Here is a 72,089-nt window from a genome sequence, read left to right as displayed (position 1 = left end):
GTAATATTCAAGGACAACCAAGAGCCTAAGCTTGGGGATGCCCCGGAAGGCCTCCCCTCTTTCGTCTTCGTTCATCGGTAACTTTACTTGGAGCTATATTTTTATTCACCACATGATATGTGTTTTGCTTGGAGCGTCATTTTGTTTTATTTTGTTTTGCTTGCTGTTTGAATAAAGTACTTAAGATCTGAAACTCTTACATGAGAAAGAGTCTTCACATAGCTACATAATTATTTAACTACTCATTTATCTTCACTTATATCTTTTTGGAGTAGTTTGTCATTTACTCGTGTGCTTCACTTATATCCTATGAGTAAATGGTTGAATGAGTAGAATGTCATAAATCTGAAAATATATATGTTTCATTTGCTTATCCCATGGGTAGTAATGACTTCACGTCTAAGAAGTAGAGGTGGTAAATATATACTATCTTGGACATCTTTTATGATTGTGAGCTCTCATTAAATATTATATGTCAAAATTGTTGACGTTGGACAAGGAAGACAACGTAATGAGTTATGCTTGTTCATATTCACATAGAAGTTATATTGTTATAGATCCTTCAACATGTGGTGCTTGCCTAATATCTTTGCTAGCCAAAAATTCCGCACTAAATAGAGATACTACTTGTGCATCCAAAAACCTTAAACCCAAATTCATGCCTTGAGAGTCCACCATACCTACCTATGGATTGAGTAAGATCCTTTAAGTAAGTCATCATCGGTGCAATAAGGCAATAAAAATTTCTTTTAGAAGTGTTGGATCATTTAGTGCAAGAGAAAATTGAGCGTTGTACAAACTTGCGATGGCAAAGAATAAAAGAGACAGACTGCATAATAAAGGTTGCTATCATAAGGGGCAATATAACCTGACATTCTTTTGCATTAAGGGGTTTGGCATACAAACAAAAAACGCATGGCAACCTCTCCTTCCCTCTGTGAAGGGCCTATCTTTTACTTCTATGTATTTACATTTATGCAAGAGTCAAAGTATTCTTCCCTGTTCCTTTTTATTTGCTCTTTGGGTAAGCATCATGTGGTGAGGAAAAATCTAAGCACATATATCCAGTTGGATATGAGTGAGCATGAGTTACTATCGTTGACATCAACCTTGAGGTGAGTATGTTGGGAGGCGAAACTATAATCCCCTATCTTCCTATGTGTCCGGTTGAAATTTTTTGCTCATAGGTACGATGTTAGCAATCATAGAAGATTAAATGATGGTCGAGTATGTGGGCTTGCCAAAAGGCTCTGACACGTGACCCTTCCTGAAAATATGATGAATTGTAGTTGCAAAGTTGACTAAGAACATTGTTTGTTGGTTTTCAATAGAGTTTATGCTTTATACTTCAATGTTGTGATGAATTGTTACTTGTTCATGAGAAGTTATATGATGAAAGTTGTGTGATAAAGTTTTATGTTAAGGTTCTTTGATGTTATAATAATCATCACAAACAACCCTCTAATCTTTGGAAGGGCAATCTTCATTAACATCTTCAATAGCACCATCACCTCTCAAACCCTAATTCATCTCTTGTGATCAATCTTTGTACCGGAACCTTAGATTGGTACTTGTGGGTGACTAGTAGTGCTGATTACATCATGTAGTTGATTACTATATGGTTTATTTGGTAGTAGATTATATGTTCAGGTCCATTATGCTATTTAATACCCCTCTGATCTTGAGCATGATTATCATTTGTGAGCAGTTACTTTTGTTCTTGAGGTCACGGGAGAAGTCATGTTGCAAGTAATCATGTGAACTTGATATGTGTTCGATATTTTGATGATATGTATGTTGTGATTCCCTTAGTGGTCGCATGCGAACGTTGACTACATGCAACTTCACCTTATTAGGGCCCAAGGGAATGCATTGTGGAGTGGTTATTAGATGATGGGTAGCTAGAGTGACAGAAGCTTAAACCCTAGTTTATGTGCTACTTCGTAAGGGACCGATTGGGATCCAAAAGTTTAATGATATGGTTAGATTTTATCTTAATACTTTTCTAATAGTTTCGGATGCTTGCGAGGGGGTTGATCATAAGTAGGAGGTTTGTTCAAGTAAGAACAGCACCTAAGCACCGATCCACCCACATATCGAATTATCAAAGGAGCGAACATGAATCAAGCTAACACGATGAAATTCCCGTGTACCCTCAAGAACAATTTGCTTATTATAAGACAACATTTTGGCTTGTCCTTTGCCTCAAAAGGATTGGGCTACCTTGCTGCACTTTTGTTACCGTTACCATTACTTGTCTGTTATAAATTATCTTGCTATCAAACTACATGTTACCAACTATTTGAGTGCTTGCAGAAAATACCTTGTTGAAAACCACTTGTCATTTCCTTCTGCTCCTCGTTGGGTTTGACACTCTTACTTATCGAAAGGACTATGATTGATCCCCTATACTTGTGGGTCATCATGTCACTCTGAAGCCTATGGAGGGCATCATGCAGGAGATAGAACTACGCATAAGGTATTACAATCTGGTTTCTATTGGCTTACCCTCTTCAAGGATTCCCGTAAGTTTGTCTTGTCTTGTGATGAATGTCAAAGAATTGGTAATATCGGTAAGCGTCAGGAAATGCCTATGAGCTATTCACTTGTTGTTGAACCATTTGATGTTTGGGGCTTTGATTATATGGGACCTTTTGCTTCCTCTAATGGGTATACACATATTTTGGTTGCTGTTGATTATGTCACTAAGTGGGTAGAAGCTATTCCAACCAGCAATGCTGATCATAACACGTCCATTAAAATGCTTAAAGAAGTTATCTTCCTAAGATTGGGAGTCCCTAGATATTAAATGACTGATGATGGTTCACACTTTAGTCATGGTGCTTTCCGTAAAATTCTTGCTAAATATTATGTTAACCATAGAATTGCATCACCATATCATCCTCAATCTAGTGGTCGAGTTGAACTTAGCAATAGAAAATAAAAATAATATTATAAAAAACTGTCAATAGGTCCTGACAGAATTGGTCTAAGAAATTGGATGATGCACTTTGGGTTTATAGAACAGCTTATAAAAATCCTATGGGTATGTCTCCATATAAAATGGTTTATGGAAAAGCTTGTCATTTGCCTCTTGAGTTAGAACATAAAGCATATTGGGCAATTAAAGAACTCAATTATGACTTCAAACTTGCCGATGAAAATAGGTTATTTGATATTAGCTCACTAGATGAATGGAGAACCCAAGCTTATGAAAATGCCAAACTATTCAAAGAAAAAGTTAAAAGATGGCATGACAAAAGAATCCAAAAACAGGAATTCAAAGAAGGTGAACATGTTTTATTGTACAACTCTCATTTTAGATTTTTTGCAAGAAAACCTCTTTCCAAATGGGAAGGGCCATATATTATCAAAGTTTATCGCTCTAGAGGTGTCAAGATTAATAATGCCGAAGGTACTAATCTGATGGTGGTTAATGGGCAAAGAATTAACCACTATATCTCAAGTACGCTCATTAATGTTGAAATTAATATTATTCAAACCATGACACCAGAGGAACACATAAAAGAGACCTTCCAGAACACTCCAGAAACCTTAAAAGGAAGAGGTACGTGATATGATAAGTAAACGGACTCCGAAAAATTCGCAAAAATATTTTTTGTCAGTTTTGGAATATTAGAAAAAATAGGAAAATAAAAAACAACTAGGAACGCACCCTGGTGCCCAAAAGACACCAGGGCACGCCTGCCCCACTAGGCGCGCCCTGGTGGGTTATGGGCTCCTCAGGCACCTACCCGACTCGTTTTCCTTCCAGATGCTTGTTTCCTAAGATAAAAAATCTTTATATATACCCCCGGACGATTTGACCTCCGTATCATGGAGAAATCCTCTGTTCCTATTTCGTGTTGTTTCTCTGTCAGATCTATCAAGCCAGGCATCATGTCTTCTCCCTCTTCCAACAACGTAGAAGAAGATGCTTGGTTGATGAAGATGGAACTGAAAAGAGAGGAACTAAAAGAAACCAAGAAGGAGGATAAGGGTAAGGAAGCTACGGGAGATCAACCCCAAGAAGGACGGCATGCCATGCTAACAGAAGAAGAGGAAGGAAAAGATATCCTTCAACCTTACTACAACCATCTCACCCCCGCTAAAATTGAAGCCTTTAAGGCCTTTGAAGTGGTTCATGTTTAGAATAAATTTCTCACTCGTGAAAATATTCTGTTAGAAGAGCATATCATCGCCCTTCGGAGCATCATTCATAGATTGGAGTACCTATTGAGGCTAAAGTGTGACACTACTTCAACATCACCACCGCCACCATCTTCATCACCAAAGAAGGAGACTTGAGTACACGGGTATGGGCACTCCCCTTGGCTTGTGTCAAGCTTGGGGGAGATGACCCGGTATCGTATCACCCTCACTTTTATTACCTTTACCTATCTTAGTTAGATCTCTAGTTATTTCGTGATTTAGTTGAATAAAAGTTTAGTATGATCTATCTTCGAGTGCTTGTTTCATGATCTATCTATCTATGTAATTGAGTGAGAGTTATATAATAAAGTTTAGTTTGAGTTTTTGCTTCTTTACTTTTATGTTTCAATCAAAATAAAAAGAAATAATGAAAAGAAGATCATATGCTAATCTTATGGTAAGTAATGACACCACATAAGGAAAAGTATAAGTGGTAAAATTTATTGAAGGTTGACAAACACAGTATTGGTCAATGATGCAACTCATGAAAGAATTAATAAGGAAAGAGAAGATTCACATGCAAATATACTATCTTGGACATATTTTATGATTGTGAGACCCCATTAAATAGTATATGCCAAAACTGTTGACGTTGGACAAAGAAGACAACTTAATGATTTATGTTTGTTCATATTCACATAGAAGTTACATTGTCATAGATCCTTCAACATGTTGTGCTTGCTCAATATATTTGCTAGCAAAAATTCCGCACTAAGTAGAGATACTACTTGTGCATCCAAAAACCTTAAACCCAAATCCATGTTTTCAGAATCCATCATACCTACCTATGGATTGAGTAAGATCCTTCGAGTAAGTTGTCATCGATGCAAAAGGGCAATAAAAATTGCTCCTAAATGTGTTTGATCCTTTAGTGTAAGGGAAAATAAGCATTGTACGAACTTGTGATGGCAAAGTAATAAAAGCGACGGACTGCATAATAAAGGTTGCTATCATAAGGGGCAATATAACGTGACATTCTTTTGCATTAAGAGATTGTGCATACAAAACCAAAAAGCGCATGACAACCTCTGCTTCCCTCTACGAAGGGCCTATCTTTTATTTTTATGTATTTACTTTTATGCAAGAGTCAAAGTATTTTCCTCTCTTCCTTTTTATTTTCTCTTTTGCAAGCATCATGTGGTGGGGAAAGATCTAGGCACATATATCTAGTTGAATGTGAGTGGTCATGAGTTATTATTGTTGACATCACCCTTGAGGTGAATAAGTTGGGAGGCGAAACTCTAAGCCCCTATCTTTCTGTGTGTCTGATTGAAACTTTTTTGCTTATATGTATGCTATGAGTGTTAGCAATCATAGAAGATCAAATGATGGTTGAGTATGTGGACTTGCCAAAAGGCTCCAATACGAGACCCTTCCTGAAAATATGATCAATTGTAGTTGCAAAGTTGTCTGAGAACATAGTTTGTTAGTTTTCAATAAAGTATATGCTTTGTACTTTGATGTTGTGATGAATTGTTAGTTGTTCATGATAAGTTAAATGATAAAGTTTGTTGCTGTTATAATAATAAGCATGATGCTACTATGTCTGTATTTTGTTTTTATCAACACCTCTCTCTCTCTCTAAACATGTGGACATGATTTTTGATATCGGCTTTCTCTTGAGGACAAGCGAGGACTAAGCTTGGGGGAGTTGATACGTCCATTTTGCATCATTTTTGCCTACTGTTATTTATAATGATTTTATGCATAATAACACTTTATGGAGTAATCCTAATGTGTTTCCTCTCATAATATGCAAGGTTTACACAAAGAGGGACAGATGGAATTCTGGACATGAAAAAGCTATGTCAGATATACCTATTCTGTACATCCCCAAATGAGTTGAAATTTTATGGAGGATTATTTTGGAATATATAATAAATATTGGAGGAAATAACTAACAGAGGGGGGCTACCTGGTGATACGTCCATTTTGCATCATGCTTTTATATCAATATTTATTGCATTATGGGCCGTTATTACACGTTATGTCATGATACTTATGCCTATTCCCTCTTATTTTACAAGGTTTACATGAAGAGGGAGAATGCCGGCAGCTGGGATTCTGGGCTGGAAAAGGAGCAAATATTAGAGACCTATTCTGCACAACTCCAAATGTCCTGAAACTCCACTAAAGTCATTTTTGGAATTAATAAAAAATACTAAGCAGAATAAATACCAGAGGGGGGCACCCACCGTCCACAAGGGTGGGGGCGCGCACTACCCCCCTGGGCGCGCCCCCCCTGCCTCGTGGGCCTCCTGGAAGCCTTCCTGTGACCATCTTCTGCTATATGAAGTATTTTATCCTAGAAAAAATCACAAGCAAGCTTTCGGGAAGAAACACCGCCACCACGAGGCGGAACCAATCTAGGGCTCCGGCGGAGCTGTTCTGCCGGGGAAACATCCCTCCGGGAGGGGGAAATCATCACCATCATCATCACCATAGATCCTCTCATCGGGAGGGGGTCAACTCTCCATCAACATCTTCAGCAGCACCATCTCCTCTCAAACCCTAGTTCATTTTTTGTATCCAATCTTTGTCCCAAAACCTCAGATTGGTACGTGTGGGTCACTAGTAGTGTTGATTACTCCTTGTAGTTGATGCTAGTTGGTTTATTTGATGGAAGATCATATGTTCAGATCCTTAATGCATATTAATACCCTTCTGATTATGAACATGAATATGATTTGTGAGTAGTTACGTTTATTCCTGAGGACATGGGAGAAGTCTTGCTTTAAGTAGTCATGTGAATTTGGTATTCGTTTGATATTTTGATGAGATGTATGTTGTCTCTCCTCTAGTGGTGTTATGTGAACGTCGACTACATGACACTTCACCCGTGTTTGGGCCTAGAGGAAGGCATTGCGAAGTAATAAGTACATGATGGGTTGCTAGAGTGACAGAAGTTTAAACCCTAGTTTATGCGTTGCTTCATAAGGGGCTGATTTGGATCCATATGTTTCATGCTATGGTTAGGTTTACCTTAATACTTCTTTTGTAGTTGCGGATGCTTGCAATAGGGGTTAATCATAAGTGGGATGCTTGTCCAAGAAAGGGCAGTACCGAAGCACCGGTCCACTCACATATCAAAATTATCAAAGTAACGAACGCGAATCATATGAGCGTGATGAAAACTAGTTTGACGATAATTCCCATGTGTCCTCGGGAGCGCTTTTCTCCATATAAGAATTTGTTCGGGCTTGTCCTTTGCTACAAAAAGGATTGGGCCACCTTGCTGCACTTTATTTACTTTTGTTACTTGTTACCCGTTACGAATTATCTTATCACAAAACTATCTGTTACCGATAATTTCAGTGCTTGCAGAGAATACCTTACTGAAAACCGCTTGTCATTTCCTTCTGATCCTCGTTGGGTTCGACACTCTTACTTATCGAAAGGACTACGATAGATCCCCTACACTTGTGGGTCATCACCTGGTGCCCACAAGATACTAGGGCGCGCCAGCCCCCCCTCCCCCCCCCCCAGGCGCACCCTGGCGGGTTGTGGGCAACCCATCCCGCCTCTAGAGCCCATCTTCTAGTATATAAGGTCTTTTGACCTAGAAAAAATAATGAGAGGACTTTCGGGACGGAGCGCGGCCATCTCGAGGCGGAACTTAGGCAGGAGCACTTTTGCCCTTCGGTGGAGCGATTCTACTTGGGGAACTTCCCTCCCAGAGGGGGAAATCAAAGCCATCGTCATCACCAACAACCCTCTCATCTTTGGGAGGCCAATCTTCCTTAACATCTTCAATAACACCATCTCATCTAAAAGCCTAGTTCATCCCGTGTGTTCAATCTTTGTACCGGAACCTCAGATTAGTACATGTGGGCGATGAGTAGTGTTGATTACATCTTGTAGTTGATTGCTATATGGTTTATTCGGTGGAAGATTATATGTTCAGATCCATTATGCTATTTTAATAACCCTCTGATCTTGAACATGAATATTATTTGTGAGTAGTTACTTTTATTCTTGAGGCTATGGGAGAAGTCATGTTGCAAGTAATCATGTGAATTTGATATTCGTTCGATATTTTGATGGTATATATGTTGTGATTCCCTTAGTGGTGTTATGTGAACGTCGACTACATGACACTTCACCATCTTTGGGCCTAAGGGAATGCATTGTGCAGTAGTTATTAGATGATGGGTTGCTAGAGTGACAGAAGCTTAAACCCTTGTTTATGCGCTATTTCGTAAGGGACTGATTTAGATCCATATGTTTAATGCTATGGTTAGATTTTATCTTAATACATTTCTCGTAGTTGAGGATGCTTGCGAGGGGGTTAATCATAAGTGGGAGGCTTGTTCAAGTAAGAACAGCACCCAAGCACCGGTCCACCCACATACCATATTATCAAAGTAGCGAACGCGAATCAAACCAACATGATGAAAGTGACTAGATGAAATTCCCATTTACCCTCAAGAACGCTTTGCTTATTATAAGAGATCGTTTTAGCATGTCCTTTGCCACAAAAAGATTGGGCTACCTTGCTGCACTTTATTTACTATTACCGTTACTTGCTCGTTACAAATTATCTTGCTATCAAACTATCTGTCACCAACAATTTCAGTGCTTGCAGAAATTACCTTACTGAAAACTGCTTGCCATTTTCTTCTGCTCCTCATTGGGTTCAACATTCTTACTTATCAAAAGGACTACGATTGATTCCTATACTTGTGGGTCATCACATGGCTGTAAGGGTAGCGTGTTGCCCGATGTGCGGTGTTCAGTGGTTGCCAATGGTGTGTTCCATCCCCCGGTTGTCTTCCTGGTGGCTTGCGGCACCAAATCCCACTGGTGCGGGTGTTGGCAGTGGGGAGCTATGTTCCAGGAGAAATTCCCGACCGGCTTTGCCGGTCTTGCCTAAGGCGACACCTACGGCCTCCGTTTCCCTTCCTGGAGGCGTGGGTTCCACATGTCTTCCCCCTCCCTCCTCCTCCGTGCTCCTGGGTGAAAACCTAAACCGTTGGTTTGAATGGCGCTGGCGTCTTCAGGCGTCGTGGTCTTCTTGAAGACACCATCTTGGGAGTAGTGGTCGGTTGTGGACGTCCCATGAGGAGCTTCGCTTCTGGTCTCCATCGACACCGATGACAGCTTCTTCTCTTAGTTGTGACGTTTCTGTTTGCTTCGACGGTGGTTCTCACATGGTGAGCTTGGCGCAGCGTGGTACTTGTGTTCGGAGGCCTCCCGTTGGGGTCCCACTAGCCAAGCTCAGGGGAGCATCCTCCTTGTTCGACGGTACGACGCCTTTCAATCCAAGGCGAAGGGCGGGGGGGGGGGGGGCTCCTTTCGACGAGGGGATTGGATGGTGCCGGCTAGTCTCCTCGTCCAGATGACCACTTTCTTTGCTCTAGGCGCTTGATCGCGAATGCGGACTCTGATGACTCCAAGCCATGCTCCTTGTTTTACTTGTTGTTTGCTTGGTGTAATCCGGGTTGTGATCGTTGTCATGCAGCATCCTGTATCCTGCCCATTTCCTTTTGCTTTTCTCCTTTTCTTTCGTATGGTGTTGTACAGGGCATCATTAATTTAACGCCAGGCCATAGGCGATCTTCCAAAAGTTTGTAAAGTAGTATTTATTTTAGAGTATATTCTTCTTGTAATAAATTAAGCTCGACACCTAACCTGTACTTTGAATCGGTCTATTGTGGACTCCTTTTTCTATGGGTTAGGAATGGTATATATTATATCCAATGGCTGAGATCATCAGGATTCGCATGAATTGTAGACTCCTACTGCTTCTACTGTGTTCTGGAACAATCACGTAACCCTTCCAGAAAAAGGAAGAAGCCCATATCTGCTACTTGAGCGCATGGAAATTTGAGCCCCAGGCGAGGTTGTTTGAGAGGAAAACTGGAAGAAAGAGAATATAAAGTAACATGCAATTCTAGATGTGCACAAAAAAACGGCTTCCTGTCCCTTTTTAATACTTATTAATTACAATTAATTGATATTTGCATTCATACATTGCTATATTTTTCCTTTTGCCTTTAATCTATTTGCAAATCTATGGTTTTTTCTTTTATCAAAATCACTCTGTTAAATTAAGACGTGCATTGCACGTGTATACATACTAGTATAAGCTGGAAAAGAATTCTATGAGATCAGGTCTCACGGGTTAGCAGCTGAGACCCGCCCTGATGGATGACACGTGACATTCACAAATCACAAAGCATCTACCCCACCCCCCACTTGAAACAGGGGGGAGAGATTAGATGCTTTGTGATTTGTGAATGTCACGTGTCAATCCATCAGGACGAGTCTCACCTGCTAAATATGAGACCTGGTCTCATATAATCAGTGAGACAGAAAAGACTCACTCCACCTCTGCTAAGCAATACCAAACAGGATTACTCCTGCCTTGGGAACTTCCCTAACCATGACATCAAGTGCGTTTCTTTTAGGGTTCAAAAAGAAGTGCGCCGTGCTTTCCTGTACTATTTTAGTTACCGAGTTTACCTTTGCCCCCGACGTCGGCGGTCGAGTACGTAGCATCCAGCGATGGTGTGCTCCATGTGGTATCACCACTACTATCTAGTGCTAAGTGCTTCGTCCACGGCTAAGCTTCTCCTTCCTTCGTGACCGTCCGCTCCGATGCTGCGCATATAGCTAAAAGTAGTATTAATCGTTGTTAAGCTTGTCCTATGTAAGAGTTAGTGGTGACACGATGGCTGTCTGGCAAAAGGATGATTTTCCTTTCTTGCGAATGCATGGCAACAAGATGATAGCGATGCTTACTGGCCAGCGCGGGGCAGAGTGCAGCCGGAAGAGAACCGGGGCGCGGAGCCATGGTATAGCGTATACGTGCATGCAAGGTGGCCACTGGACAGCGGTCGATCTCCGCGTGTACATGCATGTTTAGCTAGGTAGGTCACTTGCAAGCAAACCACCGACGGACACGCGTCCAGCTGAACAACGCTGTAGGAAAATATCAACTACCTGTACTCACTTAGAGATAATGTATTTTATATCGCCAAAGTATGATTGGAGTAAAATTTGGAAGATGCTTTTTTACATCACCAAAAAGTCCAACTCCAACCGTTGATGTAAAGTAGGGCACTACACTCCTCCAATAGATGATGTAAAATTGCAACGGCTAGATCATTACAAGCATGCCAAGTTCAATTTGAAACAAACATAGTCCATACTAGAAGCATAAAACATACATCATTGCGATACAACTTCATACCAATTGTACTTGATCATCACCAAACATAAAAACTACTCGTCGGGTTCGCTCGCGAATTGTGCCCAGAACGCGTCGGTGGTGGGGGTCGTCAGAGTCGTGGAGCTCCTCGTCGTCCTCCTCATCCTCCTCCGAGTTGGACTCAATGGGGATCACCGTTGACGGGGCCAACCACGTCCTCCCTGCTTCATTGTCTTCTTCTTCTACTCGGCCCTCATGTTTCTCGTAGTGCTCCAACTCGTTCTGGACACACTGCGGATTCTCCCGCGCGAACCTCGACATCGCAGCTTCACCACTCTTGTCGGGAGCAATGTGAATTCCCGGCTTCTTTTTCTTCTCTTCAATCGGCCGTATGGTCAGATTCTTCAGGCCAACGAACTATGCCTGCTCCCGATTTTTGATCTCCAGGAAATTCATCTCATGCCTCAGCCAACCGAAACACCACCCGGCGATGTCGTACACGCGCACGGCCGATCATCGGCGGACTCAAAGGTGCCGAGCCGGCAACGACGACCTTCACACTAGAACTTGACACCGAAGTTGACGGAGAGCCGCGACCCACTAATAGAAAAAGGGTCAAACGTGAAGCACATTAGTGCCGGTTTGATTTTGGCCCGGTACTAATGGTACCATTAGTGCCGGTTCGAACGGATTTGCATTAATGCCGGTTCGTGTTGAACCTTTAGTACCGGTTCGTGGCACGAACCGGTACTAAAGGGGTGGTGGCAGGCTGGCGTCAGGCCGGGGCCCCACGAACACCTTTAGTACCGGTTTGTGGCACGAACCGGTACTAAGGTCTAACCTTTAGTACCGGTTCGTGCCATGAACCGGTACTAAAGGGGTCTGACCTATAGTACCGGTTTGTGACACAAACCGGCACTAAAAGTGTAGGGAAAATGTAAAACGGCTATAACTTTTGCATACGATGTCAGAAAAAAATGTATAATATATCAAAAAATTCAGCACGAAAATCCGCATCCGATGGAGACAGCCTACGGCCTATTTGGAATTATTTAGAATCCTCAAATTCCAAAAGGAAAAAAGATATGGTCAAATAATTTCAGTTTTTTTAAAAAAAATTGGTTAAATCTAGGTCAAACTACTTATTCAAGAAGTATTAATGTTACACATAATTATTCAAGAATATTAGTGTTACTAAATAATTATTTCAATTTTTTGAATTTTGGTCAAATCTGGTCAAACTATGGTCAAACTGTGGTCAAACTATGGTCAAACTTATTCAAGAAATATTAGCGTTACTAAATAATTACTATTTTTTAGAATAATAGTTTCAAACTCAAACGGTGAAATGTGTGACTTCATGCTCAACCTAAACTCCTGAGGGTTAATAGGATTAACATCTTACTATTGTCAGGAAAACAACAAGTGCAGACTCGAAACGACGGAGAATAGACCCGAAGTTAAGCGTGCTCGGGCTAGAGTAGTGAGAGGGATGGGTGACTGATCGGGAAGTTAGATGATTTGGAATTAGTGATCCACACTTGAGCAGTTAAGAGAGGGGATTAGAGACTAAATCATCAAATAATTCAGAAAAATTATAAATCGAAAAAAAAATTCAAAATTTTTTTTCCAAAATTTTCAAATTAAAAAAAACCTTTAGTACCGGTTGGTAACACCAACCGGTACTAAAGGTCCCCCATACTGGGGCGCGAGCTCACGCCATGTGGTGGCACTTTAGCGTCGGTTCGTGCCGAACCTGGTACTAAGGGGGGGGCCTTTAGTGACCACCCCTTTAGTGCCAGTTATGGAACCGACACTAAAAGCCCTTACGAAACCGGCGCTAAAGCTCCGTTTTCTACTAGTGACCGCACCCCTTGAAGCCATCCCTGCTCTTTGACGGGCTTCTTCGGCAGCATGACAGGGGCGCGACAGGGCGTCGGTCTGGATGGGAGATAGTCGTAAGAAGTGCGGCACGGTGCGTGGAGGCCCGTGAGGCGGGGGGATTTAGTCGGTGTGGCTCTGAATCGGGTGGCTTTGCGGCGGTCGACTTGCGGGTCGTGTGGCGGCAGGGGAAATGGGGGATCCGATGGGGGTGGGGATGGGATGGACGGATCCGGCGGCAACGGGGTGCGCCGTGGTGGGTTTCAGTGGTGGCAGGGTGTGACGGGTGGCACGACAGCTCACGCGGGAGTGGGGTATTGAAGTTTCAGCGACGGGGGGTGTTGAGCGTTCGGCCCGAGCGCGCGTTTTGGTTTATCGAGCGTGGCTGGGTGATGCCAATTTTGCATCACCGAGTGCCCTATTTTACATATAGAGGCAATTTGGAGTAATTTTTTTTACATCCACATCATCTATTGGAGCACACCATTCTAGTGCCTTTGTGATAAAAAAAATTGATTATTTTTACATCTACATCACCTATTGAAGATGCTCTTACGTGTATGAGCACTAAAGAGGACGGTGGTGATCAATCAGAATATGATTTGCAGTCCTTTTTTCCGGGTTTGCTGAACACCAGGGGCGTAGCCAAGCCCCAGGCTGCCCAGGCGGCGGCCTGGAGCGTGGCTTGAAAATTCTTCATTTGCTATAGCAAGAGTGCTACATTGTAGCTATTGTAGTTGTTGTACTTGTAAGGGCTAGAACCAGGGCATTGCCTGATCCTGCCTATGGTACTCTTAACACCAGTTGCTTGAATTTACATTCCTAGGTGTGCACCGCCCGAATCAAGGTGACCTGGCTGGCTGGGATGACCTCGGCGAGGGCAAGTTGAAGGAAATATGCCCTAGAGGCAATAATAAAGTTATTATTTATTTCCTTTTATCATGATAAATGTTTATTATTCATGCTAGAATTGTATTAACCGGAAACATAATACATGTGTGAATACATAGACAAACAGAGTGTCACTAGTATGCCTCTACTTGACTAGCTCGTGAATCAAAGATGGTTAAGTTTCCTAACGGGATCACATCATTAGAAGAATTATGTGATTGACTTGACCCATTTCGTTAGCTTAGCACTTGATCGTTTAGTTTGTTGTTATTGCTTTCTTCATGACTTATACATGTTCCTATGACTATGAGATTATGCAACTCCCGTTTACCGGAGGAACACTTTGTGTGCTACCAAACGTCACAACGTAATTGGGTGATTATAAAGGTGCTCTACAGGTGTCTCCGAAGGTACTTGTTGGGTTGGCGTATTTCGAGATTAGGATTTGTCACTCCGATTGTCGGAGAGGTATCTCTGGGCCCACTCGGTAATGCACATCACTTAAAGCCTTACAAGCATTGCAACTAATGAGTTAGTTGTAGGATGATGTATTATGGAATGAGTAAAGAGACTTGCCGGTAACGAGATTGAACTAGGTATTGAGATACCGACGATCGAATCTCGGGCAAGTAACATACCGATGACAAAGGGAACAACGTATGTTGTTATGCGGTTTGATCGATAAAGATCTTCGTAGAATATGTGGGATCCAATATGGGCATACAGGTCCCGCTATTAGTTATTGACCAGAGACGTGTCTCGGTCATGTCTACATAGTTCTCGAACCCGTAGAGTCCGCACGCTTAACATTTCGTTAACGATATAGTATTATATGAGTTATGTATGTTGGTGACCGAATGTTGTTCGGAGTCCCGGATGAGATCATGGACATGACGAGGAACTCCGGAATGGTCCGGAGATAAAGTTTGATATATGGGATAATAGTGTTTGATCTCTGGAAGGGGTTCCGGATGTTTCCCGAAATGTTTGGGTACGAGAACACGTTATTTGGGCCAAAGGGGAAAGCCCACGAGGCTTTTGGAAAGTGCAAAAGGAAGTTTTGTGGAGACCAGGGGCTAGACGCCAGGAACCCTGGCGTCTCGGGGTAGACGCCGGGAACCCTGGTGTCTAGCCCTGGAGTCCGTGTAGGACTCTTGCCTTTCGGGCAAAACCAACTTTGAGGAGGCTTTTACTCCAAGTTTCGACCCCAGGGATCAACATATAAATAGAGGGGCAGGGCTAGCACCAAATACACATTCAAGTAACACCAAGCGTGTGCCTGCAACCCCGTCCCCTCTAGTTTATCCTCTGTCATAGTTTTCGTAGTGCTCAGGCGAAGCCCTACTGAGATTGTTCTTCACCAACACCGTCACCACGCATCGTGCTGCCGGAACTCATCTACTACTTCGCCCGTCTTGCTGGATCGAGAAGGCGAGGACGTCATCGAGCTGAACGTGTGTAGAACTCGGAGGTGCCGTGCGTTCGGTACTTGGATCGGTCGGATCGCGAAGACGTATGACTACATCAACCACGTTGATAAATGCTTCCGCTTAGCGATCTTCAAGGGTATGAAGATACCTCCCCCTCTCGTTGCTATGCATCACCATGATCTTGCGTGTGCGTAGAATTTTTTTGAAATTACTACGTTCCCCAACAGTGGTATCAGAGCCAGGTTTTATGTGTAGATGTTATATGCACGAGTAGAACACAAGTGAGTTGTAGGCGATACAAGTCATACTGCTTACCAGCATGTCATACTTTGGTTCGGCGGTATTGTTGGATGAAGCGGCCCGGACCGACATTACGCGTCGCTTACGCCAGACTGGTTTCTACCGACGTGCTTTGCTCACAGGTGGCTGGCGGGTGTCAGTTTCTCCAACTTTAGTTGAACCGAGTGTGGCTACGCCCGGTCCTTGAGAAGGTTAAAACATCACTAACTTGACGAACTATCGTTGTGATTTTGATGCGTAGGTAAGAACGGTTCTTGCTAAGCCCGTAGCAGCCACGTAAAACTTGCAACAACAAAGTAGAGGACGTCTAACTTGTTTTTGCAGGGCATGTTGTGATGTGATATGGTCAAGGCATGATGTTATATTTTATTATATGAGATGATCATATTTTGTAACCGAGTTATCGGCAACTGGCAGGAGCCATATGGTTGTCGCTTTATTGTATGCCATGAAATCGCCCTGTAATTGCTTTACTTTATCACTAAACGGTAGCGATAGTCGTAGAAGCAATAGTTGGCGAGACGACAACGATACTACGATGGAGATCAAGGTGTCGCGCCGGTGATGATGGTGATCATGACGGTGCTTCGGAGATGGAGATCACAAGCACAAGATGATGATGGTCATATCATATCACTTATATTGATTACATGTGATGTTTATCTTTTATGCATCTTATCTTGCTTTGATTGACAGTAGCATTATAAGATGATCTCTCACTAAAATTTCAAGATAAAAGTGTTCTCCCTGAGTATGCACCGTTGCCAAAGTTCGTCGTGCCCAGACACCACGTGATGATCGGGTGTGATAAGCTCTACGTCCATCTACAACAGGTGCAAGCCAGTTTTGCACACGCGGAATACTCAGGTTAAACTTGACGAGCCTAGCATATGCAGATATGGCCTCGGAACACTGGAGACCGAAAGGTCGAGCATGAATCATATAGTAGATATGATCAACATAGTGATGTTCACCATTGAAAGCTACTCCATTTCACATGATGATCGGTTATGGTTTAGTTGATTTGGATCACGTGATCACTTAGAGGATTAGAGGGATGTCTATCTAAGTGGGAGTTCTTAAGTAATATGATTAATTGAACTTAAATTTATCATGAACTTAGTCCTGGTATTATTTTGCAAATTATGTTGTAGATCAATAGCTCGCGTTGTTGCTTTCATATGTTTATTTTGATATGTTCCTAGAGAAAACTACGTTGAAAGATGTTAGTAGCAATGATGCGGATTGGATCCGTGATCTGAGGATTGTCCTCATTGCTGCACAGAATAATAATGTCCTTGATGCACCGCTAGGTGACGGACCTATTGCAGGAGCAGATGCAGACGTTATGAACGTTTGGCTAGCTCAATATGATGACTACTTGATAGTTTAGTGCACCATGCTTAACAGCTTAGAATCGGGACTTCAAAGACGTTTTTAACGTCATGGACCATATGAGATGTTCCAGGAGTTGAAGTTAATATTTCAAGCAAATACCCGAGTTGAGAGATATGAAGTCTCCAACCAGTTCTATAGCTAAAAGATGGAGGAGAATTGCTCAACTAGTGAGCATGTGCTCAGATTGTCTGGGTACTACAATCGCTTGAATCAAGTGGGAGTTAATCTTCCAGATAAGATAGTGATTGATAGAGTTCTCTAGTCACCATCACCAAGTTACTAGAACTTCGTGATGAACTATAGTATGCAAAGGATGAGGAAAACGATTCCCGAGCTCTTCGCGATGTTGAAATCAACGAAGGTAGAAATCAAGAAAGAGCATCAAGTGTTGATGATTGACAAGACCACTAGTTTCAAAAAATGGTAAAGGGAAAGAAAGGGAATTCAAGTAGAATGACAAGCAAGTTGTCACTCCCGCGAAGAAGCCCAAAGCTGGACCAAAGCCTGAAACTGAGTGCTTACACTGCAAAGGAAATGGTCACTGGAAACGGAAATGCCCTGAATATTTAGTGGATAAGAAGGATGGCAAAGTGAACAAGGGTATATTTGATATACAGGCTATTGATGTGTGCCTTACTAATTGTTTATAGTAGCCCCTGAGTATTTGATACTTGTTCGGTTGCTAAGATTAGTAACTCGAAACAGGAGTTACATAATAAACAGAGACTAGTTGAGGGGAAATGACGATGAGTGTTGGAAGTAGTTCCAAGATTGATATGATCATCATCACACACACTCCCTATACTTTCGGGATTAGTGTTAAACCTAAATAAATGTTATTTGGCTTTGCGTTGAGCATGAATATGATTTGATCATGTTTATTGCAATACGGTTATTCATTTAAAGTCAGAGAATAATTGTTGTTCTATTTACATGAATAAAACCTTCAATGGTCATACACCCAATGAAATAGTTTGTTGGATCTCGATCGTAGTGATACACATATTCATAATATTGATGCCAAAAGATGCAAAGTTGATAATGATAGTGCAACTTATTTGTGGCACTGCCGTTTGGGTCATATCGGTGTAAAGTGCATGAAGAAACTCCATTAAGATGGACTTTTGGAATCACTTGGTTATGAATCATTTGATGCTTGTGAACCGTGCCTTTTGGGCAAGATGACTAAAACTCCGTTCTCCAGAACAACGGAATGAGCTACTGACTTATTGGAAATAATACATACCGATGTATGTGATCCAATGAGTGTTGATGCTCGTGACAAGTATCGTTATTTTCTGACCTTCACAGATGATTTGAGCAGATATGGGTATATCTACTTAATGATACACAATTCTGAAACATTTGAAAAGTTCAAAGAATTTCATAGTGAAGTGGAGAATCATCGTAACAAGAAAATAAAGTTTCTACGATCTGATCGTGGAGGAGAATATTTGAGTTATGAGTTTGGCCTTCATATAAAACAATGTGGAATAGTTTCACAGCTCACGCCACATGGAACACCACAGCGTAATGGTGTGTCCGAACGTCATAACCGCACTTTATTGGATATGGTGCAATCTATGATGTATCTTACCGATTTACCACTATCGTTTTGCGGTTATGCATTAGAGACAGTTGCATTCACTTTAAATAGGGCACCATCAAAATCCGATTGAGACGACGCCTTATGAACGGTGGTTTGGCAAGAAACCAAAGTTGTCGTTTCTTAAAGTTTGGGACTGCGATGCTTATGTGAAAAAGTTTCAACCAGATAAGCTCGAACCCAAATCGGAGAAGTGCGTCTTCATAGAATACCCAAAGGAAACTGTTGGGTACACCTTCTATCACAGATCCGAAGGCAAGATATTCGTTGCTAAAATGGATCCTTTCTAGAAAAGGAGTTTCTCTCGAAAGAAGTGAGTGGGAGGAAAGTAGAGCTTGATAAGATAATTGTACCTTCTCCTGAATTGGAAAGTAGTTCATCATAGAAATTAGTTCCAGTGATTTCTACACCAATTAGTGAGGAAGCTAATGATGATGATCATGAAACTTTAGATCAAGTTACTACAGAACCTTGTAGGTCTTCCATAGTATGATCCGCACTAGAGTGGTACAGTAATCCTGTTCTGGAATTCATGTTACAAGACCATGATAAACCTATGAACTATGAGGAAGCGATGATGAGCCCAGATTCCGCGAATTGGCTGGAGGCCATGAAATCTGAGATAGGATCCATGTATGAAGACAAAGTGTGGACTTTGGTGGACTTGCCCGATGATCGGCAAGCCATAGAAAATAAATGGATCTTCAAGAGGAAGACGGACGTTGATAGTAGTGTTACTATCTACAAAGCTCGACTTGTCGCAAAAAGGTTTTCGACAAGTTCAAGGTGTTGACTACAATGAGATTTTCTCAACTATAGCGATGCTTAAGTCTGTCCGAATCATGTTAGCAATTGCCACATTTTATGAAATCTGGCAAATGGATGTCAAAACTGCATTCCTTAATGGTTTTCTTAAAGAAGAGTTGTATATGATGCAATCAGAAGGTTTTGTCAATCCTAAAGATACTAACAAAATGTGCAAGCTCCAGCGATCCATCTATGGACTGGTGCAAGCATCTCAAAGTTGGAATATACGCTTTGATAAGTTGATCAAAGCATATAGTTTTATACGGACTTGCGGTGAAGCCTGTATTTACAATAAAGTGAGTGGGAGCACTACAGCCTTTCTGATAAGTATATGTGAGTGACATATTGTTGATCAGAAATGATGTAGAATTTTTCTAGAAAGTATAAAGAAGTTTTTGGAAGGAGTTCTTGAAAAGAAAGACCTCAGTAAAGCTACTTACATATTGAGCATCAAGATCTATTGAGATAGATCAAGACGCTTGATAAGATTTTCAATTAGTACATACCTTGACAAGATTTTGAAGTAGTTCAAAATGGAACAGTCAAAGAGAGAGTTCTTGACTGTGTTGCAAAGGTATGAAATTGAGTAAGACTCAAATCCCGACCACGCCAGAAAATAGAAAGAGAATGAAAGTCATTCCCTATGCATCAGTCATAGGTTCTATAAAAGTATGTCATGCTATGGACCAGACCTATTGTATACTCTGCCCTGGTTTGGCAAGGGAGTACAATAGTGATCTAGGAGTAGATCATTGGACATTGGTCAAAATTATCCTTAGTGGAATAAGGATATGTTTCTCGATTATGGAGGTGACAAAAGGTTCGTCGTAAAGGGTTACGTCGATACAAGTTTTGGCACTGATCCAGATGACTCTAAGTCTTAATGTGGATACATATTGAAAGTGGGAGCAATTAGCTAGAGTAGCTCCGTGCAGAGCATTGTAGACATAGAATATTTGCAAAATACATACGGCTCTGAATGTGACAGACCCGTTGACTAAACTTCTCTCACAAGCAAAACATGATCATACCTTAGTACTCTTTGGGTGTTGATCACATGACGATGTGAACTATGGGTATTAATCACATACCCATAGCGATGTGAACATTGGTGTTAAATCACATGGCGATGTGAACTAGATTATTGACTCTAGTAAACCCTTTGGGTGTTGATCACATGACGATGTGAACTATGGGTATTAATCACATACAGATGTGAATATTGGTGTTAAATCACATGGCGATGAGAACTAGATTATTGACTCTAGTGCAAGTGGGAGACTGAAGGAAATATGCCCTAGAGGCAATAATAAAGTTATTATTTATTTCCTTATATCATGATAAATGTTTATTATTCATGCTAGAATTGTATTAACCGGAAACATAATACATGTGTGAATACATAGACAGACAGAGTGTCACTAGTATGCCTCTGCTTGACTAGCTCGTGAATCAAAGATGGTTAAGTTTCCTAACCATAGACATGTGTTGTCATTTGATTAATGGGATCACATCATTAGAAGAATGATGTGATTGACTTGACCCATTCCGTTAGCTTAGCACTTGATCGTTTAGTTTGTTGTTATTGCTTTCTTCATGACTTATACATGTTCCTATGACTATGAGATTATGCAACTCCCGTTTACCGGAGGAACACTTTGTGTGCTACCATACGTCACAACGTAACTGGGTGATTATAAAGGTGCTCTACAGGTGTCTCCGAAGGTACTTGTTGGGTTGGCGTATTTCGAGATTAGGATTTGTCACTCCGATTGTCGGAGAGGCATCTCTGGGCCCACTTGGTAATGCACATCACTTAAAGCCTTGCAAGCATTGCAACTAATGAGTTAGTTGTGGGATGATGTATTATGGAATGAGTAAAGAGACTTGCCGATAACGAGATTGAACTAGGTATTGAGATACCGATGATCGAATCTCGGGCAAATAACATACCGATGACAAAGGGAATAACGTATGTTGTTATGCGGTTTGACCGATAAAAATCTTCGTAGAATATGTGGGAGCCAATATGGGCATCCAGGTCCTGCTATTGGTTATTGACCAGAGACGTGTCTCGGTCATGTCTACATAGTTCTCGAACCCGTAGGGTCCGCATGCTTAACGTTTCGTTGACGATATAGTATTATATGAGTTATGTATGTTGGTGACCGAATGTTGATCGGAGTCCCGGATGAGATCATGGACATGACGAGGAACTCCGGAATGGTCTGGAGATAAAGTTTGATATATGGGATAATAGTGTTTGATCTCCGGAAGGGTTCCGGAATTCACCGGAAGGGGTTCCGGATATTTCCCGAAATGTTTGGGTACAAGAACACGTTATTTGGGCCAAAGGGGAAAGCCCACGAGGCTTTTGGAAAGTGCAAAAGGAAGTTTTGCGGAGACCAGAGGCTAGACGCCAGGAACCCTGGCGTCTAGGGGGTAGACGCCGGGAACCCTAGCGTCTAGCCCTGGAGTGTGTGTAGGACTTTTGCCTTTCGGGCAAAACCGACTTTGTGGAGGCTTTTACTCCAAGTTTCGACCCCAAGGCTCAACATATAAATAGAGGGGCAGGGCTAGCACCAAAGACACATCAAGTAACACCAAGTCGTGTGCCGGCAACCCTGTCCCCTCTAGTTTATCCTCCGTCATAGTTTTCGTAGTTCTTAGGCAAAGCCTTGCAGAGATTGTTCTTCACCAACACCGTCACCACGCCATCATGCTGCCGGAACTCATCTACTACTTCGCCCGTCTTGCTGGATCGAGAAGGCGAGGACGTCATCGAGCTGAACGTGTGCAGAACTCGGAGGTGCCGTGCGTTCAGTACTTGGATCGGTCGGATCGTGAAGACGTACGACTACATCAACCGCGTTGATAAAAGCTTCCGCTTAGCAATCTTCAAGGGTATGAAGATACACTCCCCCTCTCGCTGCTATGCATCACCATGATCTTGCGTGTGCGTAGGAATTTTTTTGAAATTACTACATCCCCCAACACAAGTTAGGACCACGCCACGACCGGGACAACGCAACTCGGCATCGCCGATGAAGTAAAAGCGGGATGTTGATCGGTTACAGTGAGGATGCGGGGTGTCGCCGACGAAAGATTCACTGTAAGGAGGTTTAGAGGGATGGCCGAAGGTGATAATGTCATGGTGAAGGCAGACAACATCCATACAATGAAGCATGATTACTCGGAAGTTATGTTATTAGCATCGGGACCACCGCCTAATGAATCATGATTACTCGAAAGTTATGTTATTAGCACTGGTGGTGGTGGTCCCAGTGCTAATAACATAACTTCTAAGTAATCATGCTTCATTGTATGGATGTTGTCACCTGAGTCCAGTGTATCCGACTTGGCACACAAAGTCAACCCCTAGATTACATGTAGATTCCACCAGGGCATTGTTGGCATAACAAACCGTGTGGAGGGACCTGGTTAAGCCATGTTGGCTCCCCAACTTGAGACACGACTATCCGTCATCGTCCTTCCATCGCATAGAAGTTTGGGAGTAACGATAGACAACAAGGTGGGCGATTGGGTTTTGCGTTGTGCATCAGCCAACATCGGTTTTGGGGGGGGGGGGGGTTAATAAGACAGACAACCCTAATTAGGGGAGCATACGCAAGGCACAACCTAGTGAGTAGGTGGGGAAGAATTCATCTTACCAGTATACATACACTTACTCTAGAACAACCTAATAGTCCCAAACTCTAGCGTTGAGAAGCAGAGGCAATGATTGATGCCCTAGCCATGGAGTCAGCCTGGCTTAACCAGGTTGCCCATGTGGTTTGCCACTTCAACAACACCTAGAGGCCTCGTTTGCTGGAAAGGGGTTGGAAGGGTCTGCAGGGGATTAACCCATGGCCTGTAATCCTCAAAAATCTCCACAAGGCCATTTGGTGTGCATGGTTTGGACCGGCCCAAACCCCTCGATCCCCAGGTATCCCCCTCATTCCACGCGAAACTGAAGTCTCAAGGACCTACTCATGGAATTGACAATGCGGAGATCGGACGAGACACGGAGATTGGGCGAGTTTAACCAAATGCGTGGAATTTGGAAGGGGAAGGGATTAGAGGGGGTCAGGAAATTTAGTGAAGGGGAGGGGATCATGGAATCCTCTTCATTCCCCAACCCCCTTGGGGCTCGAAAACCTCCCTTGTCAAAACGAAGCCAGAAGAAATGCACCTTCAATGTGGATGTTGGCTCATGGGACAAGTTGAAGGGAACTCGTAAATTTAAAGGTTTAACAATCGGAGGAATTTTCTTAAATGATGTACTTTGAAGGACATTTTTCTTCTAAATTGGATAAAAAATTGTCACTCACACTCTTAGGAGGCTAAAAAGTGGATTCTACTCAAAGTAATGAGTCCCTTGTCTTTTCAGAAATGCATTTTTCAATAAAAATTCGGGTCTACTATAAAAGTTCATTAGAAGTATAAAACACCTCAAACGTAATAAAAATTACATAAAAGTCCCTAGACCATGAAATGGCCACTACCGCAGTCAAAACGAGACATTATGGCCATTGTCATACCAAAGCCCGGTTTGACATTGTCAATGACAATTGGAAATCTTCATGCACATGCCTCTAAAGACCCATAAGGACCGCTGCCCTGGAGCTTAGCCATGCTGACAAGACAATCCGAATTTATTCATGGCTCATGGGAACTAATTCGCCACAGATTCCACCGATTGATCTCCAGTGCTTGTTCTCTCCGATTCCATATTCTCCGGCTATATTTATAGCCGCAGAAATGGCAGCATAGCAAGAACACATCCCAACTCGTTCAGAGAGCCAGAGGTACTCACACAGACACAGTCATACTACTCCATCAAATAAGATGATAGCGTTGGGCGACATCTACAAGGTGGTGGAGGCGATGGCGCCGCTTTACTTCGCGCTAGGGCTCGGGTACGGGTCCGTTCGATGGTGGCGGTTCTTCACGGCGGAGCAGTGCGGCGCCATCAACACGCTGGTGGTCTGCTTCTCCATGCCCTTCTTCACCTTCGACTTCGTGGTCCGCGCCGACCCCTACGCCATGAATTACCGCGTCATCGCCGCCGACGCCGTCGCCAAACTTCTCGCCGTGCTCGCCGCGGCCGTCTGGGCGCGCTGCGCCAAGGCCAAGGCCGGCGCCTACTCGTGGTCCATCACGGGGTTCTCCCTGGGCGCGTACAACAACACGCTCGTCGTCGGCGTGCCGCTGCTGGACGCCATGTACGGCAAGTGGGCGCAGGACCTGATCGTGCAGATCGCCGTCGTGCAGGCCATCCTGTGGTTCCCGCTCCTTCTGCTCGCCTTCGAGCTGCGGAAAGCCTGGGTCGTCGGCGGCGCCTCTTCTTTGAGTACCGCAACGGCCCACGACGACGGATCCACCAGCAGCGACGACGACCAAGCGCGGCGCATCGAGCCGGTGTCGCACAGCGACGTCGAGGTGGACCTGGACGTGGAAGCGGCGCCACCCACCGGTGGAAGGAGGATCCGGCTGTGGCCGATGGCGAGCACCGTGGGGATGAAGCTGGCGAGGAACCCCAATGTGTACGCCAGCGTCCTCGGCGTCGCCTGGGCGTGCATCGCCTACAGGTACGTGCGGACTCCGCCGCCCTTCGTACCTATCGAACCGCCGTACATGCGTGGCGTATACGTGTGCCATCGAACGTCCGGAAAGGTGACGAGTGTTTTACGTGCGTGCACATGCATGCAGGTGGCGCATCGGCATGCCGGGCATCGTGACGGGCTCGCTGCAGGTCATGTCCAGGACCGGCACCGGGATGTCCATGTTCAGCATGGGTACGTACGTATGTAATGAACTTACACAGTGCATGCGCGAGTCGTACCTACGTACGCGTAGTATATGTAACTAACTATGTCAGCACAGACCTACGTGTGCAACAAACAGATTGTTTGTTGAAGCAGTGCTCATGCATTGCATGCATGCATGCAGGGTTGTTCATGGCGCAGCAAGAGAGAATCGTGGCGTGCGGCGGGGGCCTGGCGGCGCTGGGGATGGTGCTGCGCTTCGTTGCGGGCCCACTCGCGGCGCTCGCCGGAGCCGCGGCGTTCGGCCTCCGCGGCGACGTGCTACGCTTCGCCATCATACAGGTTCGTTTGTGTAAACACGTACTACTATAATCACTCTTCTCGCCTAGCTGCGCGCGACCCATAGGAGAAAAATTAATACTAGTAGTGTTCACGTCACGCTCTCCTCGTCCCATCCATGACTGGATCGCACGTACTGTACTCGCCACTACAGGGGTTGCTGCTAAGTACAGCTCGTCTAGTCGTCTAGGAAAGAAATACTTTGCATATCAGAGTTGACTGGAGTCAAACTTCATAAATTTTGATCAAGTTTATAAAAATAATATAAATATTTACGATAACAAATCTGTATAATGCGAAAGTAAGTTCAATAGTGAATCTAATGGTATTGATATGTTATTGTACATTTTAATATATTTGTCTATAAATTTTGTCAAAGTCTATAAAGTTTGACTTTGACCAAAACTAATATGCGGAGGACGGAGGGAATAGGAATACTGGAGAAGTGGAGCTTGTCTTTTTTGTGTTCGTCGTCAGATGATGAGCTTTTTAGTGCCACAAATGCTCATTGACTTTACTGATCAATTTCAGGAAGTGTCGCTTCTCGGTCAGAACTGCATGAGATTGCTTTTTGCTTTACATATCCGTCCGCTGAATAAAAAATGTAAACGAACTATATCAATGAAGCTGCTCTTTTCATGCGTGCTTTCGTTAGACAGGAAATATAGATAGGCTTGAGTTAGAAGAGTAATATAGGCGTCTGGTTCTTTAGCACACTCAGCTTAGTCAAACTGGAACCGGGGGGAAGACCCCTTGTTTTTTCAAATAAAAAAGTCACTTCCACTATATTCCAAACAATCGATCGAAAACAGGTGCGAAAGGTACGAGAGAAAAATTGAAAATGAACATTTTGCTCTTCGCATGCAGGCAGCACTACCGCAATCAATTGCCTCCTTCGTCTTCGCAAAGGAGTATGGCCTCCACGCCGATGTACTTAGCACAGCGTAAGCACCTCCTCTCACTAGTGTTATGACATAACTAGTTATCACGTGTTTTAATTCTTGTGTTATTGTCAAGGACTGATGAATTTCCCAACACGCAGGGTTATATTTGGAACTTTGGTTTCTTTGCCGGTACTCATTGGGTATTACGGAGTCCTCGACATCGTGTGACAAACAAGTGTTTCTTACAAACTACACTGGGATGTAACTATTGTATCCATGTAGAATTGATGTTTTCCCATTTTTAGCTCCTCAATGGGACAATACTTTAAAACAACTAAAACTTTGCCAAACATGTTTAGCAAGCCTCTATATATTATAATATTTCTAAATTCTCAAAAATGTAGTTGTACTTTTTTGGATGTCTTGAGCACATACCTAAAAGCGGAAAAAAGTCAAATTGATCTCATACTTTCTGCACATGTGAAAAGAGTAAAACATCATAATCAATCCTCCCCACATGAATTCACATACATTGTTAGAATAATCTGAGGCATGTGGTTGATTTATGAACAAACAAACAATCGCAACATGATGACGACACCAAGATTTGTTAACGAGGTTAACCGAATTTGCCTACTCCCCGGGGCAATGACTACGTGTCTCCTTCCCGAGATACCGCAACACCGATCGTCCAGGAGCTGACACACGACACCAACTCCACTTGTGTGTTTGTTCGCTATCTAGTCGTCATGGGTTTATAACTTGGGGTGCCCCCTCATTATATAGGAGGCCAAGGGTGGAAACTCGCAGGGGCACGCAGGTGTGAAGGCACGCACCTGCCCAACCGTGTCGGGCGCCTTATTGCCTCGTGTTCCACAAAGTCATTGGATCCCGCACGAGGCACGACAAGTTTAAGTTTTAGTTTCTGAAACTTACGATCTTGTCAGTCGTAGGTACCGGACCTTGTGATTTTGTCGGCCCCTCATACCAAGTTTCAGAAGTTAAAACTTAATGAAGTTTTAAAAACTCGTAAACATATTTCTCATTTAAAATCTCTCGTCACCACAAACACAAATATGCAAATGAGACTGACTTTGTACTTATGATTCAAAAGATATGAAAGATTGAAAATCGAAAGCCAAAAGAAAAAAAAGGGATGCGTGCCCCGCCCTTGCGTGCTACCTATCCCCTCCCAGGCCAAGCGTACAACATGTCCAACACTGCAACTAACCATATCCTACCCATGCTAGTACAATATCAAGTCCAAATGTAATCCAACTCAACACAACCTCAACATGCATTGCATTTGTACCACTGTTGTTTTGACAATTATTTTATTTATGAAACAATTTAAAACGATGTGACTATTCAACTAGGAACAAAATTTACAATCCATCTCATCATTGAAACCCTCGCGATGAGCTCTTTGCATTTGACCCCATATGAGTATGCTTTGACGAGTTTTTTTCGTAAGCAACTTTGATACTATACGAAGCAGCTTACTATATGAAGCAACTTCCGGAGAGAGAATGGGAAGAAGGGCACAACCACGCCATCAGCCATATCAAGGATACTCCCGCATCAACCTTCATCATTATCGTCCACGTGTTCATCACCAACACCCCATTCATTTCTCTGTAATACCAAAGCCTAGTGTGTATTTATATGTTTGTTACACTAATCCTTCATCTATTATTGTCCTGACCACTTTGATGATGCTTGTTTTGTCTCCTTTTCTGAGTAAGCCGAAAGTTTTATGGGATATGGAGCAACCCTAGTATGTGTATGAGTTGAACGTCGATAAGATACGTAGCTATCTTTGTATGTTTATGTTAATATTATTCCCGATGTTATGTGAAGTCGGCCACACAATATTTTCCTTTATGGACGAGAAGGATATTACTATTATTGGGATGGTGGGTTGAGTAGGTACTACCATGACAGAAGTTGCCTCCCTCCTTCGTTGATCTCTGATAGGGGAATAACAGAGACCATGAAAACTCTTAATCTTATTTCCGTAACCTGAATGTGGGAAGGAATGGTGATGACTGATACGTCTCCAACGTATCTATAATTTATGAAGCATTCATGCTATTATATTATCTGTTTCGAATGTTTATGGGCTTTACTAAACACTTTTATATTATTTTTGGGACTAACCTATTAACCGGAGGCCCAACCTAGATTGTTGTTTTCTTGCCTATTTCAGTGTTTCGAAGAAAATGAATATCAAACGGAGTCCAAACGGAATGAAACTTCGGGAGCATGATTTTTGGAACGAACGTGATCCAAGAGACGTGGAGCTGAAGTCAGGGAAGCTTCGAGGAGGCCACGGGGCAGGGGGGCGCCCACCCCCCATGGGCTCGTGGGCCCCTCGAGGCTCCCCCAACCGACTTCTTTCGCCTATATAAGTCCATATACCCTAAAACCTTTGGGGAACAAGATAGATTGGGAGTTCCGCTGCCGCAAGCCTCTATAGCCACCAAAAACCTCTCGGGAGCCCGTTCCGGCACCCTGCCGAAGGGGGAATCCATCACCGGTGGCCATCTTCATCATCCCGGCGCTCTCCATGACGAGGAGGGAGTAGTTCACCCTCGGGGCTGAGGGTATGTACCAGTAGCTATGTGATCTCTCTCTCTCTCTCTCTCTCTCTCTCTCTCTTGTGTTCTCTCTATGGCACGATCTTGATTGATCGCGAGCTTTGCTATTATAGTTGGATCTTATGATGTTTCTCCCCCTCTACTCTCTTGTGATGAATTGAGTTTTCCTCTCGAAGTTATCTTATCGGATTGTGTCTTTAAGGATTTGAGAACACTTGATGTATGTCTTGCCATGCTTATCTGTGGTGACAATGGGATATTCACGTGATCTACTTGATGTATGTTTTGGTGATCAACTTGCAGGTTCAATGAACTTATGCATAAGGGTTGGCACACGTTTTTGTCTTAACTCTCCGGTAGAAACTTTGGGGCACTCCTTGAAGTTCTTTGTGTTGGTTGAATAGATGAATCTGAGATTGTGTGATGCATATCGTATAATCATGCCCACGGATACTTGAGGTGACAATGGAGTATCTAGGTGACATTAGGGTTCTGTTTGATTTGTGTCTTAAGGTGTTATTCTAGTACGTACTCTATGATAGATCGAACGGAAAGAATAGCTTCGTGTTATTTTATTACGGACTCTTGAATAGATCAAGCAGAAAGGATAACTTTGAGGTGGTTTAGTACCCTACGATAATATCTTCGTTTGTTCTCCGCTATTAGTGACTTTGGAGTGACTCTTTGTTGCATGTTGAGGGATAGTTATATGATCCAATTATGTTATTATTGTTGAGAGAACTTGCACGTGTGAAAGTATGAACCCTAGGCCTTGTTTCCTACCATTGCAATACCGTTTACGCTCACTTTTATCATTAGTTACCTTGCTATTTTTATATTTTCAGATTACAAAAACCTATATCTACCATCCATATTGCACTTGTATCACCATCTCTTCGCCGAACTAGTGCACCTATACAATTCACCATTGTATTCTGTGTGTTGGGGACACAAGAGACTCTTTGTTATTTGGTTGCAGGGTTGCTTGAGAGAGACCATCTTCATCCTACGCCTCCCACGGATTGATAAATCTTAGGTCATCCACTTAAGGGAAATTTGCTATTATCCTACAAACCTCTGCACTTGGAAGCCCAACAACGTCTACAAGAAGAAGGTTGTGTAGTAGACGTCAAGCTCTTTTCTGGCGCTGTTGTCGGGGAGTGAGTGCTTGAAGGTATATCTTTAGATCTTGCAATCGAATCTTTTAGTTTCTTGTTTTATCACTAGTTTAGTCTATAAAATAAAACTACAAAAAATGGAATTAAGGTTGCCTCATATGCTCCATCTTTTTAATGTCTTTCGTGAAAATGATGGGAAGGAAAATTGTGCTCAAGTACTAGAAGAAAAATTACATAGAATGTTTGGCATAAAATATGTGAATGATGAGCATGATTACAATGTTGTTAGTATGAATTCTTTGAATACCCATGATGCTAATGATATGCAAAGCCACAAGCTTGGAGATGCTATGTTTGATGAAGATGATATGTTTAGTCCCCCAAGTTTTGCTGAGAATATTTATTATGATGAAAGCATGCCTCCTATTTATGATGATTATATTGATGAAAGTGGGTTTGGAAGAGTGTAAACTTTAGGAAGTAATGATCCCACTATTTTGGAGGATGTTGAATATTATTGTGTTAATTATGAAAATGGATTTGGAGAGGTCATGACTTTATTTAGTGATGAATCCACTATTTCGGAAGAGGTTCCAATTGATTATGAGAACAAAGTTGCTATCTATGATGATTATTCTGATGACTTGTATGCTATTAAGAATAATGATAACCATGAAACTTGTCATGATGATTTTAGTTTTCAATTGGATTATGCCTCACATGATAATTATTTTGTTGAGTTTGCTCCCACTACTAATCATGAGAAGAAATTTGATTATGTGGAGAGTAGTAATTTCTATGCTTGTAGATCAAGAAAAGAATGCTTTATGTGATGGTTATATTGTTGAATTCATTCATGATGCTACTGAAAATTATTATAAGGGGGGAACATATGCTTGTAGGAATTGCAATAATGTCAAGTTTCCTCTCTATGTGCTTAAAATCATGAAGTTATGCTTGTTTTGCCTTCCTATGCTAGTTGATTATTGTTCCCATAAGTTGTTTGCTCACAAAATCCCTATGCATAGGAAGTGGGTAAGGCTTAAATGTGCTAGTCATATTCTTCATGATGCTCCCATTATGTTTCAATTCTTATCTTTTATGTGAGCATCATTGAAATCATCATGCCTAGCTAGAAAGGCATTAAAGAAAAGCGCTTGTTGGGAGACAACCCAATATTTACCTTTACTGTTTTTGTGTGTTCACATGATTATTCTACTGTAGTAATCATGTTTTATAGATTTTGTTTCAATAAAGTGTCAAGTAAGACCTTTAGGATAACTTACACTGATAGTTGTGTTGATCCTGCTGAAAATCAGAAACTATTTCACCCAGTAAATTAGTTTTGATAATTCACATAAACGTTATTTTGATTTGATTCTTTCTGATATGGATTGGTAAACAAATTTATTAGGACTTCCTAATTCTGTAGGGTTTTTGGAGTTCCATAAGTATACATTTGATACAGATTACCACAGACTATTCAGTTTTTGACAGATTTTGTTTTCTGTGTGTTGTTTGCTTATTTTGATGAATCTATGAGTAGTATCGGAGGGTATGAACCATAGAGAAGTTGGAATATAGTAGATATTACACCATTATCAATTTAGAATGAGTTCATTACAGTACCTAAGTGGTGATTTATTTTCTTATACTAACGAAGCTTACGAGTTTTCTGTTGAGTTTTGTGTTGTGAAGTTTTCAAGGTTTGGGTAAAGATTCGATGGACTATGGAATAAGGAGTGGCAAGAGCCTAATCTTGGGGATGCCCAATGCACCCTAAGGTAATATTCAAGGACAACCAAGAGCCTAAGCTTGGGGATGCCCCGGAAGGCCTCCCCTCTTTCGTCTTCGTTCATCGGTAACTTTACTTGGAGCTATATTTTTATTCACCACATGATATGTGTTTTGCTTGGAGCGTCATTTTGTTTTATTTTGTTTTGCTTGCTGTTTGAATAAAGTACTTAAGATCTGAAATTCTTACATGAGAGAGAGTCTTCACATAGCTACATAATTATTTAACTACTCATTGATCTTCACTTATATCTTTTTGGAGTAGTTTGTCATTTACTCGTGTGCTTCACTTATATCCTATGAGTAAATGGTTGAATGAGTAGAATGTCATAAATCTGAAAATATATATGTTTCATTTGCTTATCCCATGGGTAGTAATGACTTCACGTCTAAGAAGTAGAGGTGGTAAATTTATTGAAGGTTAGCAAGCATTGTATTGGTCACTTGAACAATTCATGAAAGAATATTGAAGGAAGAGAGATTTCACATATAAATATACTATCTTAGACATCTTCTATGATTGTGAGCCCCATTAATTATTTTCAAACCTGAGCAAATTAGTTGAAATTGGACAAGGAAGACAACGTAATGAGTTATGCTTGGGTATATTTGTATAGAAGTTATATTGTTATAGATTCTCCAACATGTGGTGCTTGCTTTTTAGAATCCTTTGCTAGCCAAAATATCTGTACTAAGCGGGAATACTTCTTGTGCATCCAAATTCCTTGAACCAAGTTTCTTCCATGAGTGTCCACCATACCTACCTATATGCGGTATTTACCTGCCGTTCCAAGTAAATTTGCATGTGCCAAACTCTAAACCTTCAAATAATAATCTGTTTTGTATGCCCGAATCGCTCATGTAGCGACTAGGGGCTGTCAGTATCTTCCATGCTAGGTGGGTTATTCTCAAGATGAGTGGACTCCGCTCATCATTCACGAGAAAAATGGCTGGTAACCGGGATGCCCAGTCCCATGATCAAAAGATCAAAATCAAATCAAAAATAATTGCAAACAAAACTCCCCCAGGATTGATGTAGTTGGAGGCACCCGTTGTTTCGGGCAAGCCATGGATTGATGATTGTTGGTGGAGGGGGAGTAAAAACTTTACCATTCTGTTTGGGAACCGCCTATAATGTATGTAGTATGGAAGATATTGGGAACTCTTGGTTGTTATGTTGACAATGAAAGCATACCTCTCAAAATTATTTATCTCTATTTCAAAATCGAGCTCTGGCACCTCTACAAATCCCTGCTTCCCTCTGCGAAGGGCCTATTTTTTACTTTTATGCAAGAGTCGGTAGTATTCCTTCTCATTCCTACCTACTCTTTAGTTGGCAAGCATCGTGTGTTGGGGAAAGATCTAAGCATATATGGCCATGCAAATATATTTGATCATGAATTATTATTATTGACAATTATCTATATGATAAGTGAGTTGGGAGGCGAAACACTAAGCCCCCATCTTTCTCTGTGTTCGATGGAAGCTATTTGTTCTAAGAATATGCTTTGAGTGGTAGCAATCATGGAAGACTATATGATAGTTGAGTATGTGGAGTTTGCTAAATCAAAGCTCTGACATAGACCCTTCCTGAAAATAAGATGAATTGTAATGGTTTGATGACTGAGAATGAAGTTTGCTAGTTTTCAAGAAAGTTTATGGTCTATGCTTTAACATGTGAATAGCTTGTTACTTGATCTTGAGAAGTTTTATGAGATGAGCTACTGTTATGACATATAATCATGCTAGAAAAGGTGATTGGAATTATCATTGATCAAACTTGTGCACCTACTAGCATTCACACTTCATAAATTCTTTCTTTTATCATTTACCTACTCGAGGACGAGCAGGAATTAAGCTTGGGGATGCTGATACGTCTCCAACGTATCTATAATTTATGAAGCATTCATGCTATTATATTATCTGTTTTGAAGGTTTATGGGCTTTACTAAACACTTTTATATTATTTTTGGGACTAACCTATTAACCGAAGGCCCAGCCCAAATTGTTGTTTTCTTGCCTATTTCAGTGTTTTGAAGAAAAGTAATAATAAGCGGAGTCCAAATGGAATGAAACCTTCGGGAGCGTGATTTTTGGAACGAACGTGATCCAGGAGACGTGGAGCTGAAGTCAGGGAAGCTTCGAGGAGGCCACGAGGCAGGGGGGCGTGCCCACCCCCCTGGGCGCGCCCTCCACCCTCGTGGGCCCCTCGAGGCTCCCCCGACTGACTTCTTTCGCCTATATAAGTCCATATACCCTAAAACCTTCGGGGAACAAGATAGATCGGGAGTTCCACCGCCGCAAGCCTCTGAAGACACCAAAAACCTCTCGGGAGCCCGTTCCGGCACCCTGTCGGAGGGGGAATCTGTCACCGGTGGCCATCTTCATCATCCCGGCGCTCTCCATGACGAGGAGGGAGTAGTTCACCCTCGGGGCTGAGGGTATGTACCAGTAGCTATGTGTTTGATCTCTCTCTCTCTCTCTCTCTCTCGTGTTCTCTCTATGGCATGATCTTGATGTATCGTGAGCTTTGCTATTATAGTTGGATCTTATGATGTTTCTCCCCCTCTACTCTCTTGTGATGAATTGAGTTTTACTCTCGAAGTTATCTTATCAGATTGAGTCTTTAAGGATTTGAGAACACTTGATGTATGTCTTGTCGTGCTTATCTGTGGTGACAATGGGATATTCACGTGATCTACTTGATGTATGTTTTGGTGATCAGCTTGCGGGTTCAATGAACTTATGCATAGCGGTTGGCACACGTTTTCGTCTTGACTCTCCGGTAGAATCTTTGGAGCACTCTTTGAAGTTCTTTGTGTTGGTTGAATAGATGAATCTGAGATTGTGTGATGCATATCGTATAATCATGCCCACGGATACTTGAGGTGACAATGGAGTATCTAGGTGACATTAGGGTTTTGGTTGATTTGTGTCTTAAGGTGTTATTCTAGTATGAACTCTATGATAGATTGAACGGAAAGAATAGCTTCGTGTTATTTTACTACGGACTCTTGAATAGATCGAGTAGAAAGGATAACTTTGAGGTGGTCTAGTACCCTACCATAATCTCTTTGTTTGTTCTCCGCTATTAGTGACTTTGGAGTGACTCTTTGTTGCATGTTGAGGGATAGTTATATGATCCAATTATGTTATTATTGTTGAGAGAACTTGCACTAGTGAAAGTATGAACCCTAGGCCTTGTTTCCTACCATTGTAATACCGTTTACGCTCACTTTTATCATTAGTTACCTTGCTGTTTTTATATTTTTGGATTACAAAAACCTATATCTACCATCCATATTGCACTTGTATCACTATCTCTTCGCCGAACTAGTGCACCTATACAATTCACCATTGTATTGGGTGTGTTGGGGACACAAGAGACTCTTTGTTATTTGGTTGCAGAGTTGCTTGAGAGAGACCATCTTCATCCTACGCCTCCCACGGATTGATAAACCTGAGATCATCCACTTGAGGGAAATTTGCTACTGTCCTACAAACTTCCGCACTTGAAGGCCCAACAACGTCTACAAGAAGAAGGTTGTGTAGTAGACGTCAATGACATATGTGATACAGAGCTACTGGATGTATGCATGTATCTATGTTGGCTCCACTAACTAATAAAAGTGTATGAGGTGGATTCTGAACCTAAAATTATGTATTGGCCATTGGGGGACGAGCGGTCATCTGGATACGCCATAAGGATGCGAAGAGGCATCCTATATCAGCAAGGACTAGCTCTTCCACCAGTAGCTCATCTAAGAGAACTCTCAAGTTAAGTGTGCTCAGGCTGGATCAGCCATGGGATGGGTGACTGGATGGGAAGTTGTGTTGATGTTAAATTAACTGATAGGATGGGTCATATTGGTCAAATGGCCGAAATGAACCATTCCCTCAGCTAATTTAACCTCGATGTCCTTGTTTTTTATTTTTTAACATATGTTAAAGAAGTTCTACCGCATTACTTTTTGACAATGTGTATACGTGGCATACAGTTGATCCATCCGACCTGTTTGTGATGAAATAAGCCGTGTGTGTTGTGGCCAAACGCTTGCTAGTGTACAACCATTTGCGATTGATGAATGCATCACCGACGGGTTCCCTAGTGTGGTCTGTGTTCATCTCATCATTATCTACTTCTTGTGCTAGCTCGATGTTCCTTTATATTGTAAGTTTTCATTAATTGATGGCGTTCTATGAATACAGCACCGTTTCCCGCCATTTCCTCACCTGTTTCCCACCACCCAGTGATATTGCACATAAACCTAGGTGCGACACGACGCACGGAGGCAACAAGCGCAGCCTGTAGCACATCCACCTTTTCCAAGCATGCCAACGCACCAAAGTGCCGCCTCTGCCATCAACCTCGTCCACAAGGAAAACCAGAAGGCGCCACGGCCCGTCGAGGCCGCGGCGCTCCCCGGCAACATGATGGACGACGCAGTGATGCGCGTCATCGCCAGGGTTGAACAGACCTTTGGCGCATGGCGCTTCAGCGCCGCGGATCAAGATAGGCATGTCAGCGCTGAGAGGCTGCAGCTCGCTGCACAACATGATCGATGGCGCGCCGCAGAGCAAGCTAGGCGCATCCGCGCCGATAGGCTGCGGCTCGCCGCACGGCAAGAGCATTGGAGCGCTGCTGAGCGAGAGGCGCGGCGCACAGCAAGAGCGGATCCATCGGCGCTTGCCTGTTGTCGACAGGGCGTCACAGCTAGGTACACATCCCGTCAGTACCTCCATTCCTCGCCAGGAGTGAGCACAGGCCCTCTGCACCATGCTTGCACAAGAGGTCAGCCGTGTCGTACTTGCACCGGCCGCCTGCCGCGCCGTACTTGCACCGAACGCCTGCCGCACCGTTCGCCTTGTCCACGGCCCGCTCGATGCTAACGCGCTGGTTGGTAGGCTCGACCGCCTCCTTGGCCCAGGTGTCCGCCTGGGCGCAGTAGAGGAACATGGTCATCGCGTCCTTAAGGTGGTGATCTCCGATGAAATAGCCAACTTGGAGCTCGAGATCGCGCTCCAGATGTACCGCAAGCGTGTTGGCCGCTTGGACGAACGCCTGCACGAGTTCAGACAAAGCCAAGAGCTACCGTAGGAGGCTGCTGGTCATCGTCTCATGGACGCGTTTTATTTTGTTGAGTCGTTTCGACGTGGATAGCTATGTATTCACAGCAATCATACTATTGCTCTGTTTCAATGTGTGTACTCTGTTTTCCGTTCTTATATGTTTTGTTTCAATGTGTGTTTATACGCTCTCCATTCTGTATATATGTGGATGATAACAGATAGATTTTAAATTAGTATACAAAACAGATAGAAAATGGAATTCATAATATATATAATATTAAGTGTTCATTAGTTCATCATAGAATATATATATATATATAATATCATCATGTATACGTGATGATACTTAACTACTTGGTACAATGCATAAAATTGAAAACGAACAATACTAAAAGTAATAATCCCTCCTGGGGTGAGTATTTCGGTAGCCCCTCGCCAGCATCTCCCTGGTGCGCGGCATCTTCCCAGAGCGGAGGCAGTACTCTGCCCCCTCCGCCTCGCAGCGCTTGACGTGCCGATCTGCCTCTTGCAGGCGGACGCGCGCGACCGATCTTCCCATTTCGTTGGGCGCCCACCGGAGCTCCTCGTCGGTGGCACGCTGGAGCTTATCGGCCAGCTCCATGCAGCGACGAGCCGCCTAGCGCCTCTGGCCTTCCTCACGAAGTACCCGTCTTCGTACACCTCCTCTGCAAGATGACGCACCTGCCCCCAAAGCTCCACCGCCTCCTTTTTCCAGGCGGCATCACGAGCTTCACAGGCATCATGGTACCTGGCATCCTCCTCTGCCATCTCCTTCTTGAAAGCCACTTGCCTGGCTTTCTCAGCTGGTGGCAGCGACTTCCAAAGACAAAGATCGTACTGGCCCCAAAACCAATCCAAAGTTGTGGGGGTCCGGCGCAACCTCGTCCAGCGACACATAGGTGTCCTCGTCGCTGCTCTTCGAGTGAGCTTCCTCGGGGGGTGGCGACTCCTCGTCGGCACATGGGCAGACCGGCGGCGCCATGGCAGAGATTTGAGATATATATATATATATATATATATATGTGTGTGTGTGTGTGTGTGTGTGTGTGTGTGTGTGTGTGTGTGTGTGTGTGTGTGTAGAGAGAGAGAGAGAGAGAGGGCAAGCAAGGGAAGGATCTAGATGAGAATGCAGGCGGGATGACGTGAGCAAGGTAGTATTTATTGGCGGCCGGAATCTAGATCGCCGGGAACAGTACACGCGCCGGTCGCCGTAATTACGAGTATTATAGTGTGAATTACACACGATTCCCGCAGCAAAATCCGCGTGTGAACATAATAGTTTATGGTTACCAATGCAGAACCGTGTCTGATTAATAAAGCCCGCAACCCACCTTCCAAAACTCGAGGCGCGAAATAGAGTGCTAATCATGTGGGGCCGGTTGTCTTGCGAGATTTTACATTTTCTTTTTTGAACACCAGATATTTACATCGCCTGATGATTTTTGAACACAAGTACTTGCACACAAGTGCACAAATATAATTTTTTAAACCGTTGTGGTTAGCCGTTGCATGTAGATGTAGTTCAAATTCAAATTACGGTCATTAAATGACTAGAAAATCACTTAAATGTCTTCAAAAGGTCAAATGACCCCTGAAATTTTCCAAATTTTCACATGACAGTTAGTATCAGTGCACATTACACGTAGAAAAATTTTGAACGCCATAAGAGGAAGCTATCTGTCGTTTGTCATCAAACATGCATTGTTCCCTCTCGGAACCATGAGCCTTCTAGTGAATTGCTCCGGTTTGTGAGGGGTGTGTCCAAACTTTCGTCAAGCAAGCCAATTTTTGTACCACATCATCTTGGTGGTATGACATTACATCAAGCAATGTTTCATGTTTTTTTATCATTTTTTTAATTTTTTAGAATAAAAATTCCATGGCACTCCATGCATGTACATGTGTCCATGCCGTGAGACCAATATGTTTGAAAATTTCTTCTACTTTACTGCACATGGAACTGACTCACACACAAGTACACAAATATGATGGTTAGCCGTTGCATGTACATCTAGTTCAAATTTGAATTATGTACAGTCATTAAATGGCTAGGAAATCAGTTAAATATCTTTAAAAGGTCAAATGATCCCTGAAATTTTCCAAATTTTTACATGACAGTTAGTATCAGTGCACATTATATGTAGAAAACTTTTGAAGGCCGTAAGAGGAAGCTATCTGCCGTTCGTCATCAAACATGCATTGTTCCCTCTCGGAACCACGAGCCTTCTAGTGAGTTGCTCCGGTTTGTGAGGATGTGTGTCCAAACTTTCGTCAAGCAAGCCAATTTGTGTACCACATCATCTTGGTGGCATGACATTATATCAAGCAACGTTTCATGTTTTTCTGATCATTTTTTAATTTTTTGGAATAACAGTGTCATGGCACTTCATGCATGTACATGCATGTGTTCATGCCGTGAGACCAATATGTTTGAAAATTCCTTCTAATTTACTGCACATGGAATTGACTCACACACAAGTACACAAATATGATTTTTCAAACCGTTATGGTTAGCCGTTGCATATACATCTAGTTCAAATTTGAATTACGTACAGTCATTAAATGGCTAGGAAATCACTTAAATCTCTTTAAAAGGTCAAATGACCCCTGAAATTTTCCAAATTTTCACATGACAGTTAGTATCAGTGCACATTACATGTAGAAAGGCCGTAAGAGGAAGCTATCTGCCGTTCGTCATCAAACATGCATTGTTCCCTCTCGGAACCATGAGCCTACTAGTGAGCTGCTCCGGTTTGTGAGGGGTGTGTGTCCAAACTTTCGTCAAACAAGCCAATTTTTGTACCACATCATCTTGGTGGCATGACATTACATCAAGCAAGGTTTCATGGTTTTCTGATCATTTTTTAATTTTTTAAAATAACAATGTCATGGCACTCCATGCATGTACATGCATGTGTTCATGCTGTAAGACCAATATGTTTGAAAATTCCTTCTAATTTACTGCACATGGAACTAACTCACACATAAGTACACAAATATGATTTTTCAAACCGTTATGGTTAGCCGTTGCATGTACATCTAGTTCAAATTTGAACTACGGTCATTAAATGGCTAGGAAATCACTTAAATCTCTTTAAAAGGTCAAATGAACCCTGAAATTTTTCAAATTTTCACATAACAGTTAGTATCAGTGCACATTACACGTAGAAAAAATTTGAAGGCCGTAAGAGGAAGCTATCTGTCGTTCGTCAGCAAACATGCATTGTTCCCTCTCGGAACCACGAGCCTTCTAGTGAGTTGCTTCGGTTTGTGAGGGGTGTGTGTCCAAACTTTCGTCAAGCAGACCAATTTTTGTACCACATAATCTTGGTGATATGACATTACCTTAAGCAAGGTTTCATGTTTTTAATTTTTGGAATTTAAATGCCATGGAACTCCATGCTTAATTGTGTCATAGCAGTTAGACCAATATGTTTAAAAATTCCTTCCAATTTACTGCATGTTGAATTAAATCGCACACAAGTACACAAAATATGACTTTTCAAACCGTTTTGGTTAGTTGTTGCATGTGAATGTATTTCAAATTTTAAATTACGGTCCTTAAATGGCTAGAAAATCACTTAAATGTCTTAAAAGGTCAAATAACCCCTGAAATTTTCCAAAATTTGACATGACAGTTGTATTAGTACTACAAATTTTCTCGTACATTTAAAACACCATCTGTTGCCACTTTACTCCAAATTCATCTTTCACAGCTAATAAAAAATATCTACAACATCACACATTGTTTTGTAGAAATCATTTGTGATTAAAAAATCTGGGTCTATTTAAGTCTTCCTCCTTAAGCTTCGTCGGCTCGTGTGCTCCAGTGCCGGCAACCCCCGAATCCACAAATCCCAATCCCCATTCCCACACCCCCTTCTTGCAAAGATGACACCGTGGAAACGCTTCGCGAAGGCCCGTATGATGGTCGCGTCCCCCCGAGCGTCGCCGCCTACACCGAGAGTGCCGCCGCATCCGCATTGAGTGTGTTTGCTTCCGCCGAGAGGGCGTCTGCGGCAGCCGATAGGGCAGCAGCAGCAGCCGAGGCGGCGGCTGCAAACACCGAGAGCCCTTGATCTGCTGTCCGTGCTGCCAATCTCGCCCTGGCCCGGTCGAGGCCATCCACGCCAAGATATTTCAGGCCACCTCGGAATCCAGCATGCAACCCACGTCCGAAAAGGTGGTGGTGGCCATGGAGCACCTGCTTCCTCATGAGGTCATCGAGCGGGAGCTGGAGATGCAGGAGGCGGCGGAGATCGAGAAGCACCAGGAGGAGGAGTTGCGTGTGGCCCATGTCGAGGCAGAGAAGAGTATGTCCATCGAGGAATCGGCGGTGGAGTACCAACGCGAGCTCTGGCGCAGCCACTACTACGAGTACTACAACCTTGAGGGCGGTGTTGAGGACGAGGACAAGGACGCGATCGACTTCAGCAGGGAGGACGCGGAGTCCACCAACGGCGGCTTGTCGCCAGGACAAGTCATCGACATCTCATCTCACACCGGTGATGCATAGGCCGGCACAGCGGCGGATTTGTTAAAATTATTCGTACTTAGGCTTTGTTTTTAATGCTGGTCTTTTGTTAGAGCAATGTTTAGGTGAACTGTCTCTGTTTAATTACTAAAATCGCTCAATTCAGTAAGTCTGGTCTGTGTGTTGTATGCTCTTTTGTGTGCCCAAATTAGCAAGCGATGTTAAATTATGCAATGACGTACGCAGGGAAATTTCCACCAAAATTTCAATTGTCAAACTCATCCCATGCGCGCTAAGCAGAAGAATCGTTTGCGATGCACACTATCGTTCAAAGTGAATGGTGTCCGACGGCACCGCGCGCAAAGTTTCCCTCCACATTTTAAATTTTTTGGCCTACCGCCAAAATATCTACCCTCCCCCTCCCCATCCCCTTTTCTCCCCGAGCACAAGTCACATTTCCCCTGTTTCCCCCTTCCTTCCTTCCTAAGCTATAGTCGCTTCCTCGCTTGCTTCCTCGCTCTCGCCGTCTCGCATCCTACCGCCGGGGTCGCCATGGTCATCTTCAAAGACCTCTCCAGCGGTTCCTCCTCCGACGACGACTCCACCACCCAGGTATGCCTCTCTTCTCTCTCTCGAGCTACGACTTTGAATGAAGGATTTTTACCCGGCTATCGATTTGAGTCATTTCTTCCTCTTGTAGTTCCCTAGGACCTTCAGTTGCAACGAATGGAGCGGGGTGGCTGAAGATCTATCTGCTCGTTGTGACCATCAATCTCCATGAGTGAAGCTAGTTGCGTTTGAATCTGTCGATAGTGGGAGAGGAAGTTTCTGGCATGTGCAGAGAAGGTTAGATCCTCTTTCATTGTTACAAATCATTTGTTAGATGTGATTCAGACACTGTCACCGTCCCAAACCATTCATACCACACCTTCAACCAAACGCATCCTAAGACAGTGTCACAGTTTATACCTAGTATCTAAAAATGTTGCCATCTCAACAGCGGTGCCATTAGAAAATTATTTGGCACCGCTTCAGCAGTTTGTCCGAGCAGCCAAGCAGTAAAATACTAAATCTTTATGCCATGAAGGAAGTGGGCGTCGGAGCAACTAGGTGCTCCGGAGTTCGGGTCCCTGATTTTTTTCCGATGTATCGGCTCGCCAATGCAGGGCACCGGTGCGAGATGTAGCAACAGTTGTCTTTACACCGGTTTTGGCATACATAATGGACGCCTTAGTGCTATTAGTTTCATGTTACTAAATTTGTGCATGTACACACCTGTTAGTATCAATTTGTTGTCATCCAAACAATGTCGCTATGCTATTGCAGTTATATTTACCTTCCTCATAAAATGTTCAATTTGTTATTTATAGTACATGAGTAAGAACTTGTAGCGTTGTTGTAGTTAACTATAGCTTCTGATGTTTCAGAATTTGGTTGTTGTCTCAGTAGCAATCAATTCATTTGCACATTGATCTTTTTGAGAAGATATGGCATAATTAACCTGTTTCTTCAGCTTTTCAAAATAAGTATTTGGTGATTTTCTATGTTGCTATAAACCCATTTCCCTACAATTGTTACTGATCTAGTTTTAAATATTATAGGATGAACGGAAGTGTTCTTACTTGGAGTGGGTTGATCAAGAGTGGCCACAGTCTTTGAAGATGTGCCTTGCAAAGCTCTGGAGCATGTATGAGGAAGAGAACGGAGGTAGGCTTAGAGAAAGTGTTGTCAACGCTAAAGAATATTTGAAGATGTGGGATAAAAATAGAAAGGTGGAGAATGAGCTTAGATTTTTTAAATCAGACTTTGCTAAGATGGTGTTGGCGAAGGAGGAGTCACTTTCCTAGTTGGCCAGTGCAAAACAGGTTCTTACTGAACTCAAAGCAGAGGTGGATAAGATGAGCCTGGATGATCTCAATTAGGGAAATGGATATATTTTTCTAATATTGTTCTTATGAAGCTGAACTAGCTATATGTTGTATTGTGCTGTTTTCAGGCAGCTATTGTACTGTGATGTTAAAATATATTTATGTGCCTGATATGAAATTGGCAAACAGTTGTTCGATATGAATTTGCATAATACTGGAATTATTAATTGTAAACTAATAAACCTGCTAAATGGGTCATGGAACTTTGCAAACGGTTCTAGCAGTAAAAACGCTTGTGATGGATAGCCCAATACTACACAGTTTTCTTCATCAAATCGTGTGTGATGTAGTTGATAAAAGCAAACGGTTAACCAAGGCAGAGCATGTGTGATAATTACACGTATCACACACGAGTCTATACATAAACCTGTGTGGGATGTACATACGAACGAAAACGTTTTCCCTGAATTGATTGTGTGGGATGTACATAGAACGGAAACGTATTCCTTGGATTGACTGTGTGTGATATACATACCTACTGAAATGTTTTTCTGGGATTCACCGTGTAGGATGTACATACCTACGGAAATGTTTTCTGGGATTCACAGTGTGGAACGTACATACCTACGAAAATGATTGGGTTTATGTGGATCACCCGATCGCACAAGAACTCATTTGGTGTCCCAGGAGGGCCTATCCCCGACGATTTCTTGGTCGTGTGGGAAGGACCCCCCTAATCGCCCACACTCACAAGGTAACGATTCCAAATGTCGTCGCGGAAAGGGGTGTAAAACCGTTTGTATAGCACCGACGTGTATCGGTGGTAACATACATATTAGTGGTGGATCCGAATTCCCTGAGAACGTGTTAGCCGTATTACAGATTTCATCATTTCCATTATTCTCTTGTCCTTTTACTTAATTCTTGTGTACTTGATTATCAGTCACAATACCCTTACAATATTTCAACTTCTTCATTCGCTATTGATTTGGACCACGGCTAACTTGCAAGCACATTCGCTATTTGCTTATAGCATTGCCACTCATCATCACATCATGTCATTTGAACTATCTCCCTGATGGTCGCCATCACAAATTTGCGACTCCTCACGGACATAATTGGCACTTCCCATGAATCATGTGTTGACACCATTGCAAATCAAATGTTTCAACAAGTAACAATCATCAATCCAATGGTTGCTATTATGAAAGTAGCGTGACTTAACAAGGATGTTGTATTAGGAGCCAATTTTAGAAGGAAAATGCTAAACTCACCTTGATTTTTTTTTAAAAAACTTCCCAGGCTAGCCCTTCGAGGCGGTTTTAATAAAAGAGAAATCCTTAAGCATCATGCGCCAATCGAGGCTCAAACGTGTGTAGGTTGACTGGGCGCCTAGCCAATAGGGCCACGCCTTGTTCTCAACTCCACTTGATAAATCCTGTTGAATGGTGATACTATCGTCAGGGTAATGGAATCATTTCCATAAAATGTGACGTTCAGAAGAGATTTAATCATGGTACATCCTACTTCAGCGGTTGTCCAGGGTTCAATTATCACATGAGTCTGATGTATTTAGATGGAACCTACATGGGAATGGACAATTCTTAGTGGAGTCTATGTATAGAGCGTTAATCCAGTCTAATGTGCGAGTTGATAATAAGAAGAAGATGTGGAAAATGAAGATACCTCTTAAGAGTAAAATCTTTGTATGGTAACTTCGTCGCGGAGTTATTCTTACTAAAGTTAACCTTATTAAGAGAAATTGGCACGGAAGCCTGCAGTGTGTTTTTTGTCACCATGATGAGACAATAAAACATTTATTCTTCCGATGCAAATTGTCTCGTTCTATATGGTCAGTCATCCAGATAGCTTCTGGCTTGTATCCTCCTTGTAGTGTTGCTAATGTATTTGGAAACTGGTTAAATGGAATAGATCACAGGTTCAGAACTCTTTTTAGGGTGGGAGCGCTTGCCGTTATTTGGTCGTTTTGGCTATGTAGAAATGATAAGGTTTTTAACGATAAAAGTACTTCTCTGATGCAGGTTATCTACAGATGTACCGGGACTCTTCATTTATGGTCCTCTCTATAACGCGTGGAGAATCGAGACCTATTTACGGAGGTGTGTACACGATTGAAGGATACGGCGAGGGATACTTTTACCCAACATGGGTGGCTGCATGATCTTAGGATTGGCCCACCTCAGCTTTAGGCGTTATACGGACTTACATGTTTCTTTGTATTTCGCCTTTTTAATTTCTCGTTTGTGTAAGAGGACTTTATTTGGCTGTGTGCATCTTAATTATGCAGAAGTCGAAAGTAATGCTTAAATCTTTTAAGTATAAAGCGCCCCTTTTGCGAAAAAACTCCACTTGATTTTCACTACGAGACAACCAGCTGATCCCGTAAATTCAGTCCGTAAGAAACTTTCCGTAGATGTAGCATTATTAGACACAAAAGAAAAGAGAATAAGGAAGGATTTAGCTGCATAGACCTGGCCATGGACAGCCTGGCCCGGTCGGCCCGACCAGGCCCGAAAAAGCCCGACCCAGCCCAGCCCGACCTTGTCCACGGGCCGGGCTCAGGCATAGATTTCAAGCCCGACGGCAGGGCCAGGCCCAAGCCCGTCGTATTCACGCGTTAACGAAGAGGCCCAGCCCAAGGCCCGAGGCTTGGCGAGCTTTTAGCGTGATGGGCTAGGCTCGGGCCCAATTTTTAGGCCCGACAGCCGGGCCAGGCTGGGCTCAGGCCTTGGTTTTTTGCATCAGGCTTTGGTAGGCCCAGCCCGGCCCGACATGTGGCCAGGTATATTTTAGCAACTGTGGTCCATAAGGAACTTTCCACAACAAAGAAGGATTTAGCAAGTGTAAATTTCGGACTCTACTTCTGTTTTCTCTTGGGGCTGGGGTGTACCAGATGGCCTCCACTCCCACGGCCCATGCTCGACAACACGAGTTTGCCATTCGCTCCCACCAAACCACCACAACTTGTCTCAGAAAAAAAAAGACGATCAGCATGCTAGGCAGGGCAAATAAGAGGGCTGCGTGCCACACGGCTGCTGCTGGGAACAATGGCGCGACGGTCCCAGCATCAGTGTCGCTGCCACCGGCCGCCGTGTCACGCAAACAAGACGCCCTAAGTTCTGTAGTTCAAAGCGACAACATTAAACCTGAAGAGACACGAACTGAAAACTACGTACTTATAAGTCCTGTTTCCGCATAACATTTTCGACACTACATTGCTATAGGTAAAAACACAGAAGAAACCAGCCAGGTGTACAGTACATTACAGCAAAGTTCATTTAACTGATGCAAAACTGCAGGGGCAAATCAGGACGCCACTCGACCTTACAGACACGAACAAACCGACCGACTGACGGCGACGGCAAGGATGCAGAACAAAACCCAAGCAAAGCTTTGGAGACAGCCTCACCTCGCTGGTCAGGAGAGCAAGGAAACCAGCGAGACGAACTCCGAGATCGCCCTGCCCTTGGACTTCGTGTTGATGACGAAGTGCTCTGGGTACTTCCTGAGCAGCCCCAGCAGCCCGTACCACGGCCTCCCCTTGGCTTCAATTGGCGACCAGTCGTCCGCCGTCAGGTATTTCCGCACCCTGCTGTGGTGCCACACGTTGCCAAACTGGTCCATAAGCTGCGAGTAGCCAAACAAACGATTAAGGGTTTGCAAACAGTGATTCTAACTGTGTAACAGTTTGCTAAGCTTTTACATGGCTGGGTGAGTGAAGAAAAAGGAGATCATCAGAAAAGGGAAACTAAAGCAAGGGGGTTCTGAATTGACAGCCGGTGGTAAGCAGAACAACACCAGTAATGATGATAATGTTGTGACCTGAACCAGAATAGAGAGGACATCCCAGTATGTAGCACTAGTATTAATCAATTTAACAGTGAAAAAAATAAGTAGCTATAACAAGATATACTTGCAAGTCTTTCCCATTACTTGTACAAGATTATGTAAGTATCAGTACAAAATCTTCTGCCGCGAGGCACAGCTCCACAAATCCCAAGCAACAACATTCAGTGCAAAACATGTTCGGAGTGACAACTGACAAATGAGGGATGCTACCAGGCAAAGTCATGCATTAACATGCTAAAAGGCCTATTATAGCCTGTGCGCCTACAACTGCAAGCCTTCATGAATTTTTATGGTGGTTTTGATAAGCTATTGTCCATACACCTACGGGATACAACTAAGCTACTCCCTTCGTTCACTATTATAAGATGTTTTGGATATTTCAACATGGACTACATACAGACTGAAATGAGTGAACAAACACACTAAAATGCGTCCACATACATCTAATTCAGAAAAAGTTGGAACATCTTATAATAGTGAACGGATTGAGTATTAGACAGGCAGGGATGCTAGCACCTGACTTCTATCCTTAGATGATATTCTCAGAATGCAGTTTAGGTTATTGTCCTTTTGAATCAATAAGTCATTTGTTAATGTCGTCAGTTGTAATGATATTCTATTTCAAAAAATTAAACTGTGATGATACCGCCTATCCCTTTAATGTATCAAAAGAGTAAGCTACTTTCTGTACATTTAAATTTTCCAAGCCAGAGTTAGATCCAGTTGTTTCACACAAGAGGGGTTGGACTAATTTGGGGTAATACAGCATACTTTAGCTTAAGCATAGAAGTGGGATACGAAATATGTGTGTTTTTCCATGACAAACCTCTGTATGGAGTGTTTTCATAGGCATCCATTCTCCGGGGCCACAGAGGTCAGATAACACAGTCGCAACAGATGACACGACTTCCTTCTCTTCCGTTTGAAGGTGCTGGTTGTCCACATCCTTGTCACCCCTTGATCTTATTTCTGATCTGTTGTCTGCAAAAAAAGAAGACAGTTCAGTTCAGATCAAACAAATACTTCCACGCATGTTAAAAGGTAATGATTTTGGTCTTTCAATGGACAAAGCTGAAATAAACAGAAAGCAGTAACAGCTTCGGAATCGAGGTCCAGAACTGCAAACAGGAACAAAGTTCACCAACAGCTTCTAAACTTATATCATGGAACGGAGGGAGTACAATTTACTAATTCATAGTTCTTGACAGTATGTCAGCTGCTATAGTGATAGAAATAGCCTAGATAATGTACTTTAATTTATCTCTAGACACTAAGAATGCAAACCGTCAAGACATTCAGAATGAAGCATCTGGATGTGTATCTTTTGATGTGCAAATATAACTGCATCTCTGCTACCTTTTCTCTTAAAGGTAACAACATAAGAGATGCAGTTATGTTTACACATCATGATAAAGTATAATGTTCTTACATAATAACACTTGCAATAGCAACTAATAATGTATGCTCACCTGCAGTAAACGTCTAATCAGAGTTCCATAAGAGAATTATACAGATAGATAGTTCCCGTAACAGTACATTTACGCTATATGTGTATATCTGTCTTTAATATGAACGTTGGCATATCATCTTTAATCATTATATTACTATAACCACATGAAAAGGTACAGCTAAATTTGAGTGCAAAATCATCATCAACTCTGCATATCTTTTAGAAGAAAAACAAGACGATGAGCAAGGATAATGTATCACCTTCACCCAATGTTCCTATTGCTTCAACATTGATTCTGTGCCCACCATAGATGTCCAAATCTCCGGGAGACTTCTTGGTTCTCTTCAGCTTGCCCTTCATTCCACCTTCCCCAACACCATTCCCAATGTCATCACTGTCCCGGCCATAATCACCTTCAGAGAAGCGGTCATGGAAATCGGACACACGAGGGTGCCCTGGCCGCGCATAAGCTGGCGGCGGGATCTGTGGAGGAATAACAGGGGCTTGCCGAGCAGCGAACGAGGCAAAGATAGACCTCGTGGGCAAGAGGAAATAAAACTTCTTGTCTCCAATCTGAAGGAGGTCCTGCGAGTCAAGCTTGACAGGAGGGTTCCCAGGGAGGTGCAGGACACCCTCAACCAGGCAGCCGTTCTTGCCGATGACGTCGAGCGCGAAGCGGCGGCGCTGGAAGTCGTAGAATATCCGCGCGTGGTGGCGCGAGATGTTCATCCCCCCGCCAAGGCTGGAGAGATCCACGTCCACCGTGGATTTCTTGCTGTTGCGGCCCAGCATGATGGAGTAGGTCTGCATGTAGTACTCGAAATCCTCACCCTGCAGCTTGGCGAACCCAGCCTCCACCTCGCCGTCGCCGCCGGCAGGGATGGCACTGGCACCAGCACCACCGGCGGACTTGACGTTGGGCATATTGGCTTCAGTTGAACCCTCGATTTTCCGACGAGATTAGCTGCCGCGCCTCAGATCGATCTTGCGCGCGGAAGTAGAGGAACCTAATCGGACCAAGGAACAGAATTAATTAGTATGGCAGAAAGAAGCAAGCAATCGGCGATTAGCTAGTTTTGATTTTGATTTTGATTCTGATTGCTCACTGCCACAGCAAGGAAAGAATCCCCAAAAACAAATCAACACCCTAGAACAGTTCGTCCGTCAAGCTAGGGTTTCCTTCCTTACCAACAAAAGAGGAAATTAATCGGCGCTAATCCAGTGCCAGTAGGCAGTTGCCCTTTGCTTTATGCGCCCCGCCCCCGCCCCCGTCGCCGTCGGCCCGGGAAATTGCGGGGAAGAGAAGAACAACGAGTGGGAGTGGGGAAAAGGGCGTCCGAGGGGAGAAATCAGTGACGATGAATAAGGGAGAGGAGAACTTTCTTTACAAGATGACGATGAACACCGTCGACATGGAGATGCCGGAATTCTAAGCGGTGCACCATCACCTGAATCTACACAGATCAAGGCCCGATACTAATTCAATTTGTGAGCTTCTAAAAGGAATTTGAGTAAATTTCTCACGACCAGCGAGTACTAGCTAGTATCTGGTGGACAACCATGAGGATGGAGTTATCTTTGTCAGCTCATGAGAAAACGTGCTCACACCTGAATCCAACGGCAGCTAATGCTCGACGGATACTCTGGGCAAATAACAAATCAACATTCATTACAATAACAAATCAATATATTTTTCTCCTATTATTATTAGAGAAAATAATAAATCAGTATCATCAGATACATCATAGAATATGAAAAATAATAAAGAAAAAAAGTTAGGGTCCGTGCCTCTCGCCGGAGCCGGCGCAGGTCCGCCTCGTCTGCGGTGGCCCTAGGGCCATGAAGGCGCGGTGGATCCTGGCAAGGGCCGGCGGGAGGGCTCCATTTTTAGTTTTTTTTTCAATCTTGTTAGGGTTTGTGTCCTATTCAGGAAGGCGAGACGGCGGCGGCTCCCTAAAGATGGAATAAAGGTCTCCCCGCCTAGCCCCCGTTCCGACGGTGCGTCTAGCATCGTTGGTGGGCGTGTGGAGGTGTGTCTCCGGCAGATCTATCTTTGGTGGATTTGCTCGGATCTCGTCGTCGTTCGTCTACGTTCGTGTGTCTTCGGTTTGGATCCTTTCGATCTACGTTATTTTTCATCGGCGGCGGTTGCTGTTCTGGGGTGCTGGTCCTATAGGGCCTTAGCACGACGACTTCCCGACTGTCTACTACAACAAGTTGTGCCCAGCTCCGGCGATGGAGGGGCGATGACGGCGGCGCGCCTTCGGCTCGCTTCGGTGCTTGTAGTCGTCGCTAGGTGGTCTACGAATCTGGATGTAATTTTTATTTCTGGTATTCGTTGTACTGCCATGATTGAAGATGAATAGATTGGAAGTTTTTCCGCAAAAAAAAGGAATATAAAAAATAAGGCCGGAAAAGGAAAAGAATAAATAGAAAAAAAGGAACAAATAAAAACAGCCCTAGGAAAAACGAAAAGAACAGAAAAGGGAAAATTGTTACATGGGTTAGCCAAATGAAAATTAACTTCCAATTCACCAGATCTACGTTTGGCCAAATGACAATTTAACTTCAAATTCACCAGATCTACTTTTAGCCAAACTTCCCGTTCATCATGACTACTCTCAACCAAATAAAAAACTAACCTTTGATTCACCGGATCTACTTTCAACAAATGAACATGTAACTCTCAGTTCACCAGATCTGAACTTTCAACCCAATCAAGTTCCAAGCCTGAAGGTAAAATCTCCAATTTGAAGAACAACTTATGAGAAAAGAAGAAAAATATTTTATAACCTTGAGATCAGATTTACTACCTGGCCCTTCTTATGTCCCGGATCAGGTACTAGCAGAGAACTGTGGTGTCAATGGATGGGAGAATAGTTTGGAAGGCATTCGTTGGATAGAAAATGGGAGAGAAGACTACAAGGAGCGGGGCCTGGGTGGATCGAGAACTAATAAAGGGCAGAGGGTTACGGTAAAACGATGAAGGACATGACTATCAAAGGAAATATCTTGATGCCCCCCGCCGCCGCCAACACCCACCCCACCCCAATTAAAAATTTAGCGGACGAGCATTGTTATACTTACGACACTTTTCCATCATATTTATATACGGTAGTCCAAACCACTGTTAGCTTCTTGTCATATTATCAGTTATATTCAAAGGCGGTGTTGTATGAAATCGGACGTCCGTCGTCATAAGAGTACTTCCATTAGCAGACACCAAAACGCACAAAAGCATGGCTTTATGGTGTACTCGTGGCTAGTCAAATACTGGTAAAACTAGCATCTCCACTAACAACCCAAGCCATAGCCCCTACTCCAAGAAGTTGACTAGGTGACATGCACAGTTTTTTACCATATATCTTTCCACCTATTACTACAACACATATCGCGCACTACAACAAAAACGTGCTTCTATGACAAAATGGCCCAACAAAAAAGATAAAGTGCCATAGCAGTGACCACATCCATGATGAAAAAAGGACTTTTATCATACATGCAGCAACACTCTACTACGCACACAAAAATCTATGACAATGTATCAAAAGATTTTCCTGGAAGTGCGCTTGTGCCCTACTGGGGCACTTCTATGACATCCTTTGGACCTTTTATGACAAGGTTGTTCGTGATCGATGTGAGGGCGATATTTTTACCGGGTTGGAAAGGTCAATTGCACCTCATTCGCTCCACATGAGGTAGCTTCGACCTAACAGGGTTCGGATGCCAGCCTCCCAATACAGGAGCCAAAAGTTGTATGCTGCCGAGATTGTGGGAGACTCACATTTACACCACCGGGAGAGGACTTTGTAACAAGTTGGATCCCAGATGTCAACCTCTCAATACAGGAGCCAAATGACGTGTATTTGGCACGACCTTTGGAGACTTGTATGTAAACGGCTAGGAAAGGACTTTGTAACAAGCTAGGTCCCGCATATCAGCCTCTCAGTACAAGAGCCAAACGATACATACTTGATGTGGTTGTTGGAGACCCGTATGTACATGATTGGAAGAAGACTTTGTAACAAGCTTGGTCCCAGATGCCATCTTCTCAGTACATGAACCAAATGATGTGTACTTGGCATGGGCGTTGGGGACCTGTATGTACTTGAGTGAGACCGGACTTTGTAACTTGTTGGATCTTAGGTGTGAGCCTCTTAGTAAATGAACTAAATTCTTAAACTAACATTGCATTTTCCCTATTCTCATGGTCGGTTGAGTTTAGTCTTGTGCTTTATCCATGAACCGTGCACTCATGCCAAGACAAGATCTTAAAATGTGTTAGTTGTGTGTGTATTCCCCCCCCTTCTCATGCATAGTCGATATTTTTGCCCCTCCAAAATGAATTCAAGTGTGGACTATTGATTACTAGATATAATATCGTATGGTACCCATTTGTAGTTCTCCCCCCTCTCTCTAATGTATTTGCATGAGTGTGCATTGTTGAGTACTCGATACAACCACATATGGTATTTACCCATAATGTATCTCCCTCTTTGGCCGTGACTAGTTGTTGGAGACCCGTATGTACCAATTGGGGTCGTACATGCTAACAACTTGTGTAGGCTTTAACCTAGTGGGTCCCAGATGTCATCTTCACAATAAAAGTCGGTACTTGCTAGGTTCTCGTTACTTGACTACATTGACAATGAATTACCCACAAGTGTCAGGGGTCTATTGTAGCCCTTTTTCGATAAGTAAGAGTGTCGAACCCAATGAGGAGAAAAATGAATTGGTAGATAAAAACTAGTAAGGAATAACCGTATAAGCTGCAAAGATTGTTTGATTGTTTGTTTTATCACAAGAACCATTGCAAGAACATAAATAGAAGCAAAACTGCAACAATGTGGCAAGTGGCCCGATCCTTAATTATGCTAAGGACATGCCCGTTGTATTACTAGAAATCAAATTGCTCTCGGCGACACACGGGAGATTCACCAAGTTACTTTCATCTACTTTCATTGAGTTAATATTCATCGCTTTTATAATTTGTTGTGGTGGAACCTATAAGAATGTGGTGTTCTTACTTGAACAAACAATGTACTTACAATTATACCCTCTATATAAGCATCCGCAAATACAAAAGAGAAACTAAGACACCATATAACCATAGCATTCAACTTTGGGGGTTCAACGGCCCCTCGTGTAATAGTTCATAAACTTAGGGTTTGGTATTTTCTGTCACTTCAACCACCCATCATAGATAAAAGTAATCCCACAATGATCTCCTCTAGGCCCTTAACGCTTAAGTGATCAATAGTCGACGTTGGCACATCACCATTATAGAATTACACCACAACATAATATCAATCAGTGAATTTTATTTAACCTCACAAGATTACTAGTAACAAGGTTTATCCCATGTCCTCAAGAATGTAACAGCCTACTCAAAAGACATCATATGGATCATGATCGGTGGGCATGGAAGGATTAACAGTCTAAAACATATAGATTTTTCTCCAATAAAAAATTCTAAGTTTCAACTACAAATAGTAACCAATAGCAAAAAGTAATCTCAAAAAAAGATCCGAGACAATAGTTTATAGATTAAAGCTAGGATTTAACAAGGATGTCGATGATGATGGTGTTGATGATGATCCCCGCGATGAATGGAGCGTTGGTGATGCCGATGGTTTCAACTCCCCCTTCTAGAGGGAATGGATCTCGGAGAAATAGCCCTACGAGAGCAGAGAAGTGCTCCACCTCTATTCTACATCATAGATGGCGGCGAAAAAATCCCATAAATTTTACAGTGATTTTTAGGGTAATACGACTAGTGGGCATTGGATCCAGCCGGGGGGCCTCTTGTGGGCCCCACGCAACCACACAAAGCAGCCAGGGGTGGCCATGTGGGCCCCATAGGGGCCTCCCCAAGTGGGCATAGGCACCCCCTGTAGGGAAACGTAGCATGCAATTTCAAAAAAATTCGTGCGCTCACGCAAGATCTATCTAGGAGATGCATAGTAACGAGAGGGGGGAGAGTGCGTCTACGTACCCTCGTAGACCGAAAGCGGAAGCGTTTGACAACACGGTTGATGTAGTCGAACTTCTTCTCGTTCCGACCGATCAAGCACCGAACGTACGGCACCTCCGAGTTCTGCACACGTGAAAGTGCAACTAATCCCTGGGTGGTTTTGGTAATTCATAACAACATATAGCTCATTGAACTAATATCCTTTCAAGTTGATTATTTCGGAAAGTTCAATAATTGGCATGGCATGGACTAGAGATGTGGACCCCTCAGAATGCTAAGGACAAATATTGGCAAAAGCTCAAGACTCTTCATTTCTATTTTAGTGATCCAAGATCACATTGAGTTCATAGGAAAAGACAATACTATTAAAAGGGGATGAGGTGTTGCTTTATGGTCTACTTGCTCAAAATGCTTAGTGATATGCTCCAAAGCCCTCAAGTCAAACCTAAAGTCAAACTCGACCCCACTGATTTGATTCATCCGGCGCCATCGAGTTCACTTGACATAGACATAGCCAGAAACCCTAATCAGTTCGACCTCACCGATAGGGATCTCGGTCTCAAGGAAATGAGCGATTGGTGCCACCGAGTTAGCAGTGCAAACTCTCTATTCCCCTTTCATAACGTTTTGGTATCACCGAAAGGAGCGATCGGTCCCACCGAGTTTGTCAGACCAACTCTCTGTTAGCCTATTATTGAAATCGGTCTCACCGAGTTTGTGTAATCGGTCAACCCGAGATGAGGTTTTGCTCTAACCCTAGCTCATCGGTCCCACTGAGTTGATCATGTGGGTCCCACCGAAAAGCCTAACGTTCACATTTTGAACCGAAGCTGTCTCGCCGAGTTCATATATTCAGTCTGACCAAGTTGGCTCAAATGTGTGTAACGGATAGATTTTGTGCAGGCTATATATACCCCTCCACCCTCCTCTCCATTTGAGAGAGAGCCATCAGAACGTGCCTACACTTCCAACATACATTTCCTGAGAGAGAACCACCTACTCATGTGTTGAGACCATGACATTCCAATCCAATCACAAGAATCTTCTAGCCTCCCCCAAGTTGCTTTCCACTCAAATCATCTTTCCACTATAGCCAAATCTGTGTGAGAGAGTTGAGTGTTGGGGAGACTATCATTTGAAGCACAAGAGAAAGGAGTTCATCATCAACACACAATCTATTATCTTTTGGAGAATGGTGTCTCCTAGATTGGTTAGGTGTCACTTGGGAGCCTCCGTCAAGATTGTGGAGTTGAACCAAGGAGTTTGTAAGGGCAAGGAGATCGCCTACTTCATGAAGATCTACCCAAGTGAGGCAAGTCCTTCGTGGGAGATGGCCATGGTGGGATAGATAAGGTTGCTTCTTCGTGGACCCTTCGTGGACTCGTGCAACCGTTACCCTTCGTGGGTTGAAGTCTCATCAACGTGGATGCACGATAGCACCACCTATCAGAACCACGCCAAAAATCTCTGTGTCTACATTGCATTTGCCTTTCCAAACTCCTCTCTTTACCTTCATATGCAATGTTTTACATTCCGCTGCTATACTCTTAGAATTGCATGTGTAGGTTGACTGCTTGACTTGTGCTAAGTTGTTAAAATCTGCCAAGACTTAAAATTGGGAAAAGGCTAGTTTTTTATTTGGTCAAGTAGTCTAATCACCCACTGGTGCGTGTCGGTCCTAAACAAACGGTTTTTACCCCTTTCCGCGACGACATTTGGAACCGTCGCCAAGTGAGTGTGGGCAATAGGGGGTCCTTCCCACATGACCCAGAAACCGTTGGGGATATGCCCTCCTGGCACACACACTCGGCAAAATGAGGTCGTGTGCAACCTATGAGCACTCAAATACAGAAATACATACAGTAGTGCTAAAAAAATACAATTATACACGCAAAATCATTTCCGAACGTAAGTACATCCCACACAGTCAGTCACCACTAAACGTTTCCGTTCGTATATACATCCCACACAGTCACTACAAGGAAAACGTTTGCGCAAGGTGGCGTAACGCAAACAGTTTTGAAGAGAATGTCGTGTGTGATTCTTCATTGATCCAACATGGTTTATTCCTAGAAACTGTGTGCGTTGCCTTAGGTCATCGCCCACGGTGTTTTTTCATTAACCGTTTGCAATAAGAAAACCCAATTAGCGAGCTAATTGGCCAATTAGCGGGCTAATTGGCCTATTATTAATAATCCATTTATTAATCTAATTGACATTCATATTAAGCACATAATATATTCCATTTCCATATTAAGGAAGCAGGATTTCATAATTGAAATACATCGGAGTACAACTTGATATAGCTTCAGCACTCAACTACTCAATTACATAACTGCACCAGCACAAGTTTCACATGCAACATCTAGAACCTTTTGAAATTAGCATCATAGACGGTACATAGAGAGATGCATCTCATCTGGAAAACTGCTGAAGCAGAAGGTGAATATTGAGCCTTCATTCATGTTGAAGGTCTTTGCAACTTTAGGCCAGTGCCTGTGGATGATTGACCGTCCATCCTTCGACCTCTTCAGGAACACTTCAATATTGAACCGTGGGTGTTGTATGAAAACTTTCCTTGCCTCCTAACCACAGAGGTGGTTTGAGAGGTAATCATCAGTGAACCCTGAAAACAAGGATGTGCATAAATATCTTCTCTATTTTGGAAACAAGGCAAAGGAATAAAAAAAGGCAAGGTATAATAGTCAGTACGATCTTGTAAACCTCAGTGCTTCCCATTGTTTCCTTGCAACACATATAAGGTAGTTAGTCATCAGGTTAAGTAAGGGCTCGCATGCTATCAGTAAAATATGTTGATGAAAAATAAGCACATTGCAGATTCATCAGATTAATTCAAGCCACATGGAAAACCCATTTATCCAAACTAAGCATGATTAAGAACTAGGAAATATAGCACTTGTATATGTTTCTCGTGTATTAAGTGCAGCCAAATTCGGTTTATTCCTCACATAGTATACAATAAGAGAATGCAGCCACAACAATTGAACATCGCATTGCAGAATTGAACCAAGCAGTTAAATAAACACCACAACAAATGACCCAAACGTTAACTGAGCACCACATTGCACAATATAACATACTCCTAATAGAAGATCAGACAGTTAACCAAACCAAGCATGCTTAACAACTTGGAAATATAGCAACTGTATCTGTTTCTCATGTATTTAGTACAACCAAATTCGATTTATTCCTCACATGGTATACAATAAGAGATTGCATCCACAACAATTGAACATCGCATTTCAGAATTGAACCAAGCAGTTAACTAAACACCACAACAAGTGAACCAAGCCACAACAAATGAACCAAGCAGTTAACTAAACACCAATTGAACAATATAACATACTCCTAATAGAAGATCAGATAGTTGACCAAACCAAGCATGCTTAACAACTTGGAAATATTGCATCCTGAAGAATTGAACAACTCATTTGCAGAATTGAACCAAGCAGTTAATTGAACACCACATTGCAAGACATATAGAACATATACACTATAACAAAAGATTGCATGGTGAAAGTAGATAGCACAATTCACTAGAATTTGTTAAGGAAAGGAAATAGCTAGCAAACTGAACATGGGTCCTTATAGTGAGCTAATAAGACAAGCTACTCCTCATTGTCGGAGATATCGATGCCGATTGGCTCCTTGGACATGGAAGAGGGCGAGGCCTCCGCATTGTGGGTGCCCTCGTTGTAGTGTTGAGTTGCCTGAGCCGCTTCGGGCACCAACCTGCTGGCTCTCGAGATGAGGTAAGCACGTGCACGCTGAGGAAACACCTCGTAGTTTTCATCGAAGGCATCGACGGTGGCCTCGAGAAAACGCCACGAACTGTCATTTAAAGCATACAACCGCGTCGCGGCATCGGCACGTGAGGCATCAACGGTGGCCTCGACGGCGAGGTGCTCCTCCAAGATCTGGGGGTCAGCACAAATGGCAGCCATCACGACCTCATCCGCGCGTGCAGTCGCAATTTGCTTCTCCGCTGCCAAATGCTCCTTGAGGTCCTGGCTATACTGCATGCACCGTGGCTTAGGCTGGCGCTTATTTGGTGGAGGGGTCGGTGATTTCGGTGGAAGGTGTCGCGCTCGTGCCGGCGGTCGGAGCATGTGGGATGTGGAAGGAGGAGGAGGATGGGGGTCAGGTGTGGATTACCTACTTGGATAGGCGAGGCCGAGCAGCGTGAAGGAGGGTCGCCGACGAGGAGGCAGCGACGCTGCAAGCAAGGAGTGAAGGTTTCAACTTGGAAAGGAAGGCGGAAAGGGGGGAAATGTGGCTTTTGGTAAGGGGGAGGGGGCGGGGAGGTAGATATTTTCGCGGAAGCCAAAAATTTGGAATCGCTTCAGCCAAAAAACTGGCACGCAAAGTGTCACCAGACACGGTCCCTTATTCATACACGGTCCAAAGATATTTTGTGCTGCATCTCACACAGTTGGTTATAATAAACTGTGTGGGATCTACTTGATTTTTCGTCTTGATTTGAATTACATAATGGGATCACAACGGCCATGGACGGTGTTTGAATTGCTAGACCTTTTATCTGCAGTGATCATAAAAGAATTGGAATTATTCAGGGTTCATTTGGACATTTTTATGCATTAAGTGAGTTTTCAATGCATTTATGTGCATAATTCAAATTTAAACTACATGCACATGCTCCCGTGCATATAAATTGGTTGAAAAATCAAATCTTTGTCCTTGGGTGCATGCTTATGTCCCATGCAAGAAATGGGAATGAATGTCAAGCACCCTGCCACCGTCACTCGGCCGCAAACATTGAGATACCTGGTTTTTAAATTCTAGTAAATCCAAAACTCGTCTGAAATTCATGAAACTTGGCATGCTATCATGGAATGGCATCAACATGGCGTGGTAAAGTTTTTGTCCCATTTGGGGCAGGTTTGGGTATATGGTTCTCACAAACCAGAGCTTCTCACAACAAGCATGATGGTTTCGGTAGAGAACGCCCCAACTTTGGGGATGAAACAATATCCATTGCCTCTAATTGCTTTCAAATTTTTTCTCATGTCAATATAGAACAACAGGAGTGTTGTGTTATTTTTTGTGATTTTTGGGGTTCGTTTGGACATTTTTATGCATTAAGTGAGTTTTCAATGCATTTATGTGCATAATTCAAATTTGAACTACATGCACATGCTTCGGTGCATATAAATTGGTTGAAAATCAAATCTTTGTCCTTGGGTGCATGCTTAGGTCCCATGCAAGAAATGGGAATGAATTTCAAACACCCTGCCACCGTCACTAGGCCGCAAACATTGAGATACCAGGTTTTTAAATTCTAGTAAATCCAAAACTCGTCTGAAATTCATGAAACTTGGCATGCTATCATGGAGCGGCATCAACATGGCGTGGTAAAGTTTTTGTCCCATTTGGGGAATGTTTGGGTATATGCTTCTCATAAACCAGAGCTTCTCACAACAAGCATGATGGTTTCGGTAGGGAACGCCCCAACTTTGGGGACCAAACGATATCCATTGCCTCTAATTGCTTTCAATTTTTTTCTCGTATCAACATAGAACAACAAGAGTGTTGTGTTATTTTTTGTGATTTTTGGGGTTCGTTTGGACATTTTTATGCATTAAGTGAGTTTTCAATGCATTTATGTGCATAATTCAAATTTGAACTACGTGCACATGCTCCAGTGCATATAAATTGGTTGAAAAATCAAATCTTTGCCCTTGGGTGCATGCTTAGGTCCCTTGCAAGAAATGGGAATGAATGTCAAACACCCTGCCACCATCACTCGGCCGCAAACATTGAGATACCTGGTTTTTAAATTCTAGTAATTCCAAAACTCGTCTGAAATTCATGAAACTTGGTATGCTATAATGGAGTGGCATCAACATGGCATGGTAAAGTTTTTGTCCCATCTGGGGCAGGTTTGGGTTTATGCTTCTCACAAACCAGAGCTTCTCATAACAAGCATGATAGTTTCGGTAGGGAACGCCCCAACTTTGGGGACGAAACGATATCCATTGCCTCTAATTGCTTTCAAATCTTCTCTCATGTCAGCATAGAACAACAGGAGTGTTGTGTTAATTTTTTGTGATTTTTCGGGGTTCGTTTGGACATTTTTATGCATTAAGTGAGTTTTCATTGCATTTATGTGCATAATTCAAATTTGAACTACATGCACATGCTCCAGTGCATATAAATTGGTTGAAAAATCAAATCTTTGTTCTTGGATGCATGCTTATGTCCCATGCAAGAAATGGGAATGAATGTCAAGCACCCTGCCACCGTCACTCGGCCGCAAACATTGAGATACCTAGTTTTTAAATTCTAGTAAATCCAAAACTCGTCTGAAATTCATGAAACTTGGCATGCTATCATGGAGCGGCATCAACATGGCTTGGTAAAGTTTTTATACCATTTGGGGTAGGTTTGGGTATATGCTTCTCACAAACCACAGAGCTTCTCACAACAAGCATGATGTTTTTAGTAGGGAACACCCCAACTTTGGGGACGAGACGATATCCATTGCCTCTAACTGCTTTCAAATTTTTTTCTCGTGTCAACATAGAACAACAGGTGAGTTGTGTTAATTTTTTGATTTTTTGGGGTTCGTTTGGACATTTTCATGCATTAAGTGAGTTTTCAATGCATTTATGTGCATAATTCAAATTTGAACTACCTGCATATGCTTCGGTGCATATAAATTGGTTGAAAAATCAAATCTTTGTCCTTGGGTGCATGCTTAGGTCCCATGCAAGAAATGGGAATGAATGTCAAACACCCTGCCACTATCACTCGGCCGCAAACATTGAGATACCTGGTTTTTAAATTCTAGTAAATCCAAAACTCGTCTGAAATTCATGAAACTTGGCATGCTATCATGCAGCGGCATCAACATCGCGTGGTAAAGTTTTTGTCCCATTTGGGGAAGGTTTGGGTATATGCTTCTCAAAAACCAGAGCTTCTCACAACATGCATGATGGTTTCGGTAGGGAACGCCCCAACTTTGGGGACCAAACCATATCCATTGCCTATAATTGCTTTCAAATTTTCTCTCGTGTCAACATAGAACAACCGGAGTGTTGTGTTATTTTTGTGATTTTTTGGTGTTCGTTTGGACATTTTTATGCATTAAGTGAGTTTTCAATGCATTTATGTGCATAATTCAAATTTGAACTACATGCACATGCTCCGGTGCATATAAATTGGTTGAAAAATCAAATCTTTGTCCTTGGGAGCATGCTTAGGTCCCATGCAAGTAATAGGAATGAATGTCAAACACCCTGCCACTGTCACTCGGCCGCAAACATTGAGATACCTGGTTTTTAAATTCTAGTAAATCCAAAACTCGTCTGAAATTCATGAAACTTGGCATGCTATCATGGAGCGGCATCAACATGGCGTGGTAAAGTTTTTGTCCCATTTGGGGCAGGTTTGGGTATATGCTTCTCACAAACCAGAGCTTCTCACAACAAGCATGATGTTTTTGGTAGGGAACGCCCCAACTTTGGGGACCAAATGATATCCATTCTCTCTAATTGCTTTCAATTTTTTTTCTCGTGTCAACATAGAACAATAGGAGTGTTGTTTTATTTTTTGTGATTTTTCGGGGTTCTTTTGGACATTTTTATGCATTAAGTGAGGTTTCAATGCATTTATGTGCATAATTCAAATTTGAACTACATGCACATGCTCCTGTGCATATAAATTGGTTGAAAAATCAAATCTTTGTCCTTGGGTGCATGCTTAGGTCCCATGCAAGAAATGGGAATGAATGTCAAGCACCCTGCCACCGTCACTCGGCCGCAAACATTGAGATACCTGGTTTTTAAATTCTAGTAAATCCAAAACTCATCTGCAAATTCATGAAACTTGGCATGCTATCATGGAGCGGCATCAACATGGAGTGGTAAAGTTTTTGTCCCATTTGGGGCAGGTTTGGGTATATGCTACTCACAAACGAGAGCTTCTCACAACAAGCATGATGGTTTCGATAGGGAACACCCCAACTTTGGGGACCAAACAATATCCATTGCCTCTAATTGCTTTCAAATTTTTTCTCGTGTCTACATAGAACAACTCGAGTGTTGTGTTATTTTTTGTGATTTTTTGGGGTTTGTTTGGACATTTTATGCATTAAGTGAGTTTTCAATGCATTTATGTGCATAATTCAAATTTGAACTACATGCACATGCTCCGGTGCATATAAATTGGTTGAAAAATCAAATCTTTGTCCTTGGGTGCATGCTTAGGTCCCATGCAAGAAATGGGAATGAATGTCAAGCACCCTGCCACCTTCAGTCGGCCGCAAACATTGAGATACCTGGTTTTTAAATTCTAGTAAATCCAAAACTCTTCTGAAATTCATGAAACTTGGCATGCTATCATGGAGTGGCATCAACATGGCATGGTAAAGTTTTTGTCCCATTTGGGGCAGGTTTGGGTATATGCTTCTCACAAACCACAGAGCTTCTCACAACAAGCATGATGGTTTCGGTAGGGAACGCCCCAACTTTGGGGACGAAACGATATCCATTGCCTCTAGTTGCTTTCAAATTTTCTCATGTCAACATAGAACAACATGAGTGTTGTGTTATTTTTTGTGATTTTTCGGGGTTCATTTGGACATTTTTATGCATTAAGTGAGTTTTCAATGCATTTATGTGCATAATTCAAATTTGAACTACATGCACATGCTCCGGTGCATATAAATTTGTTGAAAAATCAAAACTCTGGTCCTTGGGTGCATGCTTAGGTCCAGAAAGTGAGAGCGGGATTTGTGCATCTCTTGAACACAAACGGTTCTTTTGGATGACCCATGTGAATCACTAGCGGGGCGGCGCAGTACTATTTGATTTGACAGCGGGCGGCGCAGTTCCTGATACAGCTTTAATGCAGACGAGGGAGAGGGTAGCGGTTCCCTAAATATTGAACGGCCAATGATGCATCCTCCTTCAATTAGCATCGTGTGAATGCATGAGGGAAGTAATGGGAGGACCGGGAAAAGAGGCAGCATGATGTGAAAGCAACGCAGTTTGCACTCATATAAAGGCGCCCCTCCAGTCCAATGCATCTACCACATCATACACACCTAAGCATTTGCCTAAGCACCTACACTAATAAGTGTAAAAGTGCCCACTCTAGACCCATGGCGGCAATGCACGCGAGCAGCCACCGGCTGTGCGAGATGGTCCACGATGTCGTCCTGTGGCATGGCACCATGGATCGTCTCCATACGGTGTTGGCGACCAGCTGGTGGATGGCCGCTGTCGACGCCAGCTACGACTCTTAGTTGGACCAGATGATCATTCGGAGCACCAACAGGTTCATCGTCGTCAAGAAGCTCGCGGACGACATCGACATACTCCTCCAGCCTGCGCGCCCGGGCTCCTCATTGCCTGCCACCCTAATCGGCCTCCATGGTCGAAACCTCTTTGAAGCACTGGTGGCCCTGCGACTGCCCGCTGATGCCACGAAGAATGTCCACATGGAGGTCGCGCTCGCCGCGAGGCGCCTCGCCCTGCAAGAAACCGTCGACCTACACATCCATGTGTACGAACAAATCATGTACATAGGTATCTACAAGGCTAGTAAGGACGCTACGACGTTGGCCTTCTTCAGCCGGCTGGAAGCCTTGGATGCCTTAGTTGAGAAGCACCTTGACCTCGCCACACAAGCCACCGCTCCTTAGCCGCAGGTCGGTGGCCAGGCCGGCGCACTGTGTTGAGGAGGAGGAGGTCGTACATTGATGGATGCATCTTTCTGCTTGCCTCCTGTAACCACCACTACGATCGCATCATCATGGCCTTAATTCTTATTTTGCTATTGCATTCTCGTTCCCGTCAATACAGACATGTGCGATCCCTTTGCTCAATATAGACATGTCCGTTCCAGTCTTATTTTGATTGGCTTGAATGAACTTCTATCCCGTCGTTAGGCGCCGCAGCATGGTATGCTCGCCGTTAGGCGCCGCGGCGCGCTCTGCTCGCATTCGTCGGTGCGCTCGGCTTGTGGACAACTTTTCCTTGCGTGTTCAACTGCTATATGCATATATATATGGTTGCTTGCCATTGAGGCGACCGCAGAGCGCTCTGCTCGCGTCCCTCCATGCGTGCTCTGCCAACGGTTGGGCGTGCACACGATCACATCGGGGGCCCCATATGCATGCGGTTGCGCCACGCGCGTTGCCACGCGATGCAGTTACGTGCGGCACGCTGGAGTTACGCGCTGCAAATTAGAACTGCCATCAGGGCCTGCCGATATTCCTGGCCGTCTGGCTTCCCCTTTAATTCCTGCGGCCATTATAACCTTAGTCTCTTCAACCTTTCGATCACGCCCCACAACACAACAAGCACACCCACAATGACACATAGAGAGGCGGTGTCCGACGGCGCTCCAATGGAGTTCAGCGAGCATAGAGTGGAGACCCACGCGAGGGAGACGGATCTCTCGGTGGTGTACACCATCGACCCGGCCGTGGTGGACGACTATATCAACAATGTTGAGCAGTTGCTTGCTGGAGACAAGTACAAGGTGGTTGACATCGACCTCCAGTACACCGCCGGTCGTCCTGGCATAGATCAGAAGGTTACCATCGCCCAGTTGTGCGTGCGTCATCATGTCCTCATCTACCACTATTGCATGGCCATAGAGCCTTGCGACCGTTTCAACAGGTTTGTCAACAGCACCGACTACAAGTTCGCCACGGTGGATACCAAGGACAATGTAAAAGCTCTCAGTGTTACGGGCTTGGCCTGCAAGAACCTTGTTGAAACCACTACAGGGTCCAGGGGAGCACGAAGCAGGACTCCTTGGTCGAACTCGCCTCGGCCATCATCGACCCCTACTACAAAAAGATGAAGCAGGATGCCCAGAGAACAAGTCCCGTATCCTGGCATGGGGCCTGGATGCGGCAACTGGATGAAGCTCAGCTCAAGTTTGTGGCCAAGAGCGTGTACACATGCTACGAGATGCACAGGCGGATCGTTGACATGAGGAAATGCCTCGTTACCCAAATCGACGAGCCCGGATCGAGCCACAAGCAGAGCAATTGTCACAAGAAGTAGATGATGATCAGATGATCGTTTATGCTAGTTAATCATGCATGTAATATATAATTTACTTTATTGGTGTGTGTGGAAATGTCATGTGTGTAGTAGGCACCTATGTAGTTATGCATGTAATAGTTTACTTTGGTGTGTGCAAATGCCATGGATGTAGTAGCCACCTATGTAAGTGGATGTTTAATTTGGTTATGCAAGCATGTCCTTATAAGTGTGTGTATATATATATGTTGTTGTTCTATATGCAATCCTATCGCACAACACACATGTCTTGTTAAGTTGAACCATTTCTGTTCTCTTGTGTCAACACAAACAGTTCGCCCGAGTGAACCACATGCTGTATATCGCACACACCTTCATCTGGCTGACCGTTTCTTTTGTGTTGCCTAATCACAAACAGTTCATTAGAGTGAACCGTATGCTGTACATCGCACACACCTTCATCTTGCTGCCCGTTTCTTTCGTCCCCCCTCATCGAAAACGATTAATTTAACTGAACCGTATGCCCTGAATCACACACAAAACTAAAATCTGAACCGTGCTTGATGTGTCCTCCATCGCAAATGTTTTGCACCTTTTTTGATGGTTTTTTTACACCATCGTTTGCGATTATGGCATCACACACAGTTTCGTCGAAGGGTCTCTGATCGTAGTGTCGCGTTAGCAACATCCTGCAGTACTGAGCCCCCCTCTAGACCTAGCTTCTTTCGATCCTACAACACATTCAGCTCGATGACGTCCCTCGAACTCTTGATCAAGCAAAGTGTCGAGGGAGATGAGTTCCGTCAACACGACAACGTGGTGATGGTGATGCAGAAGTGATCCACACAGGGCTTCGCCTAAGCACTACGGAGATATAACCGAGGGTGTAATCGGTGAAGGGAGGCACCGCACACGGCTAACAGATGTTGTGTGTTTGTGACGCCCTTGATTCAATCGTACACTTATCATACATGCAAATGTGTACGATCAAGATCAAGGACTCACGGGAAGATATCACAACACAACTCTAGACACAAATTAAAATAATACAAGCTTTATATTACAAGCCAGGGGCCTCGAGGGCTCGAATACATTAGCTCGAATACAAACGAGTCAGCGGAAGCCACAATATCTGAGTACATACATGAGTTAAACAAGTTTGCCTTAAGAAGGCTAGCATAAAAGCAACATCGATCGAAAAGGCAAAGCCTCCTGCCTGGGAGCCTCCTAACTACTCCTGGTCGTCGGCTTCCGTCACGTGGTAGTAGGCACCCTCGGGGTAGTAGCAGTCGTCAAAGGTGGCATCTGGCTCCTGGACTCCAACCATCTGGTTGTAAGAACTAGAAAGAAGAAAGAAGGGGGAAAAGGGGTAGGAAAGCAACCGTGAGTACTCATCCAAAGTACTCGCAAGCAAGGATCTACACTACTTATGCATCTGTATCAATGAAAGGGGTAGTATATGTGGACCAACTGCAGAATGCCAGAATAAGAGGGGGAGAAGCTAGTTGTATCGAAGACTAGCATCTTCTGGAAACCACCATCTTGAAGCAAACAGGAGGGAGCAGAGTAGCATAAAGTAAAGTAGTAGTAGTGTTATCAACCTCGGCCAGAGATCCTTTCTCGACTCCTTGCGAGAAAGAAATCCCAGAGCCGTACTATCCATTTCTCATCACAATCCAATTCTCATCACAGGTATCCAGTTCTAGTTGTATCGATCGGGATACAACTCCAAGTGTCCGTTACCATAGGACAGGCTATCGATAGATGTTTTATTCCCTGCAGGGACACACTTTCTTGGGTCATGCCTAGCCTCGGCCAAACAATACACCGCAACCCGACCTAGTCTTAATAGAGAGGTCAACACGTCGAACTAAACCTATGCCCCCAAGGGTCATGGGCCATCGCCCTGGGAACTCCTGCATGTTGCATACGCGGCCGGTGAGCAGACCTAGCTACCTCCTTCAAAAAGGCAGGTGCTTACACAGTCCAACCTGGCGCGCGCCGCTCAGTCGCTGAAGTCTATTAAGCTTTGGCTGATGTATACGACGCAGAACGCCCATACTATGCCCACATGATGGTTAGTGCTATCAGGCCAGAGGCCCCTCGGATCAAATATCCAAATCGTAGTGGATTAGGAATGCGCGGTAACAAGCAGAGAGTCACGAAAGATGTGACCCCGTTGCCTCGTCTCGAGGACTTGTGGCAAGGGCTAGGAAGGCCTGGCCACGCCTCGTAAGTATCTCGCGGGCACCTCCCAAGTCAACCCGACTCCTCATCACTCGCAAATATGCTCGTGCGGGTACCCCTCAGGGCCGAACCGTCTTTAGTAACATGGTTCAGTGTAAAGTCATAGTAACCATAGTAACCGTGTGTCTAACACCAAGGGGAAAACCTGAGGAGTCACCCCCGGCGGATTCCACTCGATGTAATCATCAAGGTGGACGGAAGAGGAACCACCCTCGAGGTCCACACTTGAGGGGCTGCACGACAGAGTCGTATCGGAAGTGGTTAAGGAGGAAATCACCCTCGATGAGCATGACCTAATAACTACACTACCGGGTTAACATCAGAAGTGCTGTTGAGGTCTCACCCCCGGCACTCGATAGTAACCTAGTAGTGTCGAGCAACTAAGGGGAAGTGATGTGCGGTGCCGGGACCTGGTCTTCGACCCCGTTGATCGGGTCTTCAATGATGAAGCAAGGGCAACAAGGACAAGGTGGGGGGTCACTGATGGATCACTAACCAACCTATACTAAGCAGTTTAGGATAAGCAGGTAGGGTAACAATAAGCAGGTTATAAAAGCAGGCTATGCATCAGAAAAGGAGCAAACAAGAACAGTAGCAAAATCTAATGCAAGCATGAGAAAATGGAATGGGAGATATCAGGATGATCAAAGGGGGGGGCTTGCCTGGTTGCTTTGGCAAGGAGGGGTCATCGTCGACGTAGGTGATCACAGGGGCAACATCGGTCTCGGGGTCTATCGAAGAGAAGAGGGGAAGAAACAGTAAATATAAAGCAAACATAGCATCACAAAGCATAACATGGCATTATGATGTGCCGGGTGTGACCTAATGTATGGCTACACGATAAAGGTGAAGGGGGAATTCAACCGGGAATGTTTTCCCGGTTCTAGACATGTGTCAAACAGATGACCGGAGGGGGAAAGTTCCATGTTCATATAGTTAGAGGCATCTAACAGGTAAACGGACCGCGTATTCGGATTCGTCTCGTCATTCTGAGCAACTTTCATATAGAATTCATCCGAGCTACGGTTTATTTTCTATGTTTTTTCAAAGTTTTAAACATATAATCTGAAGATTCTATTAACTCGAAAATAAAAAGACAAAGTGCTACATGCACCCAGAATTGTACCCAGCTAGCACACACAGGGGCTGATTGGTGGGCCCTATTGATTGGGTCAATAGACTAGTCAACTAGAGGCTGACTGGTGGGCACTGGTGCTGACTCAGCATGCTGACTCAGCGGATCTCATCCACTGAACAGTAAAGATGCGGGCCCCATCTGTCAGTTATTTATTTAAACAAAACATTTTTTATTAGCAAATAATTAAACGCGTGGGGCCCGGCTGTCATTGGGGATTAAGGTTTGGGTTAGAGTTAGTTAAGCCGGCCACGCCTGCGGCTAACTACGACGCGGCGGGAGAGGAACTCTGGCCTGTGGATTCCGTCAGCCATTCGCTACGCGGGTAGGCGTGTCCGATCGGGCTCGCTGTGGCACGCCGATCGGGGGCAACTACGTGAGCGGGGGAGGTCGGTGAGGAGCAAAACATCAGCAACGGCGGCGACGGAGCTCGGTGGATGCACGACGACGCGCGCAGGTGTTGGTAGTGGAGGAGGTCAGGGGCGGCCGTGGTGAGCGGCGAGCGAGGCAAGCAGTGAGTGGGCACGGTTTGTCTCCCTCGGACGCGGGTGATGCAGCGCGTCATCGGGTGGCAGTAGCCGGAGCTGAGGAGGCCGGAGTCGTCGGCCACGTTGAGCTGGGTGGTGGTCATCGTTCGGGCACGATGGAAACAGGTTCGCGCGGCGAGATCGAACAAGGCATATCCCCAGGCGGCATCTACGCAACGCCACGAGCACGCACGCATCAACAGAAGAAGCTACAGTGCACGACAACGACGAGCTCGCCGGCCATGGCGGACGGCGGAGCCCAGCTTCGCGGGGACGGCGACTGAGCGTGTTAGAACATGAAAGAGAGGGAAGGGAGCAACACGGAGGCTCACCAAGCGGCTCATGGAGGCCGGCGAATGGATTAGGAGCAGCAGAGCTGGCCGGAGTGGAGGAAGACGATGGCGATTGAATGGGCAAGGCGGCGTTGATCCGGTTGGTGAGGTGGCGCCGAGCTCGAGCTCGTGGTCGGAGAGGGAGTACCGTCGTTGGTGGAGCTTCTGGTCACCGAGAGGAGGCACGGGGACGCCGGTGGCCGCGTGACCGGAGTGGCGCGGAGACAGCTGCGTTCGGTGAGGTGGAGAATAGAGGGGAGAGCGAGCGAAAAGGGAGAGGGGAGTGGCAAGTGGGCGAGTGGGAGGCGAGGGGGCCGAGGCATCGGGGCGTCCTTATCCCCTCCCAGCGTCGGCGCCGGCAAGGTGGTCGGGCGGGGACGTGCCCCTGTAGCGGCACGCACCGGGGGAACAGGAGGGAGGGGAGCTGGGCCTGGCCGGCTGGGCCTGTCTCTGTGGCCTTAGGCCCAGGGGCGGCGGGGGGGGGGGGGTGTTCCTTTTCCCCTTTTTTGAATTTCTATTTCTTTTCTCTTTTTACAGAAAATGCTTAGCAACATTTGAGCAGTCCAAAAGGATTCTGTAAAATGGGGGACTTGGCCACATAATTACATTGCACTAGTTGGCACTGCCAAAAAGGATTGAGAGGCTTTTGAAATAGTTTGCCACTTTTATAATTTAAAAAGGCATTAAATCTATTTGTTTTAGCCATTGTTTAACCATTTTAGGGCACTTAGACATTTTGCAAAAAAGTTGGTTCACCACCAATATTTGTGATGAATTATTTGGCACAAGATGAACATTTTAGATTTTACGTCTGACAAATAAGAATTTTTGACTTTAGATTGGATTAGAATTAGAATTGTGATTTGGATCAAGTGAAGATTAGCAACAGTAACATGATGACATGGCACCATTAGCAGAGGGTTACTGTAGCATGACACTGGGGGTGTTACAAATCTCCTCCACTACCAGAAATCTCGTCCCGAGATTTAAGTGGGGAAGTAAAGAGTAACTTCGGGTGAACTGACCCTTATAGGGTTAATTGTCTTGTGAATAATGCAGGGAATATGATAGAAGTATCTCTCCAGTTGAAATTAAGAAAACGTCGAGAGCAAAATAGGAAGGTACAATAAGAAGTTTCAAGCAAATGGACAAACGATCGATACCTGAACAGTGTGTGAGAAGGGGTTCAGAGCATCGGGAATAGATCATCTCTCGGAGGGTGTCTCGTGATAACATACAAAGCCAAGAGCATAAGATACTTCGTCATCAAGGTTGTATAGGAGAGTTAGGCTTCGATCCTATGGAATTGTGGGTTATGGGCCCACCATGTGGGTTAAAATTAGAAAGAGCGGTGACATTTTACACGGTTATGATAGCAAGCTTTGTCGGAGGATAGTCTGTTAGTTATGTTGGCAATCATGTTGGTACCAAGGGCGAGGGACGAAGAGAACCATATTCCTGCTCGTTGAACAAGGCGGACCAATCGGCAAGGTTCACGTCCATTGGTGGTTACCGAAATGTCATCAACAATAGTAACAGGGTCTCACTGACAAGGTTGTACATCGAGGTGTTTTATAAGCAGGGAATTATTTTTGCTTATATCATATAGATCACAAGAAGGTTAAACAAACCAATGGAAAGGAAAATGAAATTATCGGATTAATCAGGCCAATGGAAAGGAAAATGTGTTTACACACCAGAATTGGGAGTATATCCTTCCCAAGGGGAAGCGGAGCAGGATATACATGATATGTCAGCAAGTTCAAAAGCATTTAGATAAAGGGGGCGAGGGAAGAATCATGATATTACCCATAGAATAGGGTATGGATAATCGATCAAGAAACATTTGCAGTGCGCTTCCAATGTTCTTATTAACGATCGGAGTACCACAGACATGC

General features: G+C 43.7%; 2 protein-coding genes across 4 annotated transcripts; one reads left to right on the top strand and one right to left on the bottom strand.

The window, feature by feature from the left end:
- Positions 1-24,526: 24,526 nt before the first annotated feature.
- On the top strand, positions 24,527-26,897 carry LOC123163125 (probable auxin efflux carrier component 5c). 3 transcript variants are annotated; one of them, XM_044580890.1, is made up of 6 exons: positions 24,527-25,042; positions 25,121-25,269; positions 25,391-25,476; positions 25,631-25,788; positions 26,653-26,729; positions 26,828-26,897. In XM_044580890.1, exons 1-6 carry the CDS (start codon positions 24,527-24,529, stop codon positions 26,895-26,897), a joined length of 1,056 nt encoding a protein of 351 aa, XP_044436825.1. The 3 variants fall into 3 exon arrangements, with proteins under 3 accessions (XP_044436825.1, XP_044436824.1, XP_044436823.1); XM_044580889.1 differs by having other exon boundaries at positions 24,527-25,086; positions 25,162-25,269; XM_044580888.1 differs by having other exon boundaries at positions 24,527-25,269.
- A 19,885-nt stretch (positions 26,898-46,782) lies between these two features.
- LOC123157484 (FHA domain-containing protein FHA2) lies at positions 46,783-50,530 on the bottom strand. Its single transcript, XM_044575778.1, has 4 exons — positions 50,123-50,530; positions 49,195-49,941; positions 48,311-48,465; positions 46,783-47,262 (listed from the first exon to the last, which is right to left on the bottom strand). The coding sequence occupies exons 2-4, from the start codon at positions 49,856-49,858 to the stop codon at positions 47,053-47,055; spliced, it is 1,029 nt and encodes a 342-aa protein (XP_044431713.1). The 5' UTR covers positions 49,859-49,941; positions 50,123-50,530; the 3' UTR covers positions 46,783-47,052.
- Positions 50,531-72,089: the final 21,559 nt, after the last annotated feature.

The sequence above is a fragment of the Triticum aestivum genome, chromosome 7B, assembly GCF_018294505.1.
Source record: "Triticum aestivum cultivar Chinese Spring chromosome 7B, IWGSC CS RefSeq v2.1, whole genome shotgun sequence".
Lineage (NCBI taxonomy): Eukaryota > Viridiplantae > Streptophyta > Magnoliopsida > Poales > Poaceae > Triticum > Triticum aestivum.
The sequence above is the reverse complement of the archived record's forward strand: the minus strand, read 5'-3'. Positions and strand labels throughout refer to the sequence as shown.

Bases quoted from the DNA above. Each gene is read 5' to 3' on its own strand.
- LOC123157484 (XM_044575778.1), bottom strand. From the start codon at position 49,858: ATGCCCAACGTCAAGTCCGCCGGTGGTGCTGGTGCCAGTGCCATCCCT. The intron at 48,466-49,194 runs GTGATACATTAT...CTTTTTTTGCAG, and splicing joins AATAGGAACATTGGGTGAAG to ACAACAGATCAGAAATAAGA. The intron at 47,263-48,310 runs GTTTGTCATGGA...GGCTACTCGCAG, and splicing joins TGAAAACACTCCATACAGAG to CTTATGGACCAGTTTGGCAA.
- LOC123163125 (XM_044580888.1), top strand. From the start codon at position 24,527: ATGATAGCGTTGGGCGACATCTACAAGGTGGTGGAGGCGATGGCGCCG. The intron at 25,477-25,630 runs GTACGTACGTAT...GCATGCATGCAG, and splicing joins GATGTCCATGTTCAGCATGG to GGTTGTTCATGGCGCAGCAA. The intron at 26,730-26,827 runs GTAAGCACCTCC...CCCAACACGCAG, and splicing joins GCCGATGTACTTAGCACAGC to GGTTATATTTGGAACTTTGG.